This window comes from Corvus brachyrhynchos, unplaced genomic scaffold, assembly GCF_000691975.1.
Source record: "Corvus brachyrhynchos isolate BGI_N302 unplaced genomic scaffold, ASM69197v1 scaffold94, whole genome shotgun sequence".
Taxonomy (NCBI): domain Eukaryota; kingdom Metazoa; phylum Chordata; class Aves; order Passeriformes; family Corvidae; genus Corvus; species Corvus brachyrhynchos.
Genome location: NW_008238330.1, coordinates 10,917,908 through 10,972,046, shown reverse-complemented (window position 1 = coordinate 10,972,046; position 54,139 = coordinate 10,917,908). Strand labels below are relative to the sequence as shown.

The following is a 54,139-nucleotide window of genomic DNA, read 5'->3' as shown; positions in this document are numbered from 1 at the left end:
GAACAGAACATAATAAAACAAATGAAATATGGGATAGAGAAGCAAGAAGGATATTTAAAAAGAGGCAGGTTGGAAATATAATTCACACAGAGTTGAAATGTATAGTCTTTGGAAAAAGTGAGGGGAGTTGAGGGGAGCTCTGCATACAACTTCTGCAAAAGCAGAATTAGTGGATCTCCTATGTGATAAAAATACCACTGTTCACAGACACTCTAGGTGTACTTCAACCATACAAAAAAGAACAAAAGAGCTCTATCTTGAGCAGTGTGGAGATATATATGTAAAAGTCAAAAACAACAAACAGAAACCCTACAAGATCAGGTGGAAACATTCTGAGGAACTGCTCAGGGGGATGTAGCTATCATTGCTTAGTGGGTGCAAATTAATTCCGTCACCCAGTTTGACAGTCAAAGTAACCAAGCTAAAAAATACAGGATGGATGAGATGTAATCATGAGTATCTCATCCAGAGTATTATACAATAAGTATAAAGCAGTAGACATATCTCATTATTGAAATACCACTCAACTTTTTGGCCTCTCTCTGGTGCACAATCAGCCATCAAAGGACCTGAACACAAGTCATGTTCCCAGCAAGTGAAAATATGGGTAGCTTTAAAACAGAAAAATGTGGTAGAAAGAATATACTGGCTTCCACAACAGTCTTCATGATGGGAGAGAGAACAGAGAGCCAACATACCTGGCTTTGAAATCCCACCTTTTTTATTCACCTTCTGGGAATCCATGGACAAATCACCTCTTCTCTTGCTTTCATTTCCTTGTGAATAAATTGGAAGTGATGCATGTGTGATGGGAATTTGACAATCCTGATGTGATGATCATCACTTGAAAAGCTTTTCAAAATGCAATATGGGAATGTTGGAGAAGTGCTGCATTTGTATCCCCTCCTGGGCTTCTATTCACAGGTGCATGAGGGGGAGGACCAACCTGTTATTTTTTTAAATGAAAATTGTATTTAATTACAACCTAGATTAATTATTTCTCCTCTCAAGAAAGTTTGAGTTACTAGCTGTTGGGAAGCTTGAAAATTATATCAGTGGCCATAGAACCCAGCTCCATGTCCATTACACTACTGCCTGATGAGAAATGCAGTGTAGGGACTCCAATTTACCAGCTGACTAATGGTTCAAACCCAAGGACAAATAGTGTATTACAATTCAGTAGGAAAGGAGACCATTTCTGTAGCACAGTAATCTCCACAAAGTAATTGTTTGATGGTTTTCAGCTGGAAAGAAATATATGCTAATAGGATTGATAAACAAAGAGAAAAAAGGCTTTGAAACAATGATTTTAATACAGATAAAATAGCTCAGCGAAACAAAGATATTTCCACATGGCAGCCAAGCATGAACTAGGAAGCATCGCAGTGTCTTTTCTGAATGCAAAGAAAGAAGCAAATGACCAGAAATAGACCTTAAAGTTGTACTTAGGGAGAAAAACTCAGTATTAGTTAGGGGTAAGGATTGTGAGGTTGAAGCAGAAAAATCTGTATCATCTCAGCTCATTTATAGTCACTAAATACCTTTTTTTTTTGACATTTTTGCCAAAAGTGTAGTCTGTCCTGCTTTAAAAAAAGACTGTGGTCTGTCATGGAGGTCACCTTTTCTGGGTGCTGTACTTCATTATTTGTCTGGATACCTTCATTTCACACTTTTTGCTAAGACTTGAAAAAAATTCTTCAGGAACTGTCATTCTTCTGGCTGAGTTTCCCTGAGTAATTCTGTTCCTACTTGGAGATTAACAATAAAAATTCCCTCAGCTCCCTCTGGGTTCTCATCAGATGTTGCCTGAAAATACCACAGTGCTATCCATCCATTCTTTCTGCCCTCAAGTTATCAACCAATACTGCTGACCAGATATAGCCCCACAGATGACACGATACGAGAATTTATATTCCAAGGCTGAGAAAGAGCAAAGGCACAGTGTCTGTTGTGGTTCAGTTCAGTGGTTGAATATTAGTTAACTTCATTTCATGTGAAAACCTTGTTGAGTGCATCAGCTGTGAAACTGAAGGCATGAACCAGAAGTGTCATTGCAGTAGATTGCAAAACACAGAGCATGCCAAGAGTAGTAAAACACAAGAGACAAGCTGCTTCTTAATTTTTTGTTTTTCACCAGAAAACCAGAGACTAGCCAGGCAATGCCATTGAGTTGCACAAAGTAACCTTCCAATCCAATCTTATCAGACTATTCTGGCTTACAGAGTTACTGTAAAGGCAATTCCATTTTTCAGAGTATGTAATGGAAAGTCAGCAATGCAAAAGTTGCAAAGGTGGGTCATTTTGTATTCAATGGATTTCAAAAGAGGGATGGTTTGAGGAATAACAGCTTGGATGCTTTACCTAATATTGTGTAATTTTAGTTACACAAACACAGGTTTGTTGCTTCTAGTCACAATTCAGAGCTGATATGAAAAGTGCATAGGTCTTGGTGTGGATAAAGGCCCATGTAAGCGTCCAGTAGACAACCACTGATGTTACTTTCTTTACCTTCTGGAAACTGCATATTTCACTTTGATAGAACCCTCTGTCTGAAAAGCAATCACAGGCTGAGCTGGTGCTTTGAGATGTGCCTTGTACTGACACAGAATAGGCTACAAAGAGCTGAAAATTACTACAGAGGTGCTGTGAGCAGGATGAGATTGTTGGATGGGTCCCGTTCAACACAGGGAAAAATGGTCACATACGGCATGCAATCACAAAAGTTACAATTGCAAGGACTTCAGAAAGGGCCATCACTTCAGAGATATTTGTACTTTCTCGTTCTTGGTAGGTTTTTTGTTTGGTGGGTTTATTTTGTGAAAAGAAGGAGGGTTGAGTAGTTTGCCATATGGAAGGCTGCTCTTACTTCAGGACAGCCTACAACAGCAATTTCTCTAGTGCTAGGACCTGTCAGATACTCTACCATAGTCAGGAAGGACACGATGCTTGAAAAGAAAAGAAATAAGTTAGTAAACAAACACTTGTTCAATTATAGGACTAACACAAAGCAGTTTTCAGAATATTATTGACACGTGGACTTTCCAACCGGCATGAAGTGGGAGATAAAAAAATAGGTCATCCTAGTAGTAGTCTTCCATCCAAATACTGCACTAACTACCAGAGAGCATGGTTCTTCATCGTTCTTCACAGTTTGTCTCATGCCAGCCATTTCCATCTCCTTCACTTTAACACAGTTGCTACGCTGCAGCTCCATGTAAGAAATTAAAACATTCAATCAAATAATCACTGTTACATATTATACTGCAAGTATGTACTTCTGCTGTCCTTTTCAAGTTTACCCTAGACATACTTCTATTTTATGCTGGCAAGTTCAAAGGAAGAATTTCTCCCAGGGTAACCCTCATAATTTATATGCAGCACATATAATGGACAAAACTGAAATCCTAATATTTTCCTCTAAAAATTATGAACAGAAGAACACTGCTTGGATCAAACAGTAGCACACTATATAATTTATCCAAATTACTTTAATCACTGAGGTCCCCATATAATCTTTTATAAATTAGTACAGAATATTTCATGTAATTGAAACACTGACAGGAAATCTATGCTTGCTCGCCCTTCTTTTCATTATTTGAATGTTAATCCTGGAAAATAATTCTAAAAACATGAACAGTTTGTTGACTTTGTAGTGTTTTTTTTTTAATGCTGCACAGAGGAGACAACTACATGTAATTTAATGATGCAGAGCACAAAAGACCAAAAGGATAAAATCAGATTAACCAGACTAGATCTTTTTGTTAATGGGTTGCATTTGTTTGCTCCTTAGGTTAGGAAATACACCTGCTTTCATAATTGTATCTGCCCAATGACGATTTTCTAGGCCTAAATATACCTCTAAGGCAGTACAACAGAATATGCATGTTTTTCAAGACTTGAAAATTAATTCACTGAATTATGCATTGACTAATTAACTTGTGATTCTTACAAAAGACATAAGGTGAATACTAATTTTTGTATTGCACATGGTAGTCATCAAAAAGAGAGAAGATTCATGTTTGATATCACACAGCCCCACGTTCACTGAAATTCAAGGGTAACACAAATCTGACCTGGCTTTGTTTACCCAGGAAGAGAACTTTAAAGGCAGTCTGATGCTCCCTGAGTGAGAAACCCAGCAGAAACAAACATGTTTTACAGATCAGAGATGTCAGGATCTGAAGCAAGTAATCATCAGATGCTTCTATACAACACACCAAAACTATTTACAGTTTCTTGCAAGGCAGATCACTGAAACTTTTGGAGACCAATAGTTTGGATGCATGTGTGTGTGTGTGTGTGTGTGTGCATGCACAGCACATGTATATAGACATTACAGCTGGCTCACAGATGAGATTAGAAATACACACTGACAAAGAGACACAGTACAACAAATGCACTGCTAAAAAAAGTATTTTTCTTCCTCAATTTCATGCTGTATTAGTTGTCCAAAGAAGGACCTTGGTTTTTCTAGGAAAGATTGCTGTCACGAACAGCAAAGTAGCCCAAACCAGTGCTTGTTTGGCTCAGTTTAATTTTACTACCAACTGTAAATAGAAAACACTTTTATACTAGTTTTACCAGATGCATCTAACATTACTTTAAAATTAGTGAAAGAATTAGTAACAGAGATCAGACAAACTGTAGGATGGAACAGTTGATTTATGAGTTACCCTCTCATCTATCTTTTGTTAACAACTTCTGGACTAGTATAAAGAGGAACATCTCAAGCACTGCACAAACTCCCTGTATACAGCAATTTTGTAGCACACAAATCTCACCTGCTCTATCTCTGCATCCAACCCAAGTTTATAGCTGTCTTCACAGATAAATTGATATTTTATTCAAGGGCTCTGATTTTTTTTGTCATTTAGCTGTAGTTTTTCCTATGAAAATGGAGTTACAGGAACTCAGTATTTTGTTAAACAGCTATTATGATTTCCCTTTAATTGAGCCAGTCTAACCAAAATACACTCTCAGCCATTCATCTGGCCAGAGTGTTTTGAAGACCAAGTGCTTGAAATGACCTTTCCTCTGCTTAAGTCCTTGGCTATTATAATATCCATTTATTTAACAATCTTTCTCTCCTGAGTAGGAGATGTTAGAATTTTTCCCACAGCTTCACAGTTGGAGATGTCACAGTTTCCAATGAACTTTCACACTGTTGATGTGACTGACATTTCTTCATGCAGCAGGACTATGTTCACATGAAGGAAATGTTTTCGTCCTCAGGAATCAATGTATTTATTAGCAACAAAGGGGCCCAGGTCACAACTTCATCTTTTAATCAACATCAATGAACATAAAGGTGTAAGTTTGTCCAAATATTTGACTACGTGAAGAAACAAACCAATAAAGCTTCTGGCACAAAGAGTGCTGAGAAACAGCTGCATATTTGTTCTTTTTTTCCCCCAGCAAAGTGTGTGATCCTAAGAGAGGAGCTGTTGTCCCTTCCCTCTGAAATACTCCCAGAACTCTCAAGTCTCTGAGATGTGCATCTTCTCTCTCTTTGCCATAGGAAAATCTGAGTCTATGGCTCATGAGGACTGGGAGTTTGGCCATCTCCTTTCTTACCTTGCCTTTCGGAAGGCAGCAACAATCTCTGCCCACAGCTGACCAAAAAGGAAGGGGAAATTCAGTTATCCAATGCACAAACCAGCGAAGTCAAAAAGCATTGAAGGTGCATTGCAAAATTTGTATCATACTTCTGCAGTGTTCCACTGATGTAATTCCACTGCAGTGTCATTTACTTTACAGAATACATCTGGAGCCACTGTAGAACACAGGTGTGTCCCAGAACATTGTGGCTGTCTCATGGGTTTAGAGATGGATGCTAACTCAATCAGAAATGCATAGTTCTCTCTGGCAATGGTATCTCTCCTTTTCCCATTTTCTTAAAGGGAAATAATTTATATAATTTCCCAAACTGCATTTACTTGCAATTTCCCCAAAATGTCTAAGATTGCCTTTGTTATTATTAAAACCTGATGTGTGTGATACAGTGACTTCAATAAAATACAGATTTTCTTGAACAGTTTAGAGATAGATCAAAGCCGTACTAAGACTTCCAATATGAATTCCAAAATGTTGTTTCCAGGAAACTAAAATTTAAACAGCAGGGGGGAGATTTAGATACTTCTGGCTTCTCAAGGTGATAAAAAAGGGGAAAAAAGTAAAGAAACATCTTGGAAATAATTTTCTTAGAGCATTATTGACAGGAGGTGGTGAAAGTGCTATGAAATCTGCCAGAAATTACAAACCCACCAATCAACAAATGTTAGTTGCTTGAAAAAGAGTAAGTAAGTATCAGAGCTATGTATCAAAAGATAAGAAAATAGAATATGGTAGTGTATGAGAAAAAAAAAAACTTCAATTGCAGCCATGATTTTCCAACAACAAACAAAATTTAATCTGAAACAAAACCAGCTCCTTAAAATGGTTTATTCAAAATAGCAAGCACAAGAGAGGCTGCTAACTTGACTTGAACAATTCTGCCCAAGTGCAAGCACAGAAACTATGCCTGCTATTCTTAAATATGTTCACAGGATTAAGAATGCTTCTTGCTTCTTCAGTGCTCATTCTCAGGATGAAAAGAAACCAGCTGTATTAGCACTCCAGTAGTTAACGTATACATGTATACAGTTAGGAAATGAATAAAACTCCATATTTACTTTTACCTTTTCAAGGTGAGCAGATGATGAAATGTACAGTAAACTTCTCCCTCTTCCTTTTCTTTGCCTACCCGACAACTTTCAGCAAATGGTTCCATGCAAATACGTTAGTCTGAATGGTTAAAAATTGTTACCTCCCATCAGCTGAAGAAAATGTCTTCACAGAGAAGGCAGCATTGCTGGATATACTGGAGCTTTCTTTATACTGTTCCTAGATGGAAATGGTTTTTTTTTCTTTAACATCATAAAGATAGGAAATTACAGCTTCAATCACTGAAGTACAGCAAAGTTTTATACAAATATAAAGCAGGATATCATAGAGGTAAAAGTTCTTTTTAAAAAGAAGTAAAGTTCTTTTTAAAACAAAGTATTTCCAGCCAGCTGATAAAGTTGTAATCCTAAGCTCACTATCTGAAAGTCATTGCTATGAATCAAGAGAGTTCAAAGTTAAGAGAAAACATGGAAAGAGAGATATGAAAGCTACAACTTTGAATACCATCAAAAATAAAACATACAGAATTTCTCTTTCACATTAAGTAAAACTGAGAACTGAGGGGCACAGAGGAGAAAAATCCAAAACCGAACATGTGAAAAGAGGAAGAGAAGAAACTGCATTATCCCAGATCGATCCTTGTGACCACTCAAATTCTCTCATTTTGTAAAATTAATCCAAAAGCCTCTCTCTCTTGCTGAACTCCTATAACAACACAGATGAAAATATGCAAAGAGAAAATCATTTAAGAGTTAATAACACAAGTATATAAAAATGACCACATTGTTTTTTCACCATTTCTCACAGTGTTGAAAGAAGAACTGGACACTGACTTAAACAAACTTGCAACTTCTGGTGGGTACATTTATATTGCCAGCAACCCTGAATATAGGAGTGAAAAATGATTGAACTTAATCTTTATTTAAATTTGGAAATGTGGCCTTGTATTCTTGATGTCTGGCTGCAGTAATGCTGTTCCGCATTTCTCAACACATTACGGGATTTCCAATGATTCTCACGGAAGTGTCCACCTACTGCAGCTGCAGCAGTCCAAAGTACAATGAACAGAAGAGAGTTTGACACTAGATGGCAATATGCTTTTGCAAAATATTTATCAGAGGTGCCTGTAGATAAAGATTCTTCAAGCTATTGTACTATTTCTTAGTTCTCATGTAGGTTTAGACATACAGTTTTTCTTTGGTTTGCATTGAAATAAACACTCATTTCATTTTTCTCTTTGTTTGCTTTAAATTAAGTTCAGACAGTACTCTGATCCAAGTAGAAGAGATTCACAGTTTAACTGAAAGTGTGTTATGAATTATTCACTATTTAGTGTCTGTGGAAAACATGTGAAGAATCACATGTGGAATGTTGACCAAATCTATCCTGCTTGGCAAACTGTAAATCAAAAGGAAGCTTCTAGTGTGGGCTACCATCTTCCTTCTACTGATGTAAATCAGAACACGAACATAACCATGTATCTTTTAAACTCAAGATTCCTTTGGGTAGATTCTTTTGGATCTCTTTCCATTACCTGAAGCATTAAACTTGCTTATCCACTTTTTTCTCTCACCTAAACAAATAGCATCTACCAAAGCCCAGGTTTGTTACACTGTTGGAATAGCCTGGATTGTGCTACAGTTATCCAAGGTATTTTGTCTGGGTTAAAAAGTCAAAGCATTCTGTATTTAGTGTAGGGCTTTTTCCAATTCCTTGGAAAGCTTAACATGTCATAAATCAAACCGATAAAACTACACTTTGTAAAACTAAACCCACACTGCAATTATCAACTAAGCTGCTAAATAATGGGTAGCTTGCTTGTTTCCAAGAATTATCAGTATTTCAAGGTAACATTAATCCGTCTCAGCAGTGGCAGCAGCTCTGAAAGGCCTTGGCCAATTCCCTGCATGATTTTAGGTGCATCTTCCTTTTACTGGCACTTCTTTTTCTATGAAATTGGGTCCTTGAAGCTATTACCACTCCCACATACAACTTATTCTCCCTTCCCTATCCCAAAACAAAACAACAAGGTGATTGCCAGTACAATTTTGTCTGTTCATCATTTTAGCTATTGCCTTCTGGATAGTTTGTCCCTTATTTCTGCAAAAGGCAATTTTACTTTTGTGGTCTTTATGTCTGTGAAGACAAATATGGACAACACAAGATTATAGTAGGTAGGAACATGGGCTATTATTTGAGGTACTTTGTTCAGGCTGATCAAGATGCCTGACAGAACAAACTCACTGTCACTTCTAAATTAAAAGAAAGTTTGAAAATTTCTATTACCCCCATATGCAATATTTATTTTAGTTTGATTTAAAGTGAGAGAAAGTGGACATATGACCTGAAAGAAAAAGATACTATTTGTTTCTAACAGTCATATTGACAGTCAATGCAAATTTCCTTGGAAATGCCAAGGCAAGCTTTGAAGTAACACCACCACCAGGCAGTCTAGTTAGTATTAATAAACACAGTACTGTGACATGAAAGCACAGTCATTCATTTTAACAGTTTGACAGGTTCATGTAGAAAATGTTTGCAGCAATATTTAAATCAATCACCAGCCTCTCAAAAAAACATCTGATTGAAAAAGATTTGAAATGTGCCATGAAAGCCTGCCCATGTCCTAGCATAAAATGCTTTACTGATTAAAGTGAAGAAGAGCAAATATAACCAAAACCTCCAAGAATCCAAAGACCCTGAAGGATGATAACAGCACATGAACAGAACAGAAAGGACGAGGGGGAGGAAATAGTTCTGAAAGAACAGCTAATTTATTAATTCTTCACTACTGATTCAGAATACTAATTCAAAAAGTAAATTATCCACAGGGGTCAATGAAGCTGATTACCATAAAGATACAATATTTATGAGAAATTGTTGGCTTATATTTTACCTCAGCTGGTATTTTTATGGAAGACTTTTTGGTTTTTACTCCGATAGAAAAAAAAGTTATTGAAAGGACATTTCTTCCCTCCCACATATTTGCATTTCAAATCTTGCAGTATTGTGTTAGGGCATGATCAGAAATCATTCCAGCTGAGTAGAACAATTGCTTTAATCATAGTTATTGTAGCCTACCTCCAAGTTAAATATAGTTATTAAAATTTAAAGAAAGCAGCAACCCAAACCCCTCAGGTATTCTAAGGTGCACAAGGACAATAGCTTGGTGCTTGATTACACACAGGGAGGTTGTTTGGACTGATGTCAGCACCTGCATGAAACACTTCTGCTTTATGCCCAAGCTAGACAGCTGTGGCAATGACTGTCTGGAAGAAAATGTGCTTTCAGGACGAGAAATATTTCATCTCTCATTGTCAAAACAACATCATCCTGTTGGTCCACACAACTCATTAGCAAGTCTAAATGACTAGATAGTGTTGGTGGTGTAAAGGCCTTCATCTCCTAGTCATTTGCTACAAACCTTACTTCTTTCCTGCGGTGGCAGTCTGGTTATGGGATACAGCAATCCATTACACTTGAGCAAGGTTACTTGGATTTGTCACGGAATTTGGGAAAAAAAGAATAATAGACTTTTACAGTGCACAAAATTCAGGTTTGTGACTCACTGATGGCCCAAGACCAAAACAAGCACCACCATTCTGTGGAATACTGCCAGCTAAATCCCTTTGTTCTGGTATTATAGTAATCATCTGTTAAAACACAGCTACCAAACTGCATCTTAATTGGCAACTCCTCCATGTCAGTGTATTTTATGACCACAAAGTTGATTAATCAGAACTGGAGAGAAAGTGCTCACATTTGAGAGAAGGGAGTTTTACAGTCCAGCAAAACTCCAGATGAAGGTGCTGAGAACATCATCAGTGGAAGAATGGCTGTGTAAACCTCAAGGAACATATACTGGAATAAGTTCATCAGCTTCTAAACAGTTCTATAAATATAAATAAGTTCATAATCTTCTAAACTCTGTATTTCCATCAGGGTAATGGAGAAGAAGCTGGCCACTGTGCAAAGAAAGTACTTTATTTCAGATGAGATCAAGAGTGCAGCTTTGAAACCAAAGAAAATGCAATTGCCTAGAACATTGAATGGCCTGAGAACAACCGCAGCCGTATTCCTTACCAGTCCCAACACCGACTGCCGTCTCCTCTTTTCTGCTGCAAGTCAAGGAAGGATCAGAGAATATGGGGCAATACATGATGTATTCTGCCAGCAGTAACAAGGACAACATGCATAGTTCTTAAGGGCCCCAGATACCAGTGAAAATTACTTTATTTGCAGGACAAAGGTGCTCCATTTTGTTCATATTCATAACAAGTCTTAACCCAACTTCTCAAAGCAGCTGGATGTGCTTCCAACTCAGTCTGAAAATGTGCAGAAAAGAGTATTATTGAAAGAGTATTATTGCATGCCAGCACTGAAATCATTAACAGAAAATATGTATCTGATTGGGGCAGAATTCTTTTTGAGGTGGGGTAATGTGTCCCTGAGGTAAGGCATGGTGACACAACCTGCCTTTGTTTTCCTAGCATAAAGGACCAAAGAAGTCTATGTTAAGCATTAGCCAAATAAAGGCAGCTGATTCCTATCTATTTACCTATTAAACAAGTGGCTTGGAGTTGGATTCTTTTTGTTCTGACTGTTAGTTTATTGCAGCTGAAGAAATGATACCTTCACTTTTCTTCATCATTTAACCAAAGCCTGTAAGCAGGAGACAAAGAGGTACACTGTAAACCAGAGCAAACCTTGAACTCTCTTGCCATATGTAGCCCTGATATGACTGGAGCTAAGAAAAGAAGATGAGGAAAAGTCATGGAAGCGGACATGGACATCAAAACTGCAGAAGTCACAGAGTCATGACTTCAACACCAGAGGCTGGAATAATAATCCCACTAAGGAGCTGTTTCAGGGAGGGGGAAGAAGGGGGGGCAGGGTGGGAAGGGTGAAATCCTCCTCCGCCTGCCTTCTTCTCCCTGCACTAGTTCTACACTGGAGTCTTCTTCTAACATGCTTATCACTGTATCTTCAACAAATTCTGACCCTTCTCCATTGTTAATGAAGAAGTAGCATCTCAAGCTGCAAATCCAATTCTACGCTGTGTTTACATACCTAGCAGATTCAACCCTACACTTAAAGTTGGGGGAGGGGGTAAGCATCACAGCCTGGAAGGGATTCTTCATATTGCAATTTGGGAGTAGAGGGTCAAATTTTGTTCTTTGGATTAATAAGCTTTCAAATACAATAATAGCATGTAAACCATGAAACAATTTTATAGCACTGGAGCATTGTTAATGAACATTTGCATTCCCTCAACAATGTCAGAGATCCAGCAGCATCTCTTAACACACTCTTCAGATATCAGAGTACAGGACACAACACAAAGCTGTACTTTTACTTGCTTAATAATATTATGGTTATCACGATCCCATAAATATTTCATCAAGTATATTGGTAAGATAAAGGCATGTGATCTACACCTCATATATTTTCCTTTGTACTCCCAAGGAAGTGATAGAGGTACAGTTATTACCTTTATCATTATCTTCTCCTCTTCCACCTTCAGCTGTTGCTTTAACACAGGCTGCACGCATATTAAAGAAGCAGTTACCTTGACTTTGAAACAGCTATAGTTTTCACACCTCTCACCACCTGCAACGAGGAATTTCTGCAGGTAAAAGCTGCCAAGAAAGCTCCTTCTCCTACTCTCTAGAGTTTCAGTCTCAGGAACACTGGTACATGGCACAGCACACTGTTTCATTCTCCCTCTGTGACCTTGAACAGGAACAGAATTAATCAACATGGTGTACTTAAAAACAATTCCAGCCCTTCACATGTCTCTTCTCACAGAATTAGAAGCATCAAAATCAGATCATAGGAAGCAAGTATCAGCTTTAACACTAATATTTTTTCACATTTCATTAACATTTTTACACCAATATTTACACTAATATTTTGTCATCCCCACCCGAAGTAAGAGTAATTTCACCTTCCTTGTTACAGAAGTCTCATAAAAAGTGGGAGGCAATGGATGCTTGAAAAGATGAAAGTTGAATTTTTCTGCTCCTTTTGTAGATCTGCTGTCCCTCCTAGGCATATCTACAGAATATGAAGAATGGAACCTTGCAATTCTGAGAACTTGCCTATTTTTTCTCTGTTGGTCTAATTAAAAATCTTGTCTTGCAGAGCAATGTATTTTAGGAGTAGTGTCTGATGCCATGTTCTCTAGAAACAGCAAAACACAGTCTCTTCAGAGAAATTTTTGAGGTATGACAGCCAGCGGAGGCAAGAAAATGTACAGGGTGTGAATAGCTTTAATCAGTTGACCCATATCTTCCCCCAGGTGCCTCCAAAAAAAAAAAAAGGACTTTTCTTTCTCAATAAATGTGGGTAACTCCCCACATTTTTCTATTTCTAAATGTGTTAAATTTGTCAAGCACAATAGCAGAAATGATAGTCTGACCTCTGAATGTTTCACAGAAGTATCTCTTTAGCTCTGACAGATGTGAAAGATAGGACATTGTTATCTCAGGAAGAAGAACTGATCCCTCTATATCTAATAATCAGAAGGAAAGTTCTGTTATGTGCCTTAAACTGGTTTAAGATTATATAATCTTTTTGGGCAGCAACATAATTTTTTTTCAGTAATTTCTTCGAAATTCTTACAGAGAACTTTTGATGACTAAGAAATCACCCTCAATTTTAACATATTAACAGGACTTTCATTAACACATGAATGGGACTGAACGTAGGTCAATAACTTGCAAAATCAATCCCATCTCTTGCAATGGTGTCTCTGAACTAGATTTCTTTTCTTATTTAAGATATACTAGGGAAATGACAGAAACAACTCTTGATATATATGCAGGCTATAACAATGAGAGTGTTTGCAGCAAGAGAATTTGAAAATAAAAAATTTATCAAACTATATGAAATTCTAAGGGATAGTTCTAGAAAACAGTGGCACATGCTTTGCCACTAGAGTCAACCTACTGAGGAGATTAAAAGTTCATTCATATATCTTTATATTTTTTGCAATGAATTTAGGCTTATTCCTGCTCCTTTGCAAGAAAACCTTCTATGGAAAACCTTCTGTTGCTTATTCCTCCTACAAACTACAGCCAAATTCAGAGAAAATCCGGAAATTCTTTATGAAAGAACATTTTTTAGCACTGCTCCTTCAAGCCTTCTAGTACAAAGTGTTCAGAGAAGACTGTGAGCACTAGGAATGCAGATGGTTTAGTAGCTCTTTTGCAGACAGTAAGATATCCACAGCACTTTCATTTTTGGGAAGGCTGACTGACCCATACTAAATCCTAGCTTAAGTAATAGAAGGCAACCTGCAGTTCTTTACATTCACCTGCCTTGCCACAGGCAGGAATTAGAGGCTCAGAGATTTCACTCCATGCTATACATGTGACACAGAAATTGAGTACAAATGCAAAATACACTTTTCATTTCTTAAGTTCCCTAAAAAGCACTAACCCTAGAAGGGAAGAGGGGCAGGAGGAGACAAGTTCACAGCCCACTCTTGGACTTCACTAAGCACAACTGACTCCACCCCTCTTAGCCACATATCTACTGTATCACCACATCCAGCCAGGGACCTTGGTGTGCAAAATAGCTTAAAGCCACCCTCAGGATGAGAGCAAGACAGCTGATCTGTGGAATTTGGAGTCTGTGTTTCATGTTCTGCCTTTTCTGCATCTTTCTTCACCAAACAACAGCTAAAAGAAAACTGAAGTTTGTGTCCATAGTAAGTATGGGCAAATGGAATTTCTTCAAAACCTGTCACTTACTGCTCTTCTTGTACTCTAGGGTAGGGAGGAGGGGGCACTTTTTCAAATATTTAACTATTTTCTGCATATCCGAAATTCATTATTGCTTTGTCCAAAAAAAAAAAAAAATCTCAATTTTAAATAAGATTTCATCATTTTGTCTCCTTTGTACACTCCTAGATGAACTTTACTTTCTGGATGGATAGAGACTGCTTATTTTATAGCACTAAGAGAGAAATAACACAGGATTCTGTTTTAAAATGTAAAAGAGGATTTCATAACTAAATACCAACCGTGCGAAAACCCTCTTTACCATGGAAGAGTTTGCACTTTTCCAGCGGTTTCAGTGGATTAACTTGCAAAACAAATTCCAGTATGTGAAACTCAAACAAGTGGACAATGACATTGAACAAACAACACAGAAACCACTGCTGGTTGTGAAACTAATGCTATTTGCAATGATTATGTTGTACCATTTGTTTGCACGAAGCCTGAATCTTGTTCTGAACACCACACACACTTGTAAATCATTTCTATAATTTTTGTGCTACAGTTTTTGATTTCATTTCTCCCTGCTTGGATTAAGAAATTAAAAAAAAAAAAAAATCTGGTGTTAAAATTTTAGAATTATATGGCATATATCTACAGGAATTATGCTGCAAAGCATATGAAGCAAAGAATTCATCATAGGAATGAAAAAATCCAATGTATCTGTATAAATACATCTTTTATCTGAAGTGAAATTCCAAAACAGGTTCAATGCTTTCAGAGTAACAGTTTCTCCTGTATTTACACATTAGATAACACTTTCATCACCTCTTTTGTGATGAAAAAGCCAACATATGACTTTTTAAGGCTAATTTCTGCCAAGTAAGAGAACTTCACAGCCGTCAGCCACAGAACTCTTATCTTGAGTAATAGTTTGGATTTTTTCCTTCTGAATTCCAGCTTAGTCATACCAAAATACTAATGTTCAAATATTTCTGCAAAATTACTTACATGCTTCTGTTTGTTTTCTGTTTATTTAATATAATTGTCTATACCTCCTAAAATACATAAAACCTCTTTAAAATATAATAGGGTATCCTGTAGTTTTTATAACTTGCAAAAATTTATTTGAGCTAGTTTATTCACAAACACCAAGAAAATAAGCAGTTATATTGGCTAAATAAATCAAACAGGAAACAGCTATCTAGACTTAAGGTAAGCACCATCAATATATTTAGCATCTGTCAGATACAGTACTCACTGTCATTACATATTCCTTGTGACTACGCTAATTAGTTATAATCACCACAAGAAATACACAAAAGCAATTTCATCTATTTTATCAGGTATTTCGCCATGGTGATCACACCCCACAGGAGTTTTTTCCAACTGATAAGCACAAAGAAATTGCAAGACAACAGGGATATGGCCAACTTACGAAGGTGGGTTTTTTACCTGGGCCAATATACTGAACTATTGGAAGATGGTGAGTTATTTGGGGGTTGGAACTTTGTTTTCACTTGGAGAAAGCCCTTATTAAGTTGCCACTTAAGGACAGCAAGAGCTTACTAGGAAACTACAGCAACAGCACTCACTAATTTTAAATGAAGCTGAGCCAGACTGTTCTGGTTCAGTATCAGCGTATGTTATGATTTTTGATTGCAGACTAGGGTCTTCTGGGAGGAGCCAGGCACTGGTGACCATCTCACAGAATCACAGAATCACAGAACGAATTAGGTTGGAAAAGACCTTTGAGATCATCAAGTCCAACCTATGACCTAACACCTCCTCATCAACTAAACCATGGCACTGCGTGCCACGTCCAGTCTTTCTTTTAAACATATCCAGGAACGGTGACTCCACTACTTCCCTGGGCAGATGATTCCAGTGCCAAATCACTCTTTCAGTGAAGAATTTTTCCCTGATGTCTAACCTAAACTTCCCCTGGCACAGCTTAAGACTGTGTCCTCTCATTCTGTCAGTTGTTGCCTGGGAGAAGAGACCAACTCCCACCTGGCTACAACCACCTTTCAGGTAGTGGTAGAGTGTTAAGTTCACCTGAGACCATAAGGAAGCTTTAACCATCAGTAGCATAAGGTGGTGGAAGTGCTTACAGACACACCTCTCCCTCAATCTCCACTGAATAGGAGTGCTTCCTTACTCATGAACTGTTGAGATCAGTACTAGCAAAAACTTTTCTTATGCTATGCCCAGGAAAGTTGATTTACAACTCAGCTATTTTAGTGTGGGTATTTGTGGAATCAGCTGTTGGTAGTAACCAGAAGCAGCTGAGGCAACCACAGATACAGACAGATGCTGTGCCTGCCTTGACTGTAACTTCTATTAGCTGCCACCTCCTACAAATGGAGCCAAGGGTGAAATGTACTATCAGACTGTAAGGCAATACTTGGGCACTGGGTGGTTTTAACCCTACTTCTGCTCCCCTCTGCACCAGCAGGACCCACTGTGACTGTGTGCTTGTGCCTCGTTCCTTTTTCCCCAAGATATGTTATTTGGATAGAAAAAGCTGCTAGTTATTTGCCCAGCACTCAGAACCAGGCAGTCTCTCTGAAGTAGTTTAGAAGTGCCAGAAGTCTGGTTGTCCCAGATAAATGGCTACAGTGCATGTGGAGGCAGACTGTGAGGTGTGTCTCTCTGTTAGGCACACATACCTTTATGTCAGTGGGTCTCTCTCCTAGGGGAACTTGCAGGTCTCCACCAAAATCAGAATAGAACAAACTGCCTGAGCAGTTCGTCTTCCCCACTGTTCTTAGGAGGCAAAAATAATCTCCAAAGCAAAATCAGGTCTGTTTCTGCTCATATCAACTCCCTTGAAGAAACAGGAGTAACAGACCAGCTTCCTAACTCAGCTGTGACTCAATAATTCCATGTAAACACTATGCAAGTTCAGCAATCCATGCTAGCTTGCTCCAGGGCATAGAAGACTTCAAGACCCAGGTGTCAGGACTTCACGTGGATATTAGGCAAGTTGGGGCAGAAGCCTAAACCACACATAAACCCTAGGAAACTGGATGCACAATTCCAGCAAGAGAAAGAGGTTACACAGTGGGTCCTGAGTAACTTGGTCTGACCTCATAGCTGACTTGGCTTTGAGCAGGAGGTTGGACTATAGACTTCCTGAGGCCCCTTTCAGCCTGAATTATCCTTTGATCCAATGACTTAGAAAATTGCTTTAGGAAGCAATGAGTAATCACTGTACTTGAGATCCCAGTGTACAGTAATGATTACATGAGCAAAGTAGAATATATTTATATTTAGGCCAGGAAACACCAGGTACAAGTAAAAAGATGACAATATGGAGACTATTACAGGGACACTGTATGTGATTGTGGTGTAGTCACCATCCCTGGAGGTGTTTAAGGAAAGACTGGAAATGGTACTGAGTGCCATGGTCTAGTTGACATGGTGAAGTTAGGTCATAGGTTAGACTTAATGATCTCAGAGGTCTTTTTCAATCTAACCGATTCAGTGATGCTGTGATTCATATGTCATGTGTTTACAAAATTATGGAGATGAGGTGAAAGATGTTCAGCTAAGAGCTACTAAAATGTTGGGACTGGAAAACCCATTTTGCTGGGAGGGTAGAGAATTGTCCTCAGTTTAATTTAACACAGAGATAAAGTGACTTGATTCCATTTTATGGATTATTGTTTAACTGTGAATAAGATCTGTAATGGTGAATGCTATTCAAAAGTGTAACAAGTTCCAGTGACTGCAAGTTGGAAACATAGGCAAGAATCAAAAATCAAATGTTTCAGACTGTTGATAATAATTAGCTATTACAGCAAAATGCCCAAAGGCATGGAGGACTTTTACTTCATGTCTTCTACTCTGAAAAAAGTAGATCTTGCCCAGGCTAGAACTGTAGCCTCCATATGGAATCACTGGTGATACTCTGTGGGATTCATATCCTGGATGTGTCTTCATGGACAGGTGGCTGCTCTGTCTGCACTCCCAGTTAATCAGGTCTGAGGCAGCAATAGAGAAGAAACTAGACAGATGGTGTTGGAACATCTCTATGCCTGCTTTAAGTCTCACCAGCTCAGATAAACATACACATAGCTTTCCATAGAGCAAAATACAAAACTGCATCCACCAGGAGTCATATCTAACATTATCCAGTACTGTACATGCAGCAACTTTACTACTTTTTTCTCATGTCTTCTTTCCTACTTCACTTTGGAAAGGACAAAGGTCTTTATTAAAATAGTATCAAATATTACTGCTTTCTTTTTTGGTTGTAGGAATGGATGCAGCACATTTCTTTAGCCTCTTACACTCTTGTGTTACTTCTACAGCTTGGCATACAACAACAGTATGAGCTTGGCCAGTACATGCGGAGGAGATACTCTCATTTCCTGAGCGTTGTATACAAGCAGTGTGAGGCAAGTACTGGATCTGGGCAGGAAGATGTTTTTCATGGTTGTTAATGGGACTTCCTGGATGCGTAAGAGTCTAAACCTGGTGCAGTTGGAGAAAATTTAATACCAATTGAACTCAATGTAATTTCAAAGTATCCCTGAAACTGTAGTTCAGTTTTTATTCAGACTGATGGTTAACTGAAAACCATGTAAAATGCTTTTTAGGCTGCACATCAGGTTCAGCTCCCTCACTGCTGTATGGGAGAGCACCTATGTCAAATACCTCAATGCTACACTTCCACATGGAATGCAGATACCACTTAGTTTTCATTTAGATTCCAGCTTTTTGGTCAGATTGACTCAAATAGAGTCAATTTCATGCTGTCTACTAGGATTCCTAAGGTAAATGTTACCCCGCTGCAGCTCACTTGTCCAATAAAATTTTATTCCAGCTTCAGTCTTTCACCCTCCTCCTTCTTTCTCATAGTCCTTCTTCATGTCACTCCATTTTAATGATGACTTCTCCAGCACAGTACCAGCCCCTTTTTTCCTGTCAAGAGGAAAATAAAGTAAACCTAATGGGAGAAATTATCGTCCAAAATGTTTCTTTTTTTTTTCCTTCTTCGTTCAGATTTATGTTCAAAGCACTGACTGCGATCACACACTTATGAGTGCTCAGGCAAGTCTTGCCGGACTGTACCCACCGACACAGGGTCAGATTTGGAACCCCAGAATCCTTTGGCAGCCAATTCCAGTTCACACAGTGCCACTGTCACATGATAATGTGAGTATAAACTAGGGGCATCTGCTTTCCCTTAAACATTAGTAAAGTACATAGGACATGAGATGAAGGTGCAGCAAAAAGTGCATGGTAAAGGCAGTGAAAAGTACATTGTTACAAGCATTGTGCAGAAAGGCTTAATAAGCTGAATAGAAATATTGGCAAGTATTTTCACAAGAATGGACTTACATGTCAAAGACACAATCTTAACAAAAGAGGAAGAAAAATGGAAGTACTAGGTATAGGGAAAAAGAGTTAATTTATAATGTGAGTAAATCACTGTAAAAGTAGATTAATCCTAAATTTAACGCTAACAGGACTTTCTTTGTGTGAGAAAAGGAAACATACTTAATCTCACTAGTGCTTCAATATTGCTTAGTCCACAGCCAACAGGAAAGACAAAAGAATCATTCTGGGACTTGCATTACAGGGAGAATTGAGTCACAGGATTGTTTTTCATGCACTTTGCAGGTCAGTGCATGCACTTTGAGGATTGGTGAAAAACGTAAAAGGGAAAAGGAAGGAGGACTCGGAGCTTTAAGCACGAGTTCATAGGGCAATGTATTTATTCATCTCCCATCCTCAACTCCTCACTTGGGGGTTGTAAGGAATCCTGTGGATAGCAGGTCTTTAGCCTGCATATACTTGTCCTAGAGGGGAAAGCTGTGCATCTGACTGGAGCTGGAATATCCCGTGTGTGGAAAATCTATGGTAAAAAGTTAGGGAAGATCAGGAGTGTGCAGTATGAGTCCCAGTTTGGGACCAGGTTTGCACATGTGATGCAATGTAAATTGTGTGGGCTTTATAAGTCTAGTTAATGCAGTCTGTGATGATAAGGGAATCAGGTTAGGTAGGTCATAGAGCAATGGTTCTCACCTCAGGGTGATGAGAGCATGAAGACGGAAGGTATGGAGACATGTCTTCCTGTTCACACACAGCCAGGCACAGAGGAGCTGCTTTCTGACACTGTCACAGGTGGGGATATCCCAGCAGACAGTCAAGAATACCTGGCCAGTATCAACACAGATGGCAAACTCAGCAAGCACATACTGCAGCTCATTTGCATCTAGGGGAGCAAGTAAGTTTATTCAAACAAATCAAATAAAGTCATGAACAATGCACATTTTTCATACTTTTTTCAACTATTTCTGTTTTAGCTTTATTCATCCTTACTACATATACAGGCTAAACTTGAGACCACCTATATCCTACAACACAGAACAAGTGCCCGTCATTTATTAGTGAAGTCATACCTGTTCATGAACCTATTGATATAATTCAGAAATACTTTCCTATCTTGTGGAATAGATGGATTTTATTTCTGAAAAGACCGAAGAACTGCTGTGAAGGTCCCCAAGATAATTATTCCTTCAAAACTCCCAAGCTTTTTAAAAGTTCTTTTAACATTGGCACTATATAGATGGAGCTACATTACTGGAAAAAGGACAAAAAGCACATTAGAGAAAAGCACTAATAATATCTCAGTGTCAAATTTTAACTTTTGTTTAAAATTTAACATAGAAAACAAGAGTAAACTCAATTTTGCTTACATAAATGAAATAACAAGTTTTTAAGTTATTCCAGTCACATGTAACCTTTAACCTTCATATGTCTTAGACTAATGAAAGACAAAACCGACGTATAGAAAGTTCACAAGTTTCTGCAATTTAGCTGAACTAAATGAAGCTGTGTTAAATACACTCGATACAGCGGAGTACGCACAAAGACTCCTACTGCAGTCTAGCTACTGCTGCTGGTAATTTGTCGTAAAAATGTGATGGTGTGTTTCAAGAAAGACTGAACACAATGAATGAAATCATTCCTGGAGAAGCTGAGAACAAAGGAGTTCATGAGGGGTTGTCTTAGTCTTCTGTCAAAGGACAAATTTCATCTTGTGTAAATGAATCCTTTAACTTTGAACTACTGCAGTTATTACTCCTCTGAACATTTAAAGATTATTTTGTATGTAGTCATCAGTATGACTCCTAGAGTCCTGAAGATGAATATCCTTGAAACTACATTCCCAAATTATTTTTCAGCTTGTCCTAACTAGTGCAGCCAATCAGAACAGCAATCCTGCAAGTGTATATAGAATTGCAGAACAAGATGCACCTTGCCTAACTAGGGTTTTGTAATTTTCTTTCCAGTTGCTATACCTACCTTTCTCACACTGCCCAAAACACAAGGAGCTTCTGAGAGAAACCTTTGCAACAAGGGATTTCCAAAAGCAATTCAAGGACTACAAGGTAAAGTATTTTCAGTTCTGGAAATCCAGTTAAAGTGTACCACTTCAACATTATCTAACAGGTAGCTATAAAAAATACCAGTTAATATGCTCCTTTCAGATCTCTTATCTTCACAGTGGGTGTAGACAACATAGCCAAAAAACAATTACAACATTACAGATCCAGCTGGACTGGGCTATTTCCAACAATTGAACATGGCAAGTCATAGAAAAATTATTGACCTATTTGCAAAAACTTAGTTTCTAGGAGACCAGACAAAACAAAAACTCAGATAAAATCAGTGCCAATGCCTCTCAAATTATTCCAATACTTCTATCTGTTTACTCCCATGTAAAGCAACTCCACTGACATCTCTGCCTATATAAGCCTGTTTGAGTTCAGATTCGTTTTCTCAGCTCAATTCCCTGGAATTTCTATAACAGTCTCAGTGTTTTCCTCAAGTACTTATTCATGTTTCTCACCCGCAGTCTTAATTCAGGCGTTCTCCTATGTTTGGTGCTTGTTTGCATATGGTATGCTTTCCTTTCTTTCTCCACCATCAAAATCTTTGCATGAGTATATAATCACGTGCTTATTCTGCTGCAACCTTCTTCTTCACATGTTTATTCAAAAGCACACTATGAGCCTCACCTGTTTTTCTATTCTTTCACCACTGACCTCAGCCATCCAACTGTGCCTCTGCACCATGGTATTATATGCAAGTAAATCACAATTTCAATTTTATCAAATTTTCATCATACCTCTCCTTCTCCAATATCAGAACAATTCTGTTCATCACACTTCCTTTAAACACTTTTTGGACTTCTTCATATATCTGTGTTCCCTCTACTTCCTTCTAAACATTTCCACCAAGCAGAAACAATCACCATACTTCAAATCTGAGCTAACATCACCAACCTTGTCTAGATGAATAGGCCAAATTCTCTTACCTCTAGGCAGTGGTTCATTGCTTAAGTGCAAAGTGCAAAGACTGTCTCCTTTCTAAAAGTTCCTATGTACTAGTACGGCAGTGTGCAGAAATCATGTACAAAGGCCCTCAGTACCACAAGTTTGGGTTGTTTTTTTTTTGTATTCCAGCCATTTCTGAAGTTTTTAGCCACTCATACAGGATACCCACTGAAGAAGTTGACTGCTGAAAGGATTTGGAAGCTCTCTGACACTTTACAATATGAGGTAAATAGAATCATAGAATCATTTAGGTTGGAAAAGACCCTTAAGATCTTTTGAGCCCAATGGAAATTCCTACACTTCTTTCAACCTGGTATTTTTATTGGGTTTATTTTTTTATTGTAAGACATAAAAAGATGGTAGATCTGTGCTTCAAAATTTTTTTAACTATAGACTATTTTCAGCTTCTTCTCCAGAAACCCTCATCTAGCATCAAACTTACAACTGAAAATCCTGTAAACACACTATGTGTGAGGGTGCTGTGGGTCATCCACCACCATAAGGAACACAAACAAATGGCCTGTCATATTCAAGATCCTGTCAGTGGCTTCATACGGACAATTAGGCAAAAGCATAACTCTGGATAAAATTGTCTTGTTACCCCTCCAGACCCCACTAGGAGATACACAGGGATAAAACATATTGCTGGCAAAGAAACATAAGCATCCTTCCATGAAGATTTTATGCAAATTCTATAAACAAAAGAAGTCATTATTTGTACATGGCCAGTAGTGGACAGAGTATTTTCAGGAATTAAGCAGTCATTGGAACGACACAAATGGCTGTTTGTGCAAGTTTGGGAGCTGGTTCTAAGCAAAGGCATATCACAAAAAAGCATGGATTTTATAACAAAAGGGCTATTGTGGTGCCAAACTGGCATGGGTATCTGGGTCCCACAGTTGTGAAACTTCATGATTTGAAAAAATCCTGACTGCCCTTAATATAGCAAGAAGTCCCACTTCAAAGTCTAGACTCAGCTGACGCAACTGAAAATTGTAGTCTTGTGTTAAAAAGTTATTGTTGAAGGCAGCTTCTGCTACCCTTTAATGCATAACTATTTATAAACTTAAATATTAATGATAAATTGGTCATCAGTACTGGGAAATTAGTGAGGCAGTTTTAGGGTGGATTTCACAACCAACATGTAATATTTGAGTGTGAGAGTAATGAGTTTACCTTCATTACTGCAGTTTTTGCAAAAGTCCAACTTTGGTCAAAGCAGACTTGAATAGAATATTAGCCAGGGCCTTAAGTTAAATGAAATGTTAACATGTTGGGACATCTCAGTGTGATTTCAGTGAGGTCCTCCTTCCATGTTTTCCAAATGCAGGACCACAACTTTGTATTTCAGTAGTTAAATCATACTGAGAACCTGTGTCACCAGACTAATATGCAAAATCCACAACTCCCATCAAGAATCTAGCCAAATACCGTAATAAAAAAAAAAAGGGCTTTTACTTCTAGTTTTAGATTTGATGAGCCTTGGTCTTTCATACTACTGATGGAGGACTCTGGAGTATCAATTAAGACAACTACCATAAAAGCCTCTCTCATTTTTCAAGCATACAGAGACAGCGTCCTTGCATAATTTTTTTAATACAATTCATGAAACTACAGCAGCACACATCTCTCTGTATTTGTTGCTTTCAGCTGTCATCTGACTTTCAGGTAACTTGGAGACCAAAGTGTTTGCTTGCCTACAGACTGCCTTAAATAGCATGCAACCAGCCAATTCTTTCCTCAAGACATAAATCACATTTGTTAAAAGAGAAATGGATAACATTGTGCTCTGAGCTGGTTTAACCTAGCATGTTCTATTGTTTTCTTGTTTAAACAAACCCTTAAAGGGGTTGACATTTTCCTTTGAGCTCATTTGTTACAAGAATATTCCTTTTGGTGATCTCAGTCCAAAGGTTACATTGCTCTAAAGGAAAGTTACCGACCTTGTATAAACAAGAATTCAGGGTAATGCAAACCAGGAGCGTTGTGCTTATCTTCCCTTCTCACAGTTTTGATCACTAACATACCTCGGACTGCATCCCCAAGGAAAGACTAATCCATTCCACTTTAGCTTGAGGACTGTGACAGTATCCAATAGACCATAATAGGTATGAGTTTCATTTGCATTTCGTCCCTATACACCATACTTGAGTACATCCATGCTACAGCTATACATATTCCTACTTGATCTCTGTATTCCATTTACATCTGAGAGCAACCAGTCCTTAAAATCCCGATGCTTACATAGGATTTGTTTCAGTAAAGATCTATCCCGGTACATGACTGAAAAAGTCTTACAGTGATTTTTTTTTCACCTGACAACATAAATAATGCCTGTTGCTTTATGCATAGTTTTTAGTATTATATTTCCTCTTCTTGTTGAACACTTCCCTTCAAATTTCTTTTAAGCACTATGATGCTATAAACAGGAATGCTACAGCTGTCTAAATGCAAAATATAGTCATAATTTTATTACAAGAAAATATTACTGGAGTGAAACATTCAGGATTTTTTCTGATAAGAATTTTGTGCCAGAATAAATAACAGTTAGCAGTAGGAATCAGTAAGAAAATCATCATGTTTTCTTTCTTCACTGTAGGATATTACCAATTACACTTTACCTGTTTGGGCTACTCATGGTGTCAGGACCAAGCTGATAAAGCTCTCAGAATTGTTATTGCAGGCGGAATTTGGGTTCCACAAACAAATACAGAAATCACGTTTGCAGGGAGGTAAGCTGAATTCTTAACCCATTTAAAACCAAAAGTAGGATGGGAAAGAAGAAAGGGTGTATGACAAACATTGCTGCTGATTCCATAGTAGAATGGTGAGAAATGCCATTATTTGGATATTGGTGGTCAGCACTGAAAGATTTTGATTAATGGGGAGAGAGAGATGGTGAGGATATGAATCATTAGTATACTAATCTAACATTATAATGGAGGTATCGTTTAGATTACACTGTATAAGAAATTCAAAGTAATCTACAGATTGTTGTTGAACTGAATCAAGTCTGAATTTAGTGTAAGCCACCATGTGTAACTTACTTTTAAAAATGTTATTTGTAGTAATGTCTAGAATGGTGACTTTGTTGCCTAATAGTCTTCATATTCCACTACTGAGAGTCCTAAAATGAGATTATTAAACTGCTTTCTAAACCTGACTTTGCTCAGAAAACAGTGGCTGAAATTTAAAAATATTTTATACCTTTTTAATCACTCATTCTCCTCCATTCATCCACTGTCATCTTTTGAGCCTCCCTTTTGTTTTATATGGACAGCGTACAGTCAGGATCTGAGGTACAAAGACAAATAAACGTAGAAGCGTGAATCAATTTGTTGCATTTTTGAAGGTCCAATTTACAAAATTTAGCACAAAGTTCAGACTTCTGCCCTTGCTTTACTAACAATTGCTATTAAAAATGTGCCAGTGGCTAAAACCTAATTTTTTCTAATTCTGCTAGCCTGTACAGTTCTCTTTTTAGGATTTTAATTTGTCGAGATGCTAACCTTATATTAACATACTAGCACAGCCATTGATTTAATTCAAGTAGTTTGTCTTACAACTTTTCAGCAGTTAACATTAACAAAATACAGACAACCACACAATTTATAAAGCTCCAGAGTCCAGAGGATATGCTCTTTCTTTTTTCTCTGGAAAGCAGGAAAACAAGCTACACACACAGCAGGGTAGTATTCATTACTGTGCTCTTCTTGCACTGTTCTGCTGGCACAAAGTAGCTGTGAATGCACTGTTTGAAGCTGTTGAGGCTGTTAGGGATCCCCAAAACACTTTACACAAAAGTAAAATAGGCCTGCTGTTCATTTGAAAGGTACTGTCACTATCAATCAAGGCACTCTGCACAAATTACTGATTAAGTCAACTGAATAAATCTGGTGCATTTAGTAGCAGATTGCTAAAATGGCAAAAAACAATACAGATGTTAACGCAAGCATCCCTTTCATTGTCACTGCTTCCCCATTTTCTTTCAGGTATTCTTCTAAAAACTATTCTAAAGCATATCTCAGATGCTAGAAAGCCTTCACACCATCAAAAAATGGTTATGTATTCCACGGTGAGTGCTTTCTCTTTCTCTTGTGTTTCCTTTATGCAGTTATTAAATGCAGTGAAAGCCATGAAATTTTATTTCCTTCATGAAATACAGCTACAAGCCTTTTTTATTTGGTTAACCTTAAATCTTTGTGTTTTTAAAAATTTTTAATAAACACATAGTACTTTGAAACCTGAAGCATTCCATTTTCCACCTCATGTCATGGTTTTTTCATTGTAATAATGTTTTGATTGAGCAGAGAACTGGAAAAACCATGCCTCATGTTTTACTAAACCTGGATCACAAACTTAATCTAAAACAAAATCTTCTTCCTGTATCTTTGTCAAGTGAAAATGGGAAAAAGAAAAGAAAAAAATTAAGTTACAGTTATTTTAGAAGACCTTATGAAGGCAGTTACTCAATTATGATCCTATACTTTTGTTTAGAATGTGCAAATGCTGTCATTGGAGGGGGAAATTTTTTGATTGTTCTCACTAAAAATCGCCTGTTTCTAAACTGCAGTTATATCATGACCTATTGGGTATGTATCAGCTAAAGAGCTTGCTGATCTGATCTCAGATACTGTTTACTTAACAGGCAAACCCACTAGTTCTTTTTAAAAGAAGTTTTAACAGCTCCTGTTAACTTTGGTAAGAGCTTTAAGTGACTAAGACTTCTTAAATATTTACATATATGTATATTTTATACATGCAGCACTTAAGTTTATGTAGTCATAAAGGGACAATATTTACTCAGCAGTGCAGAGTAATTATTAATGACTATTAATGAGGTCACACAAGTAATATTAATGTTGAGTGGACAGATAATGTGCTGGAAATATTGTTAAATAATAGGCTCATGCAATTGTTTTCAATACAGCTTTAATTAAAGGTTTCTTCTGTTCTCAGCATGCAGCCACCATTGCTGCCTTACAGATGGCACTCAACGTCTTCAATGGGAAAATGCCTCCTTACAGTGCCTGCCATTTTTTTGAACTTTACCAGGAAAAAAATGGGCAAGTATCAGCAAGCTGTACTGCTAATATGTACTTTTTCTAAGAAGGAATTTTCTGATACCCCAGGCTAATTAAACTGGATACGTGAGGTTCACTATTCAGGAAAATATTACACATTGATTTTAATTATTGTAATTGGTTTCAGTTTAGTAGTCAGTAGCAGAATAAGCCTGAAAAAACATATATAGAGATACATAAATCTAACAGTTATGAGAGGTTTTACTTCATCCTATTAAACTCCTTGACAAAGACAGCAAACTATACACAAATTGGTGTTGTCCCCCTATTGTTTAAAAAGTTCTCTTCAGAGTACTAATTGTATTAGTAAATCATAAACATATTAACAACCAGACAAATAAGCTGGCTGAAAGTTTGTCCCCAAGTACAATAACTGCACCATGGAAAGGCTGTGTGGTTTTGCATGCCTAATTTTGTTTTGACACTTCTGTATTTTGAAACAGGCAATACACCATAGAAATGTACTATCGGAATAATTCTTTGCGAGAGCCTCACCCACTCACTCTCCCTGGCTGCAAATTTCGCTGTCCCCTGGAGAGATTTACGCATCTGGTCTCTCCCATCCTTGTACACTATTGGACAAGAGAATGTAGAATGTAGGACATCAAAAGAGGTAAGCTAAGTGCTTTCGGCACATGTACCCAAAAGTAAAGTTAGGATTACATCTTGAGCCAACAGCTCATTTGAAGTGACAATCATTTTCATAAGGGTCTGGTCTGAAATGAAAAATATACAGATCTGGGAAAGAGAATTGTACCCATGGCTGTCATTTCTACTCCATTAATACATTTTTCTATTCCAGCCCAGCTTTCTGATGAAATGAAACCAAGGCTGATCAGACTTTAGGGTATTGTTTTTCATGTGGGGTTTTTTGTTTTGTTTTGTTTTTGTACTGTCAAAAAGACCTTCAGTTATGGAAGGAGTACATGTAAAGGCACTTACAACAGCTACCTTATCTTCTCTAACTACATAATATTTGTCCAAGCTGATTAACGACAATTAATAATTATGCATTCTCTTGATTTCGGCAGGTATTCAGAGATCAAAACAGATGAATATTGAATAGCAGACCAGATTGCTACTTACCAGAATGTCAAATGTATACAGACACACATTCGCATACTAACACATTCCCTCACAGGTTGTCTGTATCACCATATTAGGATGATTAAATTTCCATTTTGACCACTGATGATATTTAATTTTTCAGAATGAGGGAACAGGAAGGCAGAAAATTACATTGTCTGTCTTTTATCTAGATCTACATTACTTAAGGGAAATGAAAAGCTAAGAAACCCCACTTTTTTGATGATCAGATATTTTACCCAACATTAAAAAATCCCATATGGCTTTCTGAATCACTGATCTCAAGAAAAATTTGAATTGTCAGAGATTATAATAATGCAGACCAGCCAACTCATCTGGTTGAAAATAATTTCTGATTAAATATCTTGAATCCATTAACAAAGTGGAGGTAGTCCAGCCAGAATGAGTGAAAAATTAGCAAGTAATGATTTACTAAAAAAATTTCTCCATTCTACTCATTGCTCACAAATTTTCAGGAAACATATCAGGAAATTACCACATTTAATTGCAAAAGGTAATTTGGCAGAGGAAGGGGGAGGTTGTTTCTGATGAGGGTTTTTTTTGGCCACACTAGTAATACAGTCGTGGAAGATAACGATAAATACCTCATGTTTATACTGTGGTGCTTAGTAATCTAAGTTTTGTGGAAATTGATCCCCCTCCTTCACAAAGCAAACTATGTAACTGACCAGCTAAACAAATGAAAAAAATCTATCACATATCAAAGTTTTACAATAATAAAGACACAAATATTTAGCCTTTAACACAAAGGCTGTACTTAGTTTCAATCCTCAAATTTTGTTGAAGTAGAAGTTAGATGGTGTTCAAGCATTTTACACCAAACCCAGGTTCACTGCTTTCACTAGCAATCCTGAGTGCTGAAAACACATATGGACCACAAAAGAGGTTACAACCAAACCTGATACTCCAATAAAAATACTTTCCATATTGTCATATCAAAATTTGACACTTTCCACTATTTCATCCTAGTTCAGAATGGACCTGTTGGGGCCAGATCCTAATTTTTTGGACTAATTTTGGAAACATTCATTTCACTTTTCCTGCAAGCAGTTTTAAACTCTCTGCTGTACATGAGTGGCCCTTGGGAAAAGGCCAAGGCACGATGCAGCACGGTGACAGACTGCCCTGTGCTAAACCACTGTGCACTACCAATTCTCAGTGGATGCAGACAGCCTGGAACAGCTGACTTTTAACAGCTAAGTTGAGGAGAAGAGTGATGCAAAGAGTTCACAGGTCACAATAACACTTGACGTATACAGGTGCAAAATCCCTGATTTAAGGTGTTTCCAACTATGTAAAAAATAATCTCAACTATTGTTCTTTGCTAATGCATATGTTATTAATTTGATTATACACGCATGAGAGCATTTTATGAAGTCCATAAATGTGGTTTTTTTTAAAAAATAAAATCCAGGAGTGTGACCGAGCTCAGAAGTCTAGTTTATATAGACAGCTATTCTACAGGAAGACAGCAGTTCACAAACATACAGATGTTTCCATAAAAAGCTTAATTAAGTTTTATAGAGAGGATTTATGTCCCCACTACAAGGAAATAAAGGAGTTAGGCAAGTATTATTATTACAGGTCACACAATACACTATTTGAGGGTGGTTTAAATATTTAAGTTCCTCCACATCTCAATGACCATAGGGTGGAACATAGGAAATTAATAAAGCTCAGCATATTTGGGAAGAAGGCAAAACTGTGAGCTCTCCCAGTGCTCTTTTTGCTGCTCAGGAAGATTTCAGCATAGATTGACTCAATGTTTCAACAGACTTTTCCTAATCCTGTCAAAATGGGAGCAAATGTGTTAACTCCTCTCCACTTAGTCTGAACTGCTTTCTTGTTGAGGTACTATTGACAGGTTTTTGGAGAATGCCATATGCTAGGAATGCATCTCTATTTTTCTCTTACCTTTAGGTGTTCACTCCATTATCTTCAGTGTGATTCGCTTTATGAAAGAATTCTTCCCACACTGTGATGTGATTGTGGTCCAACATTTCTCATTAAATGCCATCAGCATGACCAACAGAGTCATCTCTACCAAAAGAAAACATTCCTTAGTACTACAAACAAAAATTATAGAAAGCAGGGACTTATCCTTCATGAATATTTGCTTTACTTTATCATCTGGAGGAACCTAAGTGCAATATGAAACCAGAGGAAATTTTCAAGACCTATTCTGTCCAAAGGGACTTTGTCAGAACTAATTGAACTATGTAATTATAGTTAGAGTGTTTTGAAGAGCTATAGCCTTGATTTACAGCAAAATTGGAAAATACCTCTGAAGGAGTGTTGCCTTGTTTTGAAGAATGAGACAAGAACTTCCAGAATTGGTGACAGAAGCAATGCTTCAAACAGACGCCCTAAAAGGAGGGCCATTCCACTGTCCTTAGACTTTATTTTATTCAAGAAGTAATAAATCATTTTACACAAACCGTTCTCAGAAGCCACAAGAATTAGGATAATGTCTGCTTATTTACCTAAGAGATGTCTTTCTTCTTCTTTTCTCTCCCTCTTCCATGCATAAATATCCCATCTCTATACAGAAAGAAGATGAGACTTATGGAAAACTTGGACTGTGAATCTAGACCTAAAAGGAGCCTACAAACAGCCAGGCTAGCTACCATGAAGACCTAGCAACAAGTGGTTGACTCAACAAGGCTTTCAGATATTCTTTCCAAAAGGACAGCAAGGCCAAGTGTTAATTTTGGAAGAAAAATAATTTTTGGTCTCAAATAGCTTTTCTAACACCTTCCTTTTGTTACATTACCTTGATTGTATACACTGATCTGATCATATAAAGGCTTTGCTCCTGGGAAATGTGTAAGCAGATGCTATTCTTGACATGAACAACAAAACGGCAATACAAAATAAAAAATTCAGAGCTGCATGCTCATTAAAACACGCAGAACATGTTGGGCAATCCTTTGCTAGTTACGTTTTCTCATACTGCTATTGCAAAAGCATCTTGTGTTCTTACTACAAAAGCTGGATCAGAACAATCAGATGCAACTAACTTCTGAAAACAGTGGACATGTCTTTGCTTGAAGAAATAGGATTTCTTTTTTTTTATTTTCTCACAGTGAATAGAAGCTTTTGTCAACAGTCTTATTGCCCATTTCATTTTTGTCATTTCAAAGAGAACCAGAATAATAGCTGAGATGAAGAAAATTTTGCCATTCTGGCTTCCTTTCCTCACACCAGCCTTTTAAAATGGATGTTAAGCCTACGAAAAGTATATTCTTTACAGCATAAGCAGAGAGTTGCCACTCCACAAGCTACAAAATAATAAAAAGATCCCTTTTCCTTCCAACAAGAATCTAAGTTTCAGAATTCTCACTGTAAAAGCCTATTCTCTTTTCATCAGGTCCCAAGCAACAACTTCTGTGCTTCTTAAGCCACCATAGCAAATATGGTTCATCAGGAAAGCTGTAGTTAGATTTCTAGTCAAAAAAATGCAACTCCTTTTACCATAGCATCCAAACAATGGTAAAAATGTTTTCTGACAACATGAGACAACCAATTCTACCCACTTCTTAATGCAAAGAAGAGTAAACTTGTTTATTGTGTATTACCTTAATGTCCCATAATGGACACCAGAAGAAAGTCTTCCTAGGTCTGGCAGCACTCACAGGAAAGTTAGTGCAAGCTCTTTAAGTTATTCATCTCGAAACCATGCTGATCATCACACCTCCCTTCCTAAGAAGTAATTTTACAAAACCTGCTAGACGAAAGCAAATAGAAAGGAAAAGCCAAGGCTCCATCTTTATCTGTGTTAGACTTCTAACAGATTGTAGCTTTGGCTGTCAAAACCAAATTTCTAGGCACTTTCTCTTCTCAACCTGTTCCTGTTTCTTCTTTTTCTGAACTTGTGCCAATTTGTGGTGCTTGAGTTGCTTTTAATATTTTATTTGCCAGATGTTTAGAAGTGAAAGTTCAAGAGCTATAAGGGGTGTTTCATGCTTCTCCCATCAAAGGTAAGGGTACCTTTCTGTTGGCTTCCTAGACTGGACAAGGCTTACATAGAAAATGTGACAGGGACCTGAGACATTCTTCATTATTCTCTTTAGTCTCCAGTCCCCTCCTTCCTAAGCCAAATCCATGTCTCAAAAACTTGCAGAACCGCAAGACCCTTTATCCCACAGATTTGTCTGGTACGGGGGATCACGGACCTGGATGGACCCTGGCCTCAGCACTTCAGTTCAGTTATGGAAGTGCATCCTGTGTGAGGTCACTGCCTACAGTACAACAATGTAAGGTCCCCCTTTTCCATCACATGTTCAGACAGTATCTTTCTTCCATACTACATGCCCCAGTGTGTATATACCTTGAATAATATGATTTCTGGTGAGCAAAACTAAATTTCAAACTTAATTCACAAATTAAGACATTTCTAAATTATTTTATTTCCTCTATCCCTATTGAACAGAAACCTCATCCTGCACATTCTTTGTAATGTTTTTTGTTCTTAAGATATCACTGTAAAAACACAAAATGGAAGATTTCCTTTATACCTTGCTAACTCTGAGCGAAAATAAGCATCAGTGTTTATAAAGGCTGAAACATAAAGCCCAGATCTTACTGTAGAAATATAAATTGGGATGTCAGTGAATGAATAATAAACTGCTCTAAATTATGTTTTCTTACAACTTCACCACCTGACTTCATTTAAAAATCTGTCCTACAGTCTTTTGCAGGCATGAAGTCATAAACAGGTTTGTTATAGTTCCTCTTAAAGAAGTGAGTCAAAATGAGTAAAAATCCATATAGTTTGGCTTTGGAATTATTTAGATTATTTCTTTTTTTAAATATGTTGCAAAAGCAGGATCACCTGGATATGCAACTCCCTCTCTTCTTTCACAAACAGTACTTAGACAGACCAGTCATATTTTAAAGAAGACTTGCTAATAATAAAATAACCTGAATAGTCATAGGTGCTGTGATATAGGTGGATACAATTTGTGATCACTATTTTTACTTTCATATGCTGAAGTAGTGTCAGCAAAATGGGGAATGAACAACAGAAAAGCAACAATTACAAAAGTAATTTTGTGCTGCCTGGGGAAGGTTGCACTGGACAGCCTGAACTACCATTTTCATTCATTTCATCACCTTGTTTTCTCTTTGGGTTATTTACTGAGCTGACTGACTATCAAAAATTAATGAAAGAAAAAAAACCCAAAATAATCCAAACTCTGCATAATGCAGATCAAATTAATCAACTAATTTAGATTTGTTTCATGGTAGTACTAGAAGTAGGTTTTCCTTCTTTTTATTTAATGTTTATAGTACTCATCCAAGATGTGGCAGACACAAGTTCAAGTCTCTCCTTTTGCGAAACCATTTGACTCCACCTCTTCCAGAAAATAAAATCACCACCAAACTGCAGAATTCCACAGGGGAAAGAGAAGAGGAATAGTGCTTTCTGTCTCTTTCTTATTTGCTGTTCACTTTGTTTTTTGCAAAAACCTGCAAATTAGGTTTCCTGTTTCTCAGGCAAACATCTTAATCTCGTAAGATCAAAGTGTCTGCAACCAGGTGCATATTACAAACTTGGGACAACTAAGAAATTATTAGAAGACAGTGAATAGACACTTTCTTCTCCCCACCTGCCTTAGATTAGTAACTTTGGGTTTAGGGCATTTTTCCCTGTAGTGTAAGATACAGGTTCATATTCTGTCAGCAGCAGAAGTGAATACTTGCTTTGTCACAAATTAACTCCTTTGTCCCTTCCCACTTCCCACAACTGGGTAAAAACACCCCAACAAAGGACTGCAAGACAGTCTTGTTTTTCTCATGTTTCAAAATAGTGCTTGGAAAATGTGTCACTTTGTTTATTGAAGCCAATTTTTTTCTTTTCTTTCCCTTGCTCTGCTCATAAAAAGCTTGAAAAAAAAAAAAAAGACTGGAGATAAAGCCAAACTATGCTAAGTGCTAATCTGCACATGCAGTGAGTAACAGGACCTGAGCTGTTTCCCTGTGTGAGCAGCCCGGTCCATGGCAGCAGTTTCATACCTGGTGCCTTGACTGCAGTGACTTCCACCCTTTCAGGGTGTAGTTGTGCTCCACCAGAAGCGATTACGTCAGGTAACCCTTGTGTACAACTAAGCACAGGGGTTTTTTTGCAACCAGGACACTTCAAAGCAAACCAAGCTATGCTTCAGCAAGCCTTTAAGATAGGTATGTGCACTTAAACGGATAATCGTGTTTATGTTAATTCTACTTAATGCCAAAATGTCATAATTAGAACTTACGACAATAAGCCAAATTAACATAAATGTGATTTGAATTGTTTAGGTTTACTTACATTATAATGCTTCGACAACTGCAAATAGATTAAGAAGGATTATTTTTATTTTGAAGCAGCTTTTCCTGAAAAGTGCCAGGATTTAGTTGCTGCAGCATATGACAAGTTTATAGCTGCCAAATGCCCAGTAGAAATGGAGATATTTCAAGACAGGCAAGGAAATTTCCAAATGAAATACATGCTACCATACTTACAGATTGCATACAGGATTCTGACATGACCTTATCTTAACCAGTATGGCACATGAATGGGGATATTTTTCCATTTTTGGAATGTGTAAACATTTACTTAAGTTGATGTTGTACCTATCCTTTTGAGCATAAAATACTCTGTCCAAAGTATACATGCCAAAGGGAAGAGTGAAGCCACAGAAATCACTACTAATTATCATATGCTTGGTCTTGTGTTGAAGTATCATTTTTTAAGAGACGTTAACAAAGATTTTCTATAAAATGTGGTTGTTATATATTTTCAAGCATTCTTTAATGATGCCATCAAGAATCCCACACCCTCGCACAAAAAATTTGAGTTCCAGTCCTAAAGTGAAGTCATTATAATGGTTCCATAATAGTGAGACTTCAGCAGTCATAGTCACCCATCAGCGAAACACAATAAACCAGCAAATCTTATGAAAACTAGTCAGTTATGAATTTCATGATAAGGTCTCTAGAAGGACAAGAAAAGATTCCAAGAGGCAACAGCGATCCTTAATCAAATAGCTTAGGAACCACGCATTATACATATTAAAAAAGCAGGACATCCATTCTTGATTTTTTGAGGTATATTGAAGTATTCTAAAGAAAGTATATTTTATGACCTGCTCTCTTAAATAATGGAGGAAGATGATCAGCTCATGTTTGTTTTCAGAAAGACAACATATTATATATTTATGAAGTTCAGATTACTCTCATGCACCTCCTGCATAGGCAAAAATCACACCAGGAAAGATCAAAAAGGAGGGTGGGGACATAACAGTGGAGGAAGAAAGAAGTCCAACTGCTGAAAACTGGGAATGGACTGAGAAGACAGACAGGAAAGTCTGGGAGCTGTGGTACTCCTCCCTTCCAGACCCATCCGTCAAAGTGAATACATAAGGACATTCACACAACGCAGAGAAGAGAACACCTGAGGCTTAGTGGGCTTTAAGGCCCTAAAGATGGAATTTCGGGTAAACAGTAAAATACTTGTTGTAGAAAATACTGCTGCAGAGAGCTCAGCAGAGGACCCTGAGACAGGTTTGGGTATGATAGGAATGGAACAACAATACACAAAGGACCTGAAGTTTTAGCATTTAAAGAACTCTGCTTATAGATCTCTGCAAACTAATTCATTTACTCACAAAATGCTTACGTAATCAAGTCTACAAGTGTAATTATTCTTATTTTATAGAGAGGAAGTCAGCAGAGGCAAGCTGAGCAACCTTCTCAAAGCCAGTGAGCTACTGTAAGAGCAACAATAAAAATGTGAGTTCCAGGACTTGTTCACTAGAAATTTTTTAGAGATTGGAGGCCAAAAAAGATAAGCAGTTCCAAAGGGGAAGTAAAGGAATACTCCAAGGGGAAAAAAAACCCCACACAAATTAAGCAAATAACTGCCCAGCAAGGGTCTTAAAGAGCATACCTGTCACAAGATTTATCCAAGTATTTTATCTGAGGGACTGAAAATTTTAACCCACATGAAATGTTGTTTTAAATAATTACTCTGATTTCACAGTGATAATGTGGAAGAGGACAAACAAATGAGGGGAAGGAAGCTGAAAAGTGGACTGGCTGAGCAGCAAAGAGAAACAGTATTGCCTAGCTCTTGGTTCTGAGCTCATCCTCATGGCCATGCTATAGTTTGGAACAATTCCAAGCACTGAGAAGTCAAAACAGAACAGGTAGGTTGAAGCATTAGGAATGCTCAGCAATTCCTTTGTATTTTAACTTCATCCTTACACCCCAAAAGAGAAAAATATTACAGGAAAAAAAGGAACTGAATTATGATTTCATTTAAAAGAATGTAAACAGTAATTTGAAAACAAAGGGCGATGCAATTTGTTGCGTAGTCACACAACATTCCTCTTGGATTTGAAATGCACCGGCAGCAGTTCCACCCCTTCTGAAAGTACAGCCTGACGTCTCACAGTTCAGCCTGAGCAGCTGCTGGAGCTACAAAGCCTTTTTTCCTCTTCTGTCAGCATGGGTGTGATATGGCTTCCCAACCCGTCTAGGATCCTGTGTTTTTCTTTTCACATTATTCTCATTCTTCTTCAACAGACTACTGCAGCACGAGAACTGAAGTTTGTGGTTGTAGTAAGTAGATTTGTTCTCTGTTTTGTTGTGGGGAATACAGGGACAGAATTACATGTCTGTTGAATCAGACAAGGTGTGCAGTTGCTTTGCCTGTCTTCAAACTTTAAAATAACTACTGCTGCCCTTTTGCTTACTGAGCTTAAAGACCTTACTTAAAGAAAGACAAAAATGTCTCTAATTATTAGAATTTTCATCTCCTAAGCTCCAGTTATTATACCAAGATAACTGACTTTGTGGTAGATGCATAGTGCAGAGGAGTTAAGAGATGCAAAGTCTACATTTACCTATTCTTCCTTAGTTTAAGCTGACACTCCAATGCATAATGTGAGAGCTGGTGATTATGGACTACCTCTTCTATGCTTGGAAGCTGAAGCTTATGATGTTACAGAAGTTACCACCCAAAAACACACACAAATTTCCATTTCACAATAACTGTGTTGTCACAGCAGTACACTGAGAAACAGAAATAGATAGGCATTTTTATGTAGAGATTTGACATGTGTTGCATTAACTTCAGTTAGGCTGCAAACAGACTTTAATAATTCTTTTGCTGGTCCATTTCCTATTTCAAAGTAGCTAAACACTACTTCAATGCCACTTTCTCAAATATCTCTAGAAAAAGAGAGATTAATTCAATGTAATACTTTGGATCATGAAGGTTGAACCATAGTCCTTTTCATTCTTTTTTTTTAAATAAAAGGTATAATGATAAAGAATAGTTAGCCCAAAGGAATATTTTCTATACAGAGTTGAGGGGATTGGAATAAATTTTTATAAATAGGCAATTGAAGATCTTCTCCTTCAGCCTTTCTCTGAGACATTATGCGTGCATACAGGTAAGAGGCAGAAATACTGTGTTCCAAACATACCATCTGACCCTAGATAAAGTATTTCATGCACAGTTGTCTATTGGCTGCACTGTAGATGCACAGCTTGGAGGGAGGCCAGAGTGCACAGGAAAAACCAGTTCCTACTTCTGCTGAGACACCACACATAGCAGGGACCCAACGCTAATTCCAGTAACATTCTGTATATAGCAATATACTTAAATGTTGTTTCAATGATAACAGGGAGAAATGGACACACAGATGAAAACAGCACGCCTTGGAGCATTAACTCCTTGAGAGGAATGAGATTTTTATTGAATTGTAGCTGTTACTGTGTTCTGACAATGTCATGGTTTTGCAGAGAGTTACTGGAAATGCTTACCATTATGGAGATAGAGGCTTCTTATCCAAAATCATCTGCTTACCATAACTGCAGCCACCTAACAAAAAAAACCCCAATTTTTAGGGTAGCTTGTCACAATAAATATTAAAACAGTCAAAAAATTTAATTTAACCTGTCTTCCTTTTAATCCTGTTACTTTTGTTTAGGCTGACCAATCACCTAAAAAGTTACAATAGGTTTAATCTTATCACAGTATACATTTTCTTTTCTCAAGGCATCATTTACGTATACTCTAATTTTGCCTTTTGAACTCATTAATTGAATTTTCGTAGGAACAGAATTACTAGCATAAATAAATAGAATAGGAACTGACCCCAGAGCATATCACTGATATAATGGGATATAATGGGGATATTGCTACAGTCAAAGCAAGTCTAAAAGGCATCTTTCTGAGATAATTGAACAGCCATTCTCCAGCTCTCCTATGTAAGTTACTACATTTTCACCTGGGAGTATTACTGCATTGTGAAAATTGTCACAATGACTTTTTAAAACTTTCTTAGCAGAACTGCACAATATAAAATACATCTGCAGAGGAGAAGAAAAACAGATAAATGTTCGCTTTTGCTCACTTCTAGAACTGTGCTGTGCCTGAGAAACTGTCTCACTCTCTCCTCACAACTTCCAACTTCGTGCTGATTCTGTGCGTTTTGATTATTGGCCACAAGTCCTTTTGTCTGAAAAGCTCTATTTCAAGCCAATTTGTGGAAAGGCTTTTTAAATTTCCTTGTTTACATGTAAACACTGGCCTTCACCATAACTCTTTTGCACTGAATTTAAGATTAAAGGCAGAATTTAAATTTAAAGAACTTTAGGACAATCAGGCACCCAAGTAGAAATGAAATACTGATTTATTGCCTCTGTTTAGAGAAGTTCTTCCCTGTAACTTCTGCCTCTACACACGCACACATTTCACCTGTCATATATACAAAGAGGTGTGGTTGCTGAGGTACTGTGATTTCATCATGTCTTTCTTACAACTCAGGATAGGAAGTGTTGACTGAGCGTGTTATCTCTGAGCGTGATTAGTCTAATCAAGCCAAGCCATCTGAAACTTTGACTAAACATGCTCAGTATTTCTACATCTCTGGTTTCCCTGAACTGGCAGATTGATGGTTCCACTTGACTTCTGTTTCTTCATTCCTATTGCTGGCTTCAAAGTAAGAAATCTTTTTGTTTGAAGTCTGTTAATTAAAGTGTCTGCAAGAGGCTCACTATCACTCAGAGACAGATACTTCACTGGCATTTCTAAAGGAAGATCTTATGTATATATGTGTATACTACATGTGCCATATTCTCAGTTCACCCTCTCCCCTGCACCAGTTTGCCTCCAATATGATTTTTCACCTGACAACAATGGAAGCAAATGCTGGCCAAAGTCTGAGTCATGTGACCATTTTCATATGAAGTGATCACACTCACAAAGTTACCAAGAGTGAATGGATGAACCCAGACACCAAATCAGGTTCAAGCTGTATCAGAGTGGAACGAAAGGGTAATGGATTTGGTAATTATCCACCTATTGCTTTTGAGAACTGAGGCAAAGCACTTCAAAAAGGAGTGCCAAAATTAATATAGTAAACAGATCTGCTTTGCTCTTCTTGTGTACATTCCCCTCACCCTCCCTTCTTTCTTGATTTCTGGTGTCTTTTCACCTTTTATGAGGCTTCCTTTCTCCTTTTCTCTCATTCTGCCATGTTCTGTGTCTTCTGAAAGGTCAGGAAGGCAATCTGTAGGCCAGGAGTAATAAATGCTGCAGAACAAATGTTTTTACGTTAATTTGAAGAAACAAATCATTTTTTACAAAGCTGAAATTATGAGTGTTCAGAAACACATATTGATGAGTAAGGCAAGATCTGCAGGAATACACCTTCTTTTCCTATCAGGTGTTCTAATGAACACCTATAATCTGGTGTTCTAATGAAAAACACAGTTTCAAATTTTTAAAAAAGTCTCCTAAGACGTAGCTATGAGTGAATAAGTTAGTCTTTTAGGTTAAGTGGTTGTCCACACCGTCATTGTTTCATTTGCAACTGCAGCTTAAGCAAGGTCATTTTCAGAAGTAGCAAGGTTTGAGCACATACAAAAATCATTTGGCTAAGAAGCTTTGTCCTTAAATTCCTAAAAACAGGGTTCTGCTTTTCTAAGTGTTTGTTCCCTACTTGCTGCTCCAGCTTAGTATTCATATCATATTTATGTGACACCTTGCAATGAGGTGCAGAACTACGAACAAGGAGGTGAACTCTTTCTTACTTTGTGTGGACTTAAAGAAACTGTGCTTCTTTTTAGAAGAACACACCCTCCACTCCTTCAATTTCTTAAGGTTACAAAGAAATGAAATACTATTCTTTATATCTCCTGCTCATATATTCAATATATCTTTTGATCTTGATCTTTTTGCACACTAACCTCTATTCAGGTAAAATGCTACTCTGTTCCAGCTTGTTGAAAGCTTTTAGGGGTTGAGTGTTGTGACTTGTAGAATGACTGTTGTGACACGCTCAGGGTTATGTCATACTTTAAACATAAAACATCACAAACCAGTATTTAAAATCTAACACATTGTCAGTGATTTTTCAATAATAAAAAGGGCATATTTATTGGCCAAGTGTGGATCTATTGTTAAATACTGCCTAAAATAGACATAAAAAATAGTCATTTAAACATGTCAGTCAGTTTGAGCAGCTGTCAGTTACCCATAGAAATGCTTTTCTGTGAAGTTGAATAATTTAACAAGAGAGGATGCAGCTATATTGTAATAGGGAAATAAACCTTCATTCTTCACACAGGCACCAGCGTGTCCAGAAAAACTTATGAATCCTACCTGACACCTATGTATGCCAGCATAAGGAAATGTGCAGCAGTACAAAAGTCCTTCTCATTCATTTTTCTTGCACGCAACTGAATCAGCCACCAGACACTGTAGCTCTTTACTTACTCTCCTGTTCACTATGGGTACACTGAGAAATTGTTATCAAGAACCAACTGAGATTCCAAATTAGTAAGAAAATAGATTTAAAGATAACTAAAAATTGCATAGAGAAGGAAAATAAAACCCCAAACAACAAACTTTCTGATGAGGGTGAAAAATCCTCCTTGATTTGCTGCAAAATATTCATTTTGGGTTGCCGACATTGTCAGTGAAATTCAACTAGCAAAACAAAAAACATAATAAGCAGTCTTCTACATGGTTCTAATGGTAACTTATACTCTAGCAAACTTTGTTGTCTATTATAGAAAATGAACAGAGGGAGAAATCTAATTATATTTGCCTTTAATGGATAGTATTTTCCATCTCTGAAGTACCTGCTCTAGCACAGGTTTGTTCACATTAATAGAGAAAGCTGATGGAAAGGGTGTGTGTTGTAATTAAAACATTAAGTCACACCACTGGTGTTTACTTTGAAAAATATAAATATGAAACACCTCCCAGTGGGAGTGGCAAACTAACTAGAGTGTACAACCCTCTCTGATGCCTAGGTAAGAATGATGTGGCTTAATGAGGCAGTGGAGAGTATTAACTATAAACAAATTATATACCACTGAGGTTTTAAGGAATAAATGTAATTTTATTAACAAATATACCAGGCTGCTACATTGTCATTTTATTGTGCTAAGTCAGGAATTAAGCTGATGATGGGAACATTGATAAGCAAAGGTAAATTTTTCCAAAAGTTTGAATCAGCATCCTGGCAGCTTGTCTGGAGCCCTGTGAATTTGTATTCCAGCATTTCCTTTCATATGAAACTTTTATGAATTTAATTTTTCTGAGCCCACACCTCATACGCTTAGGGGGGATAATTCTGTTTTTCAGAATATTTTAATTTAGGGTTGTCATTTTCTTTGTATGCTGGAATAAAAATACAAAAAAGGTTCATTTAATTTTTTTTTTATTAAAAATCATATGATTGAATGCATCACACTAATATTGACCATGCTGGAGTGTCCAGGATAGTAAAGGAACCAAACTCTTTGCTCTCACGGAATTTGATAGAATTTGATAGAAATAAAATCCTACAGATTTTCAAAAATATTTTTATATGTGTATGTAGAAGTATTAATAATGGAAGTATTAATTAAGATAACAATGTGAATGTTTATACTCTTTCATCTTTATATTTTAGGATGATTGAGAAATTGAGCATAAGATCCATGTGTACATAGAAATACTTTTAAAGATACTTCTATGAAAAAAACAGTTACGGGAAAATTTCAAATGTCTATGACAAAGAAATGAAATACTAATCTAAGTACATCAGTAACTGGCTTAATATTCAGAAGTGCTGAGTTTCCAAAATTCAGTCAGATTTCCTGTCTAGAGGCCTAGCTGTGAACGCAATCCCAACATCAACAACTTGGGTGATTAATTTTATGTTCTAGGAGGAAGAATCACCAGGCTTATGCCCACTTAATTCCTATCTAATTATACATATTCTTGAATGTAAAGGATGTATTCACATCCTACTTGACCAGGTTTCTGCAGACTCTCCAATGTTTTCATTTGAAAAATTACACTGGAAGTATAATGTATGCTTGACTCCTAGTTAGATAAGAAAGGATTGTTAACAGTTATGAACTCAAGGGTTTTTTACTGGTTACATTGTTAGGTTTTCCGACATGGTGACCGAACGCCAATTGTAAACTTTCCAACCGATCTACACAAAGAAAGCGAATGGCCCCAGGGGTTTGGACAGCTCACCAAGGTAGGTTGACTTCCTTAGAAGAACTTACAAATGCTACTAAAAGAGGAAGTGGGGAGATGTTTTTTGTGTGTGTCACTAAAGCATTTGCAAATCCCAAGTTCTGATAGTTGCTATTAGCAAATACCAAAACCAGTAATTCATAAACACTTTACAATGTTATTAATTCAGCTATTGTTGAATTGAAATCTTGTTCACCATAACTTTATAACTACCTTCCTAAAAGCAACAGCTTCTTGATAGTGTGTCTGCATTCAAATAAATGGCAAGTTTAAACACTGTACTGTTAACATTGATGAAGTTCTAATGATCATTAAGCACTGAGCCCTGTGACAGAACAAAGGCATGACACCAGCCCACAGTGAGGAGTCCACATCTCATCATTGGACTGACAACCACAAAACAACAGAAGACTCACAGGAGAAGGTTGCTTCTGGGGACAACGTGTCTTCTAACAAGGCCACTTGTTGTCCAGAGTTTCGCTAGGATGCTCTGAACCTACTTGTTGCTCTGGCATTTTAACATCAAGCCTTAGCTCTTTGACCGTATTTGACATATGAAGCTCTGGAGCATAAAGAAGCCAATGTATTTCCTAATAACACTTTGTCATAGTGCAGAAGTATGAAACAGAGACAGTTCACTGTTTAATGTTTGAAGGGAGGCTTGAAATATCTGTAAAATTCAATCACTGAAACAATGCATTACTATCTTAGGTACCTAGCTTATGTAGTAAGAAGAAGTTCCTGCTTTGGCATTGACTTTTTTGAGAGCTTTTTGCTATTTTGCTATCTTTTTAGGAACAGTAGTAAGAATGTATTTCTCTGATAGGAAGAAGTTTAAAAGTTCAGCTCAAGCTTTAGAAATTAATAACAGAAAAGACAGTGTGCAACCTAAGACAACTGCAGGCACACCAAGGCAAAGACAGAAGAATGCTACTTAAGGCATGAAATGTAAGCCACAAATTTACAAGGTTGAACAAATAACAGAGCAATGACAATGATAAATGCTAGGTTGTCAGTCATCCTCTCTCAGCTGTCACTAAGTGACATACATTGTAAAGGACAACGTTGATCAGTGTCTACAGATCTACAGCACCGTGGAAACAGTATTTGTATAGAATCAGGAGCATTGCCTTTCTGTAGCAGATTTTGCAATCTTAGTATTTAAGAACATATAATTTCTTCATAGATATAAGTGAACATTTCTGTTAAAAATTCTAGATCACCTGAAACATACACAGTTGTTCTGGTTTTGGCTGAGAGAGAGCTGGTATGGGGCTCTGTTTTGGTTTTGTGCTGAAAACAGTGCTGATAATGCAGGGATGTTTTTGTTACTGCTGAGCAGGGCTTAAACAGATTCAAGGCCTTTTCTGCTTCTTGTACCACCCTGAGTTTGTCTGGGGGTGCACAAGAAGTAGGGAGGGGATACAGCTGGGACAACTGATGTCCACTGACCAAAGAGATATACTGTACCATATGGTGCCATGCTCAGCATATAAAACTTGGTGGAGAAGGAGAAAGGGGCAGACATTCATCTTGATGTCATTTGTTTTGCCAAGTAACTGTGATGGAGCCCTGCTTTCCTGGAGGCTTATCACCTGCCTGTCCATGGGAAGTGGTGAATAAATTCCTTGTGCTGCTTTGCTTGCATGTTTGGCTTTTGCTTTGCATATCAAACTGTCTTTAAACCCCTGAGTTTTCCCACCTTCACTCTTCTGATCCTCTCCCTGATTTCAACAGGGGAGAGTGAATGAGCAGTTGTGTGGTGTTCATTTGCCAGCTGGGGTTAAACCACAATAACAATATGTTGTACAGTTAATGACCACTTAAAAGCTGATTGCTAATGACAAAAAAAAAGATAAGACATTTCTACATTAAAACCCTCCAGTCACCTTAATCTGGTAGTCACCCATATGCTTGCCTTACAGATTGGAATGCAGCAGCTATTTGAACTTGGACAGTACATGAGGAAAAGATATTCCAGCTTCTTGAACAGCACATACAACCGGCAAGAGGTATAGAGCAGATCTGTCTGGAGCACATTTCTCTGGCATAGCAGAACTATGGACTTATAAAAGCACATTATCATACTCATTTCATTAATGGAGAAATTAAGGTAACAGAAGAACATTTTTGAAAGTCAGACTTATGTCAAGTTAAAAACAGAATAAAGTCTAACTTTCAGCTCTTAATTCTGTTTGGTTCTTTCCCAGCCTAATTTTCCCACACTGAACAGCTCCACACCACCGAATGAGTTGGGAATTTATACAGTGACCCATTATTGGTTTACCTTGTTGAAAGATAAATGCCTATCCAGTCATGTGATGGGCCATGCTTACATACTTCATCCTGTAAAAGAGAGGTCTAACAGCTGTTTGGATGTGATTATCATACACTAAAGATCCATCATGGGGAAGACACCACTAACATTTTGATCTATATAGGAGGGATGCATTATGGGAAGGTATGAAAGACCTTTGCTATGCTTCCAAGAGATGTTTATGTTTTTAAGTACCTTAATATTCCTGAGGTATCACTGATAGATCATAGAATCATTTATGTGGGAAAAGACCTTTATGAATTTCAAGACCAACTGTTAACCTGTCCACCACTAAATCATGTCCCCATGTCTACATGTACCAATGTTTTTCTGAATCTCAAAAGATAGAGAACTTTCTTCTTTGAAATGATGCTTTCTTATTCTCTCAGTTCAGTCTGAGGGTTAGATTCCAAATTAAAAGATGCTTTGGCAATTCCATTTATGAAACTGAAGTAGGGCCCCAGAAAGCTGAGTTATGGTTTCACTGTTTTGACTTTATGTAAACACATAAAACTGGAAACAAGAAGTCAGGATTGACAAGTTGGGTAAAATTTCCCTATTATTATTACAGTTTCCATTTCATCTTTAATTCTTTGCCATTCTATTTTCAGTTTTACATCCAAAGTACAGATTATGATCGCACCATTATGAGTGCCCAGTCATACCTTTCCGGCCTCTTTCCACCAACTAGCAGCCAAATTTGGAACCCTGAGCTTCTCTGGCAACCCATTCCAGTTCATATTTTTCAAAAATCAGCAGAGCAGGTGAGTACTGGCTAGAAGCATTCTATAAAGTCTTAAACTTCCACATAAGCAAAAAAAAACCAGAAAAAAAAGGAAAAAAGCTAAAAAACATTTTTATGCTTTTTGAGTTCAATATAACAGAAAATACCAAATGCAGCTACTGGCTGACAAGTATGTCATAGGTCAACTGTAATAGCTACATGAAAATCCTCCTTCCATAGTTGCAGAATACCTGAATAGTCATATACCCTACCATTTTCTCCAAGGTCATTCCTTCTGACCAGAACACTTTTGGACAGTATTCTGGGGAAGTTGCCCTAAGTCTTTACAGGAAACAAGCGCTTTTCTAAACACCACTCAACTGGGCAGATCTTGTCTCTTTGGCAAGTTTGTTCCATAGTTTATTCAAGGAATTGAATTTTCCCCAGCCAATGTAATGACCTCAAAATTATCACCTTCCTATTCTGGTAGCATTTAGGCATTCTAATTACAGACAAGGGCTCTTTTATGCTCAGTGCTATAGAAACATTTAACGAAACCCTAGCACTTCTCTTGCAGATCATAAGAGTAGACCTACCTGAATAATAGGTCCTGTAGAAAAAGTTTTCATGTAGCTGTCTCTGGCTGACTCAGGTTTAGATTTTAATTTCACTTGCTCGTGACAAGGACTGCATAAGGAACAGTGTATCCAACAGAAAGCCTCGTTTATTTCTGGCTTTGAGGACAGAAGTTGACTTTAAGGAAATTTGTACAAACCCCCTATTACATAACTGCCTGTCACCAACATCAGAGGATGGACTCAGTCTTCAGGGGGCTGCCACACCCCTCCCCCTTTGATGTTCCTTCATTCTTGGCAACCATGTTTGAAAGCAGGTACAGAGAAAAAGGGTTTCTGCAAACTGGATTAGGAAACGTGTGATTCAGCCAGAAATTTAGCCCTGTTCCTCAACAGAAAAGAATGCTGTCACTGTTATTTAAATGTGGGACACCAGAGGAAATTCTTTCAACAGAAGACAAAAAAGCATCAAAGTGGTCAGAGCTTTGTCCATATAGTACCTCAAAGCCCTTAGGGGAATCACAGTGCAATGTAATAACCTGTTTCGGGAAGGCAAGCTCATTTGTAGGAGTCTCTAGTACCTCATCACTTCTGTGGCTGCTTCAGGAATGGGTATTGACACTTCTCTCAAACACACCTCTGCAGCAACTCAAAATGCCTTTTATATATGCAAATCACCTGGAAAAAACATTGTTCCCTTGTTAAACCAAGCAGATGTTTGAAGGTATTTTCAAGCCCCAAGCAACACAAAGTGGGAAACTGAAGCCAGGTACGGTCCTGTAAAAAACCATAATCACAGCTTATTTTTAAGCCACTGAGATCTATCAAGACTTGACAGGCAACAGTAGAGTACTGCTTAATGAAGCCAAAGGGAGTGGCTTAATTAATAACAACTAGATAGGGATAATTAAGACATACAGTGAGAGAAACATTTGTTATTCTGTAATTAAACAACATTCCCCAGTTTCATATTGCAGCTTTGAGCCTTCATCCTCCAATGTGCTGCTGTTACAGAAAAATTACACCCTTGGAAATCCATCCAAGTGAAAGTGGGCTACGGTCAGTTGGTGGCTGCTGCCAACTTCACCTTGGAGACATGCTGGAAGTGCAGTCTGTTAATGTTATAAGATAATACTAGTGCTGGGTCAAAAATGCCCTGGTGATGTGACATAAAGCGCTGAAACAGCACAAGCTTGTTTTGTTCATCACGGCTTTTCACTGGCACTTTATGCTGTATCAGGTATCATTTGTCTTTCTGCAATTGATACAAACCATACTTGACAGAGCTCAGAGTTTGAAGGATGCGTGTATTTACATGTTGTTCAGATCAAATATGTACTATCATGTGACCTTGTAATGCATACACTTGGAGTAATTAAAGTGAACCATATCTCTAAAGAACAGAGCCTTGAGGCTGATAGCCTTTTGATACTTCAGGAGCACAATTTATTTGTCACTCTCGTTTCAAGTTCTGTCTATGAAGTGGTATTTAAAATGCTTACCAAAATGTACTGGGAGAGCTGGATGTGTAGATGCAGAAGCAATTTAGGTTCCAGGACCAGGTGGAGTTAAGTTATATCTGGGGGGATTCAGAAAATGAGAGGGAAATGGCTTCTTAAAATTTCTCGCCATGGACCCTGGCCCATTTGTCAAAGCAATCCCCTGACAGACATGTGCAATTTCTTTTTGCCAAAATCAGTTCAATTGAGGGAAATCAACCTATCATGGTATCAAGTAGCCATTGAAAAGTCAAACTACCACAGTCTATCACCTATGTAAACTCAATTCATGATTAAGGTACCCAAACAAACAATTATTGAGTAGATCAAGCACAGCCATGAATCTACCTAAAAATACTACACCATTAATCTCAGCAACAGAAAAAACAGAGGAGCGTTGATAATTTTAGAACTATTCTAAGTTTTGCTTTTCATGTTTCAGAGGCTGAATTTTCCTCTGCCCAACTGTCCCCGTTTTGATGAACTTCAGCAAGAAACACAAACATCTAAAGAATTTCAAAATAGAATACAACCATACATGGTAAGAGAAAATAAACAAAAAACCCCCCGAGATGTGAGAAAAAGGAAGGTAATTAAGTCATAGATGTTATGGAATTGCATTTTTATCTTTTGTTAAAATGCAAAAATAAATTGAAAAAAATTAAAACCCTGTTTAGGTTACATACTAGAGAAAGGTTTTTCACCCAGAGGGCGGTCAGGCACTGGAACAGGCTCCCCAGGGAAGTGGTCACAGCACCAAGGCTGACAGAGATCAAGAAGCTTTTGGACAACGCTCTCAGGCACATGGTGTGATTCTTGGGGTGTCCTGTGCAGGGCCGGAGCTGGACTCAATGATCCCTGTAGGTCCCTTCCAACTCAGCTTATTCTGTGATTCTGTGAGAATTCTGTGAAAAGGTTGGGTGTTAGTGAATCTATCTGCATGTATGCTTGAGTATTTGTAGTATACTCTTCACTTTTTCCCCACAGGGTTTTTTACAAACAATGGCCGTTAACACAGGGCTTGAACTAAACCACCTTAAAATACTGGACAATTTCCAGCTCTGGAATACATATGATACTCTACTTTGTGAGGTAATAATAAATCAATAGGTGCTGGGGAAGAACGTAACTCCAGCGTCGGGGTTTCAATTAAACTAGGCAATGTGTTTTCACTGGAATGAGTTGTCTTCTCTCCTACATTTCTTTTTTTCTTTTTCTTTTTTTTTTTTTTTTTTAAATTTGAATCTAAGTTATATTGTAGTGCTTTGGTAAGAGATAACTGCAAAGCATGGTATACACCTTGGGAGACTGTCATTTCCATTTCACGTTTTAAGCACTGTTACCATTCCCATTATTTCCTTTTCCCCCTTCCCAATATGCTGCTATAGAATTATTCAAGTGTGCTGGCTATAATGTATTTCTGATTTTTAACAGAGAAATGAAATTATTAGCTTTAAACCATCAACATGTAAAAATGAAAATACTTAAGATTTTGAACATGAGAGATCATGAAAGATCATGACCTATCAGTTAAAAATTTTTGAGACGGTGATTGCTACCAGTTAAAAAAGCCCAAACTGACCCCAAGTATGGGGTAATTCCATTTGGCCCCAGTCACTACCAGCAGTGTATTAAGGCTTTTGAACACATCCTCTACAAACAGGTAATTAAACATGATAAGACACTGTCACTGTTACTGTTACATGACTGGAGAGTGATACTCGTCTCTAGTTGCCCAGTGTTAGAACTGGTATGGGCACAACTGTATGGAAAGGCAGAAAAAATTAGATACTTATAACCTGAAGACCCAGAGAAAGGAAGAGAAGAAGACATATGTCTGCAATATTTCTCACCAAAAACATGTATCTCTATAGCAAGAACACATTTTACCTACAAGAAATCACCTTCACACAGGTGCTTCTGCTCTGCCCATTCACTCACTTCAGACTGATCCCCATTCCCGCAAAATGTGTTTCAGGGCATGCTCCAGAGTTAAACAGCACTGAGCAAAGAATTGCAGAACAGCCTCAGAAAGTCTAAACTTAGTAGCGTGAGGGTAGATGATGGCATGATGGAAACCAATGAATTAAAAACATTCTTTTGTTTTCCTTTATCACTAGGGTATTCACAATTACACTCTCCCTGTATGGGCCACCAAAGATGTAATTGACAAGATGGAAAAACTGGCAGAATTGTCCTTACTCTCATTATTTGGGGTTTATAAAACAGAAGAGAAATCACGACTACAAGGAGGTAAATCAAAAAATGCATAGCTCTAAGAAAGGAGGAGATAATACCTATGATAAAATGCAACATCCTGTCACTTTACTAATGCAAAATTATTCAAACAAACCCATGATTTGAAGCTATGGACATTCGATGCCGTATTAAGTAAATATGTGCTGAACATTGGCACTTGCATGGATAAGATACTGCAACAAGGTGCAAAAATTAATATCTTAATTTTTTCCAGATTATTTAAGGGATTAGGACTTTTAAAAATATAGAAATTAAGGGAATAAATCAGGCTCTCATGGTTATGATCATTACTTTTCTTACAGTAGGTTAGATTATGTTGTTTCTCCAACATTTCCTTGAATTGTTTCCTGTTCTTTGTTTTTCCCTTTGATGTACTGGTTATATATTGTGTCAAAACACTGGCAACACATTGGTAGCTCTCTGAGTGATATAAAGCTGTTCCAAAACAGTCTGATCAGAATAGAAGCTGAGAGATTCCAGTTATGTCTATATTGCAAGAACTACAAGAACTGGGACTACTGCTTAGTTCCAAAATGGGGGCACACAGACTGTGCTGTACCTTCTGACACTACTTCAGGACACAACCCAGGAATTTATCATATGATTCCCAGGTATCCATGAGTAGGAAATCAAAACAATTGAGCTTGCATATTTGCAGGCTGGAACATTTGAGGCTAGGCTTTCTAATGCACCTACTGAGCAGCGTAGATCTAGGTAAAAAATTATTAGCAGATCTATCACCTAGGCATACACACCACTGGTCAAGACACACAGTAATTAGAGGCTCCAATCTGCAGTAAAGCCCACTAGCTGGCAGATGACCACATCACATGGCCAAGACTATTTATCTAATGTTCACTGGCATACCAGTTACATCCTCTTTGCTTAGAATGATATAAACTGTGCTTCAGGGAATTTCTGCTGCCCTCACCCATTGGCTTTAGAATACCTTTGGGCTGGAGAAGAAGTACAAAAGAGCTTTGGAAAAAATGAAGAAGCAATAATGTGTTACTTGTTGGAAGTAAACAGTTAAAATACTTCTTTGCCATGTAGAGACGAAGAGACCAGCACAGTTGTCATTATTTCAACACTACAAACAAACAAAAAAAAGGATGGAGAGGAGATCTCAGCATAACAGAACTGGAAGTGTCATTATCCCCAGTTCTCAGGATGGTTCTAGATGATTTCCTGTGATCCTGCCTCTTCACTTGACCTGGATGATGAATCATATATTTCTCCTCTGTAATATCTTCTCTGGAGTTACAAAATTTTAGTAAACTAAAAAATGAGTATGAGGCCTGAGTAGATGTCTTAGATTTGATAGTCACAATATTTTGTCTTTTTTGTTTCCATTCATACATTACACCTTCATTTTCCACTTCCTTTTTTCCCATCTTTTTAAGGTGTCCTTGTGAATATTATTTTAAACAGTATTAAACAAGCTGTCAATTCTTCAAAACCAAGAAAAATGGAGGTCTACTCTGCAGTGAGTATTTTCATCTTTCATAAATCTTGCTGTGATTTTACCAGTAAAGTAAGTTAAATGAAAGAATAATATAATACAGTTTAAGTCAGCTAACAAGCTGAACACCAATCAGTGCAAGAACACAGTATAGGCATGAATCTCACCTCGGTTTCAGTTAAACTATATTTGGCAAAGAAAACTATGCATTTTACCATTCATTATTCCTACAACTTAATGGTGCAGTTTCTATTAGCTGCATCTTTCCTGAAGTGCTCCAAAGATACTGGCACATAGCAGAATTTCAGCTGTGCCTCCAAACCTCTCTGTGGGTTCTTTTTTATTACTACTATTATTATTTTATTTATTTTAGAGGGTGAAGAGGGCCACTTTCATCAGGCCAAGATCTGCTTAGCTCATTCATTATTCTGTCTCTAACAAGGGCCAAAGGCAGGGATGAATGTGAGAATAATGCCAGGAGAGAGTGATAAAACCTTCCAGCAATCTGTGTCTTAGGGACTTCCTGAAACAGAATCTCTCTGTGTTTAGTATCTCTTGACAGACTGTCTTCCATCAGCTTACCTAATCACTTTTTAAATGCATTTATACTTTTGGATTCTGCAACATCCTGTGACAATGACTTCAATGTTAAAGAAAAACACACTTTATTCGCTTTTTCTGGGTCACTCATGAATTTACTGTTGTCGGTCATTCCTCTTCCAGATTTCCTTTTCCAAGACAGAGTCCTACCCTATTTAATCTTTTCTCATATAGAAACTACTTGATACCTCAAATCTTTCTCACTGTCCTTTCTACACGTTTCTAGTGCTACTACGTTATTTTTGAAAAGGAAAAAAGCAGTGCATCCAGATTTTTCACTTCTGCTTTAATATCTTGAGTACAAGTATACTGTTATTTTTGAAACTGATCAGCCTAAAAAATTCCAGAACCTGAATAATAATTAAACCATAGCTGCTAGACTAGAACATAAATAGGTCTAGCAGATATATATATATCTAAAGATGCTTGCAAAATTTATTCATCAAAGTGTTTGGACTTCCTGCCTTCAGCTCCTGTTCCTATGATCCCTGCAAGATGGGGATAACGGGTAGATGAAGAAACTGCAGGTGGGTGGGTAACTGATCCCATAAAAATGGAAGTCAAACTGAGATTTCATAGTATGAATCCAAACAGAAGGAACAATTGAAAACATTCTGAAGTGGAAGTAAGGAGAATAGTCTTTGCACACAACTATTTGTCTGCTATACTACCTGAAAAAAATTACTTGTACTTTCACTTGAAATGCCTTAGAATATACTACCTTACACTGCCTTAATCTGACCTTGGAACAAAAAACACTACTGAAGGAAGGAAAAGAGAAAATGCACTGAAAAACTAAATTTATTACTCAGACCACATCTTGCTTTCCTTCAGTATCTGTCTTCAAAATCCTGCCAGATGGTGTAAGACACATACTGCAGAAACTCTTTGGAAATGCCTCCTGCTGTCTGTAGTAATCAGTTAACATGTTTTTCCCAATGGTGGATATACTGAACAAATTTTTATGGTCAAATTTACACAGGTTTTCTTTTATCTTGATTTCCACTTCCTCTCTACTCTTGTCTCATTACTCTGGGTGAATGGTAGTTGACTTAATTGAGTGTAAAGGGTGGATTTTTTTTTCTCCAATAGCATGACACCACACTTGGGGCCCTCCAGATTGCTCTCAATATTTTCAATGGAAAACTGCCACCATATGCTGCTTGCCAGTTTTTTGAACTCTACCAAGAAAGCAATGGGCAAGTATCTTCTTATCTATGCAAGAAAGAGTG

At 37.5% G+C, this 54,139-nt stretch overlaps 2 protein-coding genes and 1 long non-coding RNA gene across 5 annotated transcripts in view; 2 read left to right on the top strand and 1 right to left on the bottom strand.

Moving 5' to 3' along the window:
* The first annotated feature begins 14,203 nt into the window (after positions 1 to 14,203).
* LOC103615812 (prostatic acid phosphatase-like) lies at positions 14,204 to 31,842 on the top strand. Of its 3 annotated transcripts, none has more exons than XM_008633910.2 (11): positions 14,210 to 14,377; positions 15,734 to 15,829; positions 18,707 to 18,793; positions 19,401 to 19,553; positions 21,698 to 21,796; positions 22,874 to 22,969; positions 25,344 to 25,476; positions 26,737 to 26,819; positions 27,704 to 27,810; positions 28,272 to 28,441; positions 31,485 to 31,842. In XM_008633910.2, exons 1-10 carry the CDS (start codon positions 14,264 to 14,266, stop codon positions 28,426 to 28,428), a joined length of 1,125 nt encoding a protein of 374 aa, XP_008632132.1. In that variant the 5' UTR covers positions 14,210 to 14,263; the 3' UTR covers positions 28,429 to 28,441; positions 31,485 to 31,842. The 3 variants fall into 3 exon arrangements, with proteins under 3 accessions (XP_017590032.1, XP_008632132.1, XP_017590031.1); XM_017734542.1 differs by lacking the exon at positions 31,485 to 31,842 and adding an exon at positions 30,856 to 30,966; XM_017734543.1 differs by lacking the exon at positions 18,707 to 18,793 and having other exon boundaries at positions 14,204 to 14,377.
* Positions 18,806 to 30,924, bottom strand: LOC108446808. The gene is made up of 3 exons (XR_001862109.1): positions 30,850 to 30,924; positions 20,427 to 20,616; positions 18,806 to 19,319 (listed from the first exon to the last, which is right to left on the bottom strand). It is a non-coding gene; the product is annotated as an uncharacterized LOC108446808 (long non-coding RNA).
* A 5,501-nt stretch (positions 31,843 to 37,343) lies between the features above and the next one.
* The window catches only part of LOC103615811 (prostatic acid phosphatase), a 21,588-nt gene continuing 4,792 nt past the window's right edge, over positions 37,344 to 54,139 (top strand). Inside the window, exons 1-9 of the mRNA XM_008633909.2 lie at positions 37,344 to 37,539; positions 43,377 to 43,472; positions 45,397 to 45,483; positions 46,400 to 46,552; positions 49,029 to 49,127; positions 49,574 to 49,678; positions 50,707 to 50,839; positions 52,249 to 52,331; positions 54,000 to 54,106. Coding sequence (XP_008632131.1) covers positions 37,426 to 37,539; positions 43,377 to 43,472; positions 45,397 to 45,483; positions 46,400 to 46,552; positions 49,029 to 49,127; positions 49,574 to 49,678; positions 50,707 to 50,839; positions 52,249 to 52,331; positions 54,000 to 54,106 — 977 coding nt within the window. The 5' untranslated portion in view covers positions 37,344 to 37,425. The remainder of the gene's footprint in view (positions 37,540 to 43,376; positions 43,473 to 45,396; positions 45,484 to 46,399; positions 46,553 to 49,028; positions 49,128 to 49,573; positions 49,679 to 50,706; positions 50,840 to 52,248; positions 52,332 to 53,999; positions 54,107 to 54,139) is intronic.

Bases quoted from the DNA above. Each gene is read 5' to 3' on its own strand.
- LOC103615812 (XM_008633910.2), top strand. From the start codon at position 14,264: ATGAGAGCAAGACAGCTGATCTGTGGAATTTGGAGTCTGTGTTTCATG. The intron at 14,378-15,733 runs GTAAGTATGGGC...CTATTTTATCAG, and splicing joins AACTGAAGTTTGTGTCCATA to GTATTTCGCCATGGTGATCA. The intron at 18,794-19,400 runs GCAAGTACTGGA...TTCTTCGTTCAG, and splicing joins TTGTATACAAGCAGTGTGAG to ATTTATGTTCAAAGCACTGA.